The sequence below is a fragment of the Numenius arquata genome, chromosome 2 (genome assembly GCF_964106895.1).
Source record: "Numenius arquata chromosome 2, bNumArq3.hap1.1, whole genome shotgun sequence".
NCBI classification, from domain to species: domain Eukaryota; kingdom Metazoa; phylum Chordata; class Aves; order Charadriiformes; family Scolopacidae; genus Numenius; species Numenius arquata.
Window position 1 is genome coordinate 60,608,854 of NC_133577.1, and position 72,089 is coordinate 60,680,942.

The 72,089-nt window shown below is 43.3% G+C and overlaps 1 protein-coding gene across 2 annotated transcripts; it reads right to left on the minus strand.

The window, feature by feature from the left end:
• Window positions 1-18,825: 18,825 nt before the first annotated feature.
• ARFGAP3 (ARF GTPase activating protein 3) lies at window positions 18,826-60,255 on the minus strand. Of its 2 annotated transcripts, none has more exons than XM_074164819.1 (16): window positions 60,084-60,255; window positions 53,251-53,369; window positions 50,968-51,040; window positions 47,943-48,074; window positions 43,725-43,808; window positions 41,117-41,198; window positions 40,666-40,722; window positions 36,768-36,814; window positions 33,183-33,328; window positions 32,357-32,482; window positions 31,640-31,762; window positions 30,092-30,229; window positions 29,062-29,185; window positions 28,003-28,093; window positions 20,633-20,754; window positions 18,826-19,925 (listed from the first exon to the last, which is right to left on the minus strand). In XM_074164819.1, the coding sequence occupies exons 1-16, from the start codon at window positions 60,150-60,152 to the stop codon at window positions 19,908-19,910; spliced, it is 1,551 nt and encodes a 516-aa protein (XP_074020920.1). In that variant the 5' UTR covers window positions 60,153-60,255; the 3' UTR covers window positions 18,826-19,907. The 2 variants fall into 2 exon arrangements, with proteins under 2 accessions (XP_074020920.1, XP_074020928.1); XM_074164827.1 differs by having other exon boundaries at window positions 41,117-41,192; window positions 60,084-60,221.
• Window positions 60,256-72,089: the final 11,834 nt, after the last annotated feature.

Here is a 72,089-nt window from a genome sequence, read left to right on the forward strand (position 1 = left end):
AGGTTAACAATTAAACATCAGCAGGAGAGTGAACTGTGGCACTTGAGAGGGATGGTCGCCCACCCGCCGGCTGGGCCAAAGGGACAGCCGCGTCCCCACCGGCGGCAACGCAGGGGTGGCCCTCAGTCAGGTCACCCTCAGCTCCCAGCCCGAAGGGATGGCAGGGAGGTTTTAGGTCAAACCCCTCCAAGTCCTGTGGGAGACAGAGAGAGGAGAGAAAACTGAATAATTTGGCAAAGGAACCAAGGGGTACTCCGGCTAAACAGGGCTCACGTCAAACAGGTAGCCAGATCGAGATGAAGCCTGTCCATGTCTCCACAAAAATATAGACATCTTATTTCCAAGACATACAAACCAAGGATGCCTGGTTTTACATGAGAATACGTTGACATAACGTTTTGAACGTTTGATGAAGAAAAGCTAGTCCTTGGGAGGCAGCACTTCGCAAATTACAAAGAAATGGTGATGATCCCCCTGCTGGGTAGGGGAACATCAACCATTTATTCAGTCCACAGTAATTCCCTGACAAAGCTGCTGCTTTAGCAGACAAGTCCTGCTGAGCTCTGCTCCTCTCTGTGGTCAGGTGCCACACACTCTTCCAGTGCAAAGTCCCAGAAGTTTCAGTTATCGAGAGAAGGAAACAAGAAAGTTGCAACAAAAGTCCCCTGCAACAAAAGGCTTTGTAGAAATATTTTAAAACATCAAAAAACCCACCTGGAATTAACAGAGCAAGCCATTTTACACAAGGCACTATAGTGCTGTTGTACTCATCCCGGCAGACTTGCAATTAACTCAGCAAGCCCACCAACCTTCCTGAGCACGTTCTCAAAAATCAAGCACAAGCAAAACCCATCTCAGCAGACCCTGCCTGTCACTGACCACAAATTTTTGGAGCGGGGCAGGCCCCTGGCAACCTCCTGCCCATCCCAGCAGCCCAAGCCACAGGACTCGCTCCACAGCCCCAGGGATGGGTGCCTCCGTGGCTGTGAGCATGCAGCTGCTCCAGCCCCACCTGGGCTGTAGGGACCCTTCCCCTTGGGCACCCGAGCTCGTGCCCAGCTTTCTCATCCTGTGTGTTTTGGCCACGCCAATGCCTTTTCCCTGGACGCCCTCAAAAACACCTGTCCCACACTAGGTGGAGGTGTCACCCACCTCATGGCATATGGACACAGCTCTGTATGGTGGGGGCAGATTCTGCCAAAAATCACACCAGGTGCCACCAATGGACCTCCACTACTGGACACCCTTTTGCTGTCAGGATGAGCAGCGGTGGCCACGTCCCTGCAGTCAGGGCCAGAGCTGGTCGTCCTCTTCCCTGGAGACCCTCAGGCCAGGAAGATAAGGAAGAAGCTTAAAATCACCCTCCATCTGACAACTCTGCTGATGGAAAAAAAAGGAAAAAATGAAGAAATCCAACCAAGAACCTGCTGTGTCAATGGCCAGTGGCCCCCTCTCCCCTCTCTTTTCCATCTGGGACCCCTTGGGGTGGCTGGGCTCCTCAGTGCAGCGCTCCTGGTTGTGGCTATTGCAGAAGGGGGAGCAACATGCCACCTTGACAACAGAAGAACTGTGGGGAACCGGGACGTTAACCTTGCTGCTGCAGGTTTTGTAGAGGCTCAGGCAGAAGTAACTCCTAGTTACACTCATTTGAAGTTATTTCCTTCACTATGCACTCCTGAGAGGTCTTTTTAAATTCATTTTTCGTGAAAACTTAAATTTTGCATAATGTGAGTACTCTCATGCAAACAGGAATCTCCCTAAAAATAATTTACTGGGTGTTTCTCTTCTGATGCCTTGAAAAAAACATTTAGGAAGTGACATTATCTCATTTGTCAGCTAACATACTGGTTTAGATTAGCTTTTTATTATTCTTCGCTCTCCAAATGCCCTGCTGAATTTTCTGGCAATTAAAATATAATACAGACAAAAAAACCTTAGGGGCCAGCTGCAGGCAACACATGGAAAGGTTGCTGGTGCCGAAGCTGGAGCAACCCGTCCAGGTCAGGGTGCGGGCAAGCTCTTTATATCCACAGCACTACCAGCTCACCTGGGCTAACTGTGGACACCATTTAGCCTCAGCTGAAAACAAACAGAAACTTCAAAGGCTGTTGTCTGGTGCAAATAAAGGCTGGCTTTAATGCAGCGGGGGCGTACAGGTGTGCGCACACAGACCAGCTGCACCTGGTCCAGGGACACGATGCCATTGGCTATTGCCAAGGCCACCACTGTGGCCGTGGACCTACTCAGGCACCCAACCTCATGTCAGCCCTGGGTCTAGATGTTGTTGGGGTTTAATTTATCTGCTCCCAAGGAACTGCTAAATTGGTGGCTCAGGGCCACAGGAAGCATCTGTGGGCAGGGCATCTCTGGTTAGCCCAGCTGTTCCAGCCAGGGAAATCCAGACCCGCTCTCACCAGCATGCCTGTGGGGCTGCCTGCCCAGGTACCCCCTGCTACTCATGCCTTAGCATCATGCCCTTCCTTCTCCTCCTCCTCTTGGCTCTGCTGTTTTGCCCACAGTAGCCCTCTCACTGCAGATTTGGGACCAAATCTGACCCCCCTTTCAGGTGCTGAGTGTATGGCTGAGGCATCCCAATTATTTCTTTTCTCCTCCACCCATCTCTGAGGCTCCTTTTTAATTAAGTTAAAGACTTTTTTGGAGCAGGGTGTGGGTTTCCATCCTGACCCTAGCGGGTAGGAATCGAGTATGGGAGCACAGTCTGGGTGGCTTAGCTATGGCTCCATGTTTCTGCGTACGGGGATATTTGGCTTTCCCCATGCTGTGTACATGGGTGAAGCCCCCGCTTCACCCCACGTGTCCCCTGTGAGGGCATCTCTCCTGTGCTATAACAGTGGAGAAGGAAGACTGGAAGCTATTTGGGAAGTGGGCTGTAACTTACCCTGTGCACACAGTGATGGAGGGGCCAGGGAAAAAAAGAACAAAAAAACCAACAAAAATAAAAATGCCAAACCCAGAAGAAGCTTTTTCCAACACAAAGTACAGATTTGATGCCAACAGAACATTTTATGGATTCCAGACTGTTCATGCCAAAAAAACAAGCGGGGAAATAAGAGGAAAGAGTCAGAGAAAAGAGAATTTCTTCCTGGCATTTTTGATTGGTCTTTTTGGTTTTCATTTAAATGCATTTAAGATGTCCTTCAACTGAAAGGTTGAAAGAAAGCATCACCTCTCAGGTTGAACAAGGTATTTCATTTGATCCAAGCCATTTTATTTACTTGTTGTTTTTCTCCTGATATTTTTTAATTGCTTTGAGTCAGAACAAAACTTTTCTTCTCCTGTTTTTTCAAAACTAATTATTCACTTAGCTCTGTAGCATGATGAACCCACCAGTCTCCTCAAGAGCCTGTACTCACTCATGTTCATTAGCATTTACATCATGATTTTGATGCTTCTCAAAACCAAAGCACCATTTTGCTTGAGATTCTGTTAAGATTCCCTCGGTATTTCTGGTATTGTCTGCCACAGGAAAGGCTGCAGCTGGAGTGAAATTACCTGTACCCGCCCTCTCACTGGAAAGGGGCTTCCCCCATAGCCTGCGACCTCCTTCCATGCTTGCTCACCTGCTGCCAGCAGGGCGATGGGGGCTGCAGCTCTTCTCCAATTATTTCAATGTCCTTGGGAGACAGAGGCCCTAAAGTCTCTCTTCGTTGCCCTTAGACTTCTGGTAGCTCGCGGCATGTCATCGACTCTCTGAAAGCAGTGAAGTAGCTTTTATTCCTTCATTGATGAAGATAGGCCAGTGTGTCCAGGAGATGAGTCAGAGCAGACACCGTTTTTTCACTCCCCAAGGTGTCTGGACTTCATACCAATCTTCTCCTTTGAGGAGAACAAAAAGTGCATTAATCTAGAGAAGTAGTGGAGACAAGACTGAAGAAAACCAGGCTGCAACCCAGGCCTCCTTGTTCTGCCCGGCAAAGACAAGCAGCTCCACACTCCTGCCTGCTTGCTGCCTTCACTGCTGCTCAAATCCACTTCCCAGATGCACACAGACCCAGCCCGCTGTGGGATCTGGTAGCTTTCACTGAGAGAAAGGGCAAGAAGAAAGTATCAAACTATATTTCCACAGATGCTTAGAAAACTTCGAGAAAAGTGAAAAAAAAGCCAGAGTGGATGATGTTTGAGATGAGGCAAAAAGCAACTGTAAATAATTGCTACTGATTTGCTGGGTGAGCTCTCCTCTATTAGCTACAATTGAACAGAACAGTTATATGCTTAAGTAATGCCTTACTTAACATTTCTGCCCACTCCCTATTTTCTCAAGCCTATCCACCTTCCTGGCCCATCACATCATTTAGTGTCTCCTTTCAAGCAAGCACATTTTATTTGCATTTGAAGCCTGCAGACTGAGTTTGTAACAGCTTCCAGAAACCACCATTGTTTTCCATCAAAGCCGAAGGGACAAGATCCCTAGGCTGAGCAGCTTCTTCCCTCCCCTGCTTGGCCAAGAAAGCTTTCACGCTTAATGCTGTGGCACCATTCCTGCATATTCCAGCAGCCATAAAACAAAGCTCAGGTGGCCTCAGACAGAAGTGAGTGCCAGTATACATATCATAAAAGCAATTACCAGTGAGGCAGAAAAAACACAGGCAGGAGGAAGCCAGGAGCAGCAGGGATAGGCTGATTTTGGGACATGGTGTGCAGTGAGTAGAAGTTTGGGGACCTGCAGGATGCTGTGGCTGTGCCCGGACCCACACTCGGTTCTACCATGTCTTAAAACAGGTCAGCACCAGGCACCCCATATGATTGGATTCCTCAATTAAGAAAAAAAGAAAGGTAATTGTGGTGGGTGACTCCCTTCTGAGGGGAACGGAGGGCCCCATTTGTCGACCATCCCACAGGGAAGTCAGCTGCCTCTCTGGGGCCAGGATTAAGGATATACAGAGAAATCTCCCTACCCCGGTTCAGCCCCTGGATTACTACCCATTACTGATATTTCAAGTAGGTAGTGATGAGGTAGCTACCAGAAGCTAAGGGCAATGAAGAGAGACTTGAGGGCCCTGGGACGGCTCGTTAAGAGATCAGGAGCACAAGTAGTGTTCTCCTCTATCCCACCAGTTGCAGGGATTGATGAGGGGATAAACAGGAAGAGCCAGAAGATTAACTCCTGGCTCCGAGACTGGTGCAAGCAGCAGAACTTTGGTTTCTTTGATCACGGGTTGATCTCCAGGACCCCAGGCCTGTTGGCAAGAGGTGGGGAAAGCCTAACCAGAAGGGGAAGAAGGATCCAGGGACAAGAGTTAGCAGGACTCATTAAAAGGGCTTTAAACTAGGTTTGAAGGGGGATGGGGATGAAACCGGGATTACTAAAGTGGAGCCTGGGAACAGCATGCCAGTGCTTGAGGGTAAAAGTGGTCTTGCAGTCTGTTGTCTCAGTGGAGGTGGAGGATGGTGATCCATGCAGTGGCAAAGATGTGAGGTGTAGTAATAGGTTGTCAACTACAGAAGGGTCTGAGCACGGTCAGGTGGGAATTAGGGCTTGTTCCCCCAAAAAACTGGCAGGACAATTAGCCCAGCTGAAGTGCATCTACACGAATGCAGGCAGCATGGGCAACAAACAGGAGGAGCTGGAGGCCATTGTACAGCAGGAAAACTATGATATAGTTGCCATGACAGAAATGTGGTGGGAAGACTCACACAACTGGAGTGCTGTGATGGATGGCTACCAACTTTTCAGAAGGGATAGGCAAGGAAGGAGAGGTGGTGGGGTGGCCCTCTGCGTTAGGGACAGATTTGAATGCCTAGAACTTAACAATGTGAATGACAGTGTTGAGTGTTTATGGGTAAGAATTAAGAGGAAGGCCAATAAGGCAGACATCATGGTGGGAGTTTGTTACAGACCCCCCAACCAAGATGTAAAGGCTGATGAAATATATTCTATAAGCAGCTGGCAGAGGTCTTGTGATTGCTTGCCCTTGTTCTTGTGGGGGACTTCAACTTCCCAGATGTCTGCTGGAAATATAACACAGCAGAGAGGGAACAGTCTTGGAGGTTCCTGGAGTGTGTGGAAGACAGCTTCCTAACACAGCTGGTGAGAGAGCCAACCAGGGAAAGTGCCTTACTGGACCTGCTGCTTGTTAACAGAGAAGGTCTTATGGGGGATGTAAAGGTTGGAGGTTTTCTTGGGCAGAGTGATCATGAAATGATAGAGATTTGAATTCTTGGAGAAGCAAGGTGGGGAGCCAGCAGAACTGCCACCTTGGACTTCCGAAGGGCAGACTTTGGCCTGTTTAGGAGCTGGTTGAGAGTGTCCCTTGGGAGACAGTCCTGAAGGGCGCAGGTGCCCAGGAAGGCTGGTCAAACTTCAAGGAGGAACTCTTAAAAGCACGGGAGAAGGACATCCCCAGGTCCCGAAAAATGAGCTGACGGGGAAGAAGACCAACTTGGCTAAATAGAGGGCTTTGGCTGGACCTCAGGAACAAAAGGAAAGTTTATGATCTCTGGAAAAGGGGGTTGCAAACCTATGAGGAATACCAAGACGTAGTGAAGCTATGCAGGGGGAAAATTAGAAGGGCCAAAGTTCAAGCAGAACTGAACTTGGCCACTACGGTTAAAGGTAACAAGAGGAGGTTCTTTCAGTATATCAATAGAAAAAGGAAGACTAGGGAAAATGTAGGCCCACTGATGAATGAGGTGGGCGCCTTAGTGGTGGAAGACACAGGGAAGGTGGAGTTACTGAATGCCTTCTTTGCTTCGGTCTTCACTGCTAAAGCTGTCCCCCATGAATCCCAGACCCTGGAGACAAGGGGGAAGGTCTGGAGAGAGGAAGATTTTCCCTCTGTGGAGGGGGGACTGGGTTAGAGACCACTTGGCCAAACTGGACATCCATAAGTCCATGGGCCCTGACGGGATGCACCCGCGAGTGCTGGGAGAACTGGCAGACGTTATTGCTGGGCCACTCTCCATCATCCTTGAAAGGTCATGGAGAACAGGAGAGGTGCCTGAGGACTGCAGAAAGGCAAACAACACTCCAGTCTACAAAAAGGGCAAGAAGGAGGACCCAGGGAACTACAGGACAGTTAGTCTCACCTCTGTCCCTGGGAAGGTAATGGAGTGACTTGTTCTGGAAGTCATCTCCAAGCACACTAAAGAACAGGAAGTTTCTGGAAGTGGTCAACACAGATTTACCAAGGGTAAATCACACTTGACCAATCTGATAGCATTCCGTGATGTTATACCAGGATGGCTGGATGAGGGGAGAGCAGCAGATGTCATCTACCTTGACTTCAGCAAGGCTTTTGACACTGTCTCCCATAACATCCTCATTAGGAGACGGAGGAAGTATGGGCTACATGAGGGGGCAGGGAAGTGGATTGAGAACTGGCTGTGTGACAAAACTCAGAGGGTTGCGATTAATGGAGCAGGGTCGAGTTGGAGGCCTGTAACCAGTGGTGTTCCCCAGGGGTCAATACTCAGTCAATGTGCCCTTGTCGCCAAGAGGGCTAATGGAATCCTGGGTTGTGTAGGGAAGAGGGAGGTCATTCTCCCCCCACTACTCTGCACTGGTGAGGCCACAACTGGAATACTGCATCCAGTTCTGGGCTCCCCAGTTCAAGAGAGACAGGGAACTACTGGAGAGAGTCCAACGTAGGGCAACAAAGATGATTAAGGGATTGGAGCATCTCCCTTATGAAGAAAGGCTGAGAGAGCTGGGGCTCTTTAGCCTGGAGAAGAGAAGGCTGAGGGGAGACCTTATCAATGCTTATAAGTACCTAAAGGGTGGGTTGAAGGAGGATGGAGCTGGACTCTTTTCAGTGGTTGCCAGTGAGAGGACGAGGGGCAACGGGCACAAGCTGGAACATAGGAAGTTCCATGCAAATATGAGGAGAAACTTCTTTCCGGTGAGGGTGCCAGAGCCCTGGAACAGGCTGCCCAGGGAGGGTGTGGAGACCCCTTCTCTGGAGATCCTCAAGACCTGCCTGGATGCAGTCCTGAGTGATGTGCTCTGGGCAACCCTGCTTTGGCAGGGGAGTTGGACTAGATGATCTCTAGAGGTCCCTTCCAACTCTGACAATTCCCTTATTCTGTGTGCAGTGAGTAGAAGTTTGGGGAGCTGCAAGATGCTTCGGCTGAGCCCAGACCCACACTCAGTCCCACCATGGCTTGAAACAGGTCAGCACCAGGCACCCCATATGATTGTATCATTAATTCCCTGTGGAAGCATTTACTGTTCAAACAGCACAAGTTATTGGCCATGCAGGAAGGAACCAAGGATTGGTTTTGGGGAGCAAGGTTTGGGGCAGCAGCATCCCAGCTCTCTCTCCAGCTGGAGGAGACTCACGCAACACCGACCAAATGCAAACGTCCGCTGGCTCTGCCAGCCAGCATCTGCCGTGGCCCCAGCGCCTGTGTGTCTGTTGGCTGCAAAGGGAGCTCAGACATCAACCTAAGGTGTCAATCTCAAACCAAATCCCAACAGCAGTGATGTCCGGTCTACGGCGCACATCGGCATGAATGATGGCTGCAGTCATGGTGTCCAAGAGCCTCAGCTCTCCACCCATCCCCAGCGGGTGGAGGAGCTGGAACCGGTCATCTGGGAGAATAAATTTGAATTAATTACTGCTGCCAGCAGGACTGTAACGTCACAATAACCAGTAACAGGTGTAGGTGAGAGGGGAGCTGGTGTTATGCACCAGGTTTTATCTGCATGCACGCCACCAGATAAGGCTCGAGCCTCAGCTGGGATCTCACCCCATACCAGCCCTGTGGGTGATGGGAGCACATCTCTAACTCCAGGAACAGCGAGGGAAGTCACTATGACTAATGCGTGCTGCAGGCCACCTGCTGCCACCTTGAAAACAGCCCTGGTATTTCTGAAAACTTGTAGACAACAATTTTCACAAAGAAATTTTGTACTCATCTATTAGGTATCGGAAAATGAAGAGAGCAGAGAACTGAAATTGGTGTTAGTAAGTGGTATTAATGTTATTAAAGAATGGGAGAAATCAAACCACTGTAAATACACATAGTTCCTTAAAGGGTTGGCTTCGAAATCTTCAAAAACAGCTTAATCTTCAAAACAGCTGCAAGGCATATCACTTGAGGAGAAAGAAACCAAGCAGTAAAGAACAAACGATACAAGTGCTGAGAGCAGGAGGTCAGAGGCTACAAAAGCTAGCATCGCCTAACTGGAAAAAATGATTGCTGAGGGATGAGCACAGAGAGCTCTAGACACAAACAAAAGAGATGTGGAGGGAGAGGAAGAAAAGGTGATGTGAGCAAACACAACAGAAAAAGTAAAATTTCTGAGGGACACAGGATACAGTTAATACTGTCCCGTTAGGAAGGATAAAGAGATCGTAAAGCGAAGAGGATTAGCAGGCAATTTTGTGGAAAGCGGTTTTTGCCTGTAATGCTATTTCCAGACCTTCTGCTCTGGAGATGAGGGTCCAGTTTGGTGGGTTGATGCCTGCCACTTGTTTCTGCCCGTCCTTGCACCTCCCAGGTTTCTGCTCCGTCATTCCTCCAGCAACTTCTGACAGAAACTGGTTCAAGCCTGGAGGCTCCCAAGCCTATCTTCTGTATTTCCCAGGCCAGGATGGTGAACTGTCAGTCCTTCCCAGACTTTACACCCTGTTCTGGGTTTCCAGCCATGGTCTGATTTCTTGCTGTAACAGAAAACCCAGGGTAGGGAGGCAGGAGGACACAAGGCCAGGGTGGCCAGGCGAGAGCTGCCAGAAAGGCTAAAAATGCCTGCCAGAGCACAAAGTCTTTAGTCCTTACCTCCAAGGTCCTCCTATCACCTGGCACCAAGCTAAAAGCTCCTCTGGGGAGCTCTTGTAACAGAAACACTCAGCATCACCCCAGTCAGGTGCAAGGAAGACAAGGTACCTCTTTAAAGGAATGTTTTTTTCCCTTCAGCCCTGGCAGCCCAGAACAACCCCAGTCACCCTCATCGGTGCAGCGCCCCCCCCCCCCCCCCGCCATGGCCATCGCTTCCTGGCACTTGCATTGAGAAAACAAGCAGCCGTCAAAAAACTAACCAAAACAAGAGAGGCTTCATAAAACTCACTCCCTTCCCAGGGAAGGAACGCGAGGCAGATGCTGGCAATGCCACGTGGTGACAGAGAAGCCCCTTGGGCAGGACAAACATTGCACAAGGGTATGAGACACTCACCACGCAGAAGTGGGATGCCAGAGTCCAGACAAGTTGTTACGCACACCTTTTAATCAAGTATTGCCCCATCTTGGCCAGCTGAACTGCTTGGCATTCATTTGGTAGAAGTGCCAGTCAGATGAAAGACACAAATAAGGTGCACCTTCCAGGGGAGTGGGGGGTGGGGGCGGAATCAAACAAGGTTTGCCCTAATGTATTTTAAATCCATTTTCCCCAATTTTATTGATATTGTCTCACAAATCATAAAGCAAAAGAAATATCCCAGTATTTTGTCTCCTTTGTTTTTCAATTGGTTTGTTCATCAGAGCAGACTGGTTTTATTTTGTAGTTTTCATGAATTAGCGTGAAATTAGCATGAATTAGCAATATTTTAAAAAAAATTTTAACCTCAAATCCTATTTCAGTAAGAAGTAAGAATAAGACTCGACCAATTTCCCAGACAGCTTTATAAGGCTTTAACATCTTTATACCACACAGTGAATTTCAGAAAATAACCACTGAGTAACTGTAATAGAAAACTTCCTTTAATTTTTTTAAGTGGTTGGATACCTGTAGGTAATAAGGCTATGATTTAAATAATTACTTTGGCAACTGACTTAGCACTTAAAATGACCACAGAAGTTCATACCTCTAACCTACAACACAGGCAAACACAGGCAAGATTATCTAAGCTCGCAGTTTTCTGAAAGCCTTTTAATAAACTTCTTAGCTGTAAGAATAAAAACCAAACACCACAGCACCACTCCCAAACTCCATAGGCCATGCAAAGCAGAACCATCGTGTGCATGGTGGCCCTTCGCTCCCCTCAACGAGCACCCCTCCCACCCCCAGAAGCACGTAACACACATCTCTGCTTCCAGAGGACTGCCAAGATGGGTCTGAAGGATTTAAGGCCTTGGATTCAATAAAAAGAAAAACAATTTCAACATTATTCTATCCAGAAAGTATCCAAAACCTCTTTTCTTCCCCTACATTTTCCCTTTGGACACAAGTTATTTTGCAGAAAAGCAGCATTTTCAGTATAAACTAGTAGGCACGCTTTTCCCCAAGAACAGGATGTTTGGGTTCACTTTATCATTCTTATGTGCCTTAATTTTGCCCCTTCACATCCACAATCACAGGTTGCCACCACATTTCAAGGACAGTTGAAAGCATTTAAGGGTTTGGGCCTGTGTAAGTCCTTCATCTGTCCTTCACAAACCAGATAATGATGGTGGTGCTTACCTTCAGCAATAGTCTTCAGAGATGAACTGGAGCTCTCATCTTGTCTCAGGAGAGGCTTGTCTTAGTTCAGAAAAATCCTATTTTCAGTTGGATTTATAGAAGCAGGACAGGAATCTGCACATTTCCTTAGATCCACTGGAAACTGGATGTTGCTGCTTGAGTACCCACATTTTAGTCATCCCTAAGAAAGAGTAGACCCAGCAGGCTGGGGCATCAGAAAACTTCCCTCAGACGTGATGGCAGCATTTTGTCTCCACATCCGTAACGGCTGCCAAGTAGGTCTGTGGAGCACCTTTAAAATACAGCTCAGAGCAAAGCTATCCTGAGTTTGTGAAGAAGCTCAAATTGCTGAAGGGGTGTCAGTGGTCCCGTTTCCTCCTCACTGAATTTAGTAAAGGGTTTCAGACAGCAAAAACTACGGAGACAAACATCAGCTTACTTTTAAAACTAAGACAATTTTGTGTTAATCAGAATCAGACAAAAGGAAAATGTTTATTTCTCAATTCAGCCAGACTAGGGAAGAGAGGAAGAGATCTTTTTCCTGAGAAAAACCCAGCCTTGATGAGCATTCCCCTGTGGCTGAAGCCAGATTGCCGCCATCACCTTCATTCCTTTCGTCACTCCCAAATCTGGGGAAAACCTCTCACTGAACATCACCACACCATTTTACCTGGCTGGGAAAGCCCACTCCAGCAGTTGTCCCCTCAGTTCACCACCCTCTGCGGTGGCTACACGGTTCTGAAAAAACGGTTCACCCAAATGACCAAAGCACCGGAACCAAACCCATCCCTGAAGCTCTGCTGCCTCTCAGTTTTGTTTTTCTTACCAAGCTTGTTCTAACCTTGAACAGGAGGGCGGGGAAAGGGGGTGACAAAGCATAGCCCAGGAGCAGAAAAGGAGCACATACCAAAAAAAAAAAAATCACTTATATCCAGTGTTAGATTACTATTACACAAGCAGCAGCATCTGCATTATCTTAGTAAGGCTCTAGGTTCTACGCCAGTTATTCCCTGTTGCAATCAGGTATTAAAAAAGCATTCCTCTTCGGTGGATGATCAGTGTTAAATTAAGATGCTCGCTAGAAAATTCACATATAGCTTTGCGTTTCCTTTATTTTCTGATGTTCTCAAAACTGAGACAGAAAAGTGTGCTATTTAGTGTTATCGAATATGACAGTCATCTTCAGATATTGAAAATAAGGAGCTGAAAATGTGGATTGGAAAATACATGCAATTCAGCCCGCTACAATAACAATACAGCCCATTCACTTCCAGTTCGTCAAGTTTCTTGCGAACTGTGTGTCTCCCAAGCATCCTATTAATGTTTCTGGATCTTCCAGCATTGTTCACATGTGTAATTGCATTAATCATGAATTATTATTGGGTCAAGTAATTTTGATATAACCAGGAAAGAACTGTCAGACAAATAGGAGACATTATGAGATTATGTATTACCAGGAAGGAATGCAGAAATTCATACCAGTATGATAAGAAAACTGAAAAAGAAAGCAAGTACCTTTTCAGGCTGCTATACTTCTGAAATCCAGCTCTACATCAGCTTTTAAAAGGGATTCCTAGGCAGAGTTGCCTCATGTCCAAGCACTGTGAGCTTCACAGGCTGCCTTTCGAAGGAGCTCAGAGATGGTACAGAGTGTGGGGGGTTGAGGATGTTTGGTTAACAAATTAAATCTTTCTCTGAGGAAACACTGGCAATGTCCATTTCCTTCCCCATTTATCACTTTCACTAATAGGTCCTAGATCTTCCCCTGCTATGGGCACACATTTTGAAACGCAACTGGCCTCTACAGACAAAGGAGCTTCTCTCAGCAAGGTTACTCCATCAGCACCTTCCCTCTCTATGTGCCAAAACTCTGAAGCACTGTGCAGAGGTAAGTAATGCAATGGCAATGTGTTTATCAGTATAATTTAATTCTGGAATACGTATAATTTCTGATCAAGATGTTCTGCTTGCAATCTTCGCATCCACAAAACACTGCACCATGTTCCCTAAGGATTTTGTCCCCTTAATCATTACAGAAATAGAAACTAAGAGAAAACCACACCAATTTATAAATACAGATATAAACGCTGGTTTACAATGATTGGTTCATGAGTTAATGAACTAATAAAGCATTCGGCTTACAAACTTCAGACTGCACAATCCTCTATTCTCACACTATAGGATCCTGCAGTGTTGGGATGGGAACATAGGAACATCATCAAACCTGCCTCCTGTGTACCTAAATCTTCTGCACCTTGTCTCATAGACACTTCAGCTGTAAGCCTTCTCAAACTAGCCTGTCAACAACGTAATTATTTTCTCCACCCTTCACCAAGGACAGCCACAGCTCTTCCGTACCAATCTCCCAGTTAAGAGAAAACATAGGAGTCCTTGCTGTAAGCATATAGACCATCAGTACAAATGCTGGGGTGTAGATATCCACATTGCTCAATGTGCAGCAGCTACACAGGGCCCAATCCAGGTGCCCACTTGGAAATACTTTAGATGCCCTTGTGTTTGTGATTGATGACACAACACTACGGGAGACCCACACCTTCTGGTGTCACAGGCAGCAACCAGGAAAGGTATGCTAAGAATTCTCTAATGGCAACAGATGCCCATAAGTAGGAAAGTGATTTGAATACTGGTTAGCTAGGATACAGCAACAGCTACCTTGAAGATCAAAACCTGCACTTAGAAACAACTGAAGAGAACAGAAAGGTCAGAGTAACCATAAAATCCAAAGCTACAAATCAAGAAATAAATGTTGCAGAGCTTCAGTGTGGAGCCGCAAGCCAAGCTGAAGGTGCGAAGTTGCAAGTCCTCTATTCTCCTTTCCTTCTTTTCCCTCTGAAAACAGGGAGGTTGCTGAAGAAGGTACACCTGTAGAGGCTTGCAAACCAAAGGCCAAACTGTTCTTGCATAGTTTGCAAAGAGAACGGACACAACCCTCAACTTAGCCTCCAAGCACCGTGAGGCTCTTTGGACTGCTTCAACAGGGCTACACTTCTCTATTTTCACATCCTCTTGGGAAGAAAGCAATGTTGCTCAGCGTGTAAAGGGAAGGAGAAGTCTCACAGAAACGAGAGTTGAAAAAGAACCATACTGCTTTGTGTCGGAGACCACACAGCTAGACTCCCTTTGAAGGTTTTTAAATAGTAGACACCAAGAGCAAATTCAAGTTGAAAGCACTAAAATTAGAAGTAACCTATTCTGACAGTTGCAGCTGATCTTGCAAGAAGACAAATGCAGTGCTACCGTTTGTCTTTGAAGTTGTGAGCAGCAAAATAAAGGATGACTGCAATTTTTCTGCTTTGTACCACCTCAGCCGCCTCCAGGTCTGTAGGACACCAGTTTGACCATTAATGGTCAAAGAGAGTCCAGTCTCATATGCATGGATATGCAAAAAAGCTAATTTGTGTAGAAGCCACTCAAAACCAAATCAAGCACAAACACACACAAATTATGTGGTCTTCAGCTTCACCCTTGATTTACAATGACAGCTAGACTTTTTTTTTGACACGAGCAGGAAAAGAGCAGTGTTAAAATACACGTTGGTAATATTTACAGGCTCCTATCCTAGGGAGTCACTCAGCCCACTCCTGCACTACAAAATCCTTCTAAAACAAAAAGCTTAAATCAGCATAAAAATGGCTCTGGAATTGCTTCTCCCAGCAATGAAACAAACTGATGTGAAGCAGACCAGAACAGCAGCATTGAGTATTTCCCATTTTGCAAAAAGCCAGAGAAACAGACAGTAACAAGATTCCCCCCTCTGCCCTTCACTGTTTACTCAGGGAAGGAGAGCAGAGTCTCCGCATTGATTTAATGCTGGTTCTGGTGTCGTAGCAACTAACTTTAACCATTTTTCTAACCCTTTCTATTTAACCTACAAAAATTCACTATCCGAAATGCAAATAATCCCCCTTTCCACTCCCCTTATATACGGTATCCTTACTCATCTTTAAGAAGAGGAAAATTTAACTTGAACACTTCACAGTTGCTGCTGCTGTCCTTCAGTTCCAGCTTGGAAAAAGCAAGATGTATATCTGTAGTAAAAGAGGATTAAAGGAAGAACTGCAACAAAAGGTACCTGGTGACTAATGCCAAGTTTCACTTGGAAACTTGTCACAAAACCAGATCTAGTACGTGGGTTTATCATGCATTCTAAAACCTGTGATGCTTGCAGAAGCATCAGTCATTTGCCCCTCTTACCAGGGGCTGACAAACATGGTGAAGGCAAAAAAAAGGAAAAGGACACACAAGAAAGCAGGAATGCAAACCTCATTTTAGGTTTAGACTTTTCTACCTGTGATCCAGTCCAATCAGACCCTGCAGGATCAGAGGTGCCATAGCATCCTGAATTCCCAGAAGACTGGAGGAGTTAAAGCTGCCTCTTCCAGTGCACATGGCAACCCCTCCCCACCTCTGTTTGATGAAACAGTAACACCTTATGTGTCTTACTAAAGACACAACTAGGCGTGCTGGAGGTCAAGAGCTATCCATCCAGCCATTATGCCAAGAGATCTTCAAGAGAACATATTAGCGGTACACAGGTTGCCATAGAGAATCTGCAAAAACAAATCAAATTTATGCTGAACTGCACAACACTGAAAATACTGAATTGTTGTTTACCCATAAGAGAACTTTGTAATGTAATCTTCAGACTGCAGCCAAGAGGAAAAAGCTTATACATCTGCTAGAGAGTTGCACATATTTTATGGTGTTTAAGATAACCCCATAGCTGTTTCCTCCTAGAATTACTTCTCATTTTATACTAAAAATATCATTTTTTCATATTTTTCCATCTGTGAGTGGTTTGCTTATTACAATGATGCGTAAAAATTACACACAATTACTTCAGTGTAGGTGATCTCACTTGTATTTTTATTTATGAGAAATCATGAGAAGGAACAGAACTACCTTTAGTTAGACTTCACTGCCTTAATTTAAGCAACTGTATCCATACACAAATGTCTAATTATAGAGAGGAGCAGGTCTTCTGCAAGTCACTGGATGCTGCTGGTACACTGCAACTCTGAAAATCAGACTACCTATTACTTGTAATAAATTTACTACCGTGTGAGACTGAACGAGTAGTTAAATTGAGAAATGTTACCTGTAATTACAGAAAACTAAAGCAAGCCCTGATCAGTAACACTTTCTTGTTACACTAGCAAAATCCTCTCTACAGGGTGGGAAAGGAAAAAACAAAGCAAGTCTTCTATTGTAAAGCTCTACAATTAAGCAGGAAAAATGCTTATCTTGTACTACTAGCAATACCAAGACGTAGTGAAGCTATGCAGGGGGAAAATTAGAAGGGCCAAAGTTCAAGCAGAACTGAACTTGGCCACTATGGTTAAAGGTAACAAGAGGAGGTTCTTTCAGTATATCAATAGAAAAAGGAAGACTAGGGAAAATGTAGGCCCACTGATGAATGAGGTGGGCGCCTTAGTGGTGGAAGACACAGAGAAGGCGGAGCTACTGAATGCCTGCTTTGCTTCGGTCTTCACTGCTAGAGCTGTCCCCCATGAATCCCAGACCCTGGAGACAAGGGGGAAGGTCTGGAGAGAGGAAGATTTTCCCTCTGTGGAGGGGGGACTGGGTTAGAGACCACTTGGCCAAACTGGACATCCATAAGTCCATGGGCCCTGACGGGATGCACCCGCGAGTGCTGAGAGAACTGGCAGACGTTATTGCTGGGCCACTCTCCATCACCCTTGAAAAGTCATGGAGAACAGGAGAGGTGCCTGAGGACTGCAGAAAGGCAAACAACACTCCAGTCTACAAAAAGGGCAAGAAGGAGGACCCAGGGAACTACAGGACAGTTAGTCTCACCTCTGTCCCTGGGAAGGTAATGGAGTGACTTGTTCTGGAAGTCATCTCCAAGCACACTAAAGAACAGGAAGTTTCTGGAAGTGGTCAACACAGATTTACCAAGGGTAAATCACACTTGACCAATCTGATAGCATTCCGTGATGTTATACCAGGATGGCTGGATGAGGGGAGAGCAGCAGATGTCATCTACCTTGACTTCAGCAAGGCTTTTGACACTGTCTCCCATAACATCCTCATTAGGAGACGGAGGAAGTATGGGCTACATGAGGGGGCAGTGAGGTGGATTGAGAGCTGGCTGTGTGACAAAACTCAGAGGGTTGTGATTAATGGAGCAGGGTCGAGTTGGAGGCCTGTAACCAGTGGTGTCCCCCAGGGGTCACCCAGGGGTGACCCCAGGGGTCACTCAGTCCAGTCCTGTTCAACATATTCATCAATGACCTGGACAAGGGGACAGAGCGTACCCTCAGCGAGTTCCCTGATGATACCAAGCCGGGAGGGCTGGCCGACACTCCAGAGGGCTGTGCTGCCATCCAGTGTGACCTGGACAGGCTGGAGAGCTGGGCAGAGAAGAACCTCATGAGGTTCAACAAGGGCAAGTGTAGGGTCCGACACCTGGGGAGGAAGAATGCCAGGCACCAATACAGTTTAGGGGTGGACCTGCTGGAAAGAACTTCTGAGGAGAAGGATCTGGGGGTCCTGATAGATGGTAAACTCTCCATAAGCCAGCAGTGTGCCTTTATCGCCAAGAGGGCCAATGGAATCCTGGGTTGTGTAGGGAAGAGGGAGGTCATTCTCCCCCTCTACTCTGCACTGGTGGGGCCACAACTGGAATACTGTGTCCGGTTCTGGGCTCCCCAGTTCAAGAGAGACAGGGAACTACTGGAGAGAGTCCAGCGTAGGGCAACAAAGATGATGAAGGGATTGGAGCATCTCCCTTATGAAGAAAGGCCGAGAGAGCTGGGGCTCTTTAGCCTGGAGAAGAGAAGGCTGAGAGGAGACCTTATCTATGTTTACAAGTACCTAAAGGGTGGGCTGAAGGATGATGGAGCTGGACTCTTTTCAGTGGTTCCCAGTAATAGGACGAGGGGCACCGGGCACAAGCTGGGAAGTTCCATTTAAATATGAGGAGAAACTTCTTTACGGTGAGGGTGCCAGAGCCCTGGAACAGGCTGCCCAGGGAGGTCGTGGAGACCCCTTCTCTGGAGATCCTCAAGACCTGCCTGGATGCAGTCCTGAGTGATGTGCTCTGGGCAACCCTGCTTTGGCAGGGGAGTTGGACTAGATGATCTCTAGAGGTCCCTTCCAACTCTGAGAATTCCATGATTCCATGATACTCTCAAAAACGAAAGGTAATTTTGAGAGAAAATTACCAGAACTAAGAGTTATGTATGAGGCAGCTAGAAATTAAAAAACAAATACAGCTATACTCTATTAACTGTATTTCAACACAGTAGCTTATTTTTTCTACCCCAGCCTATGTGTTTTGATTTTTAAATCGCTGTAGCAATGTAATGAGAAAGCTTTTCAGTAATTAAAATTAAAAGCTAATTTTACTAGATCATTGTGTAGACACAATGCAGACAGCAGTATTTAGAAAGCTGGAGACTGGTGTCTTCACATAGAAATTTAATTAAAAAATGAGTTTATATCAATTGTTTTTATTAGGTATCAGCAGTTTACAAATTTGAGTTAAGAAATAAAGTTACAGAACGGAATTAACTTGAGCTCATTTTTGGTTGTGAGGTTTTTTTAATTCAATGTCATAATTGTTTTTATACAGGATATCATCAGTGATAAATTCTAGACTGTCTAAAACACAGCCCCACTATATTTCTTCATTCAAAATTTCATAATTTAGCAAAAAACCGAAGATTGTTCAAAACATTTTTAACAAGTATTTAATTAACTGCTCTATTAGGCTCTTTAATTTTTTTCAATTTGTACATAATACAGATTTTTAAAAAGCACTTAAGGATTCTATATTGCAATTTTTTGATAACTTTTTAAACTATGAATAAATAGATTGTTTCCATGACAAGATGAAATCCACTATTCAATATACCACATGTCTTGTCGTCTCCATACCTCACATCTACGCATATAATTTTCTAGCAGGAATACTGTTTTAGAATACTAATTCCCCATTATTTTAATGCACATCAACTTATGACTGGAAGAGCTTCTACTTCTCGATAAGCGCAGCTTTAACTTAGTTCTATATTTTGCTACAGTCCACTAAATACCACCTCAGCATATGCTTGATTTAAATTTTCTTCTCCATAGCTCATAAAACCATCATAAGACAAGTTATGTCTGGTGAGTAAGGATGCAACTGTACAGAGGTTTCTATTGGGAAGCCTCATTACCAATGTATGGTTCATCCTTCTTTCTCCTTCCTGCCTCACAGCTAAAATCAGTAATAAAATAAACTTCCAACATCTAACATTAAGGTTGCTAAGAAATACAAGACTGTAAGGCGTGGGGCGGGGAGGGAAGCATATGCAATGTAACAAGATTTCTGCTGTGTAAAGATGAAAGAGCAGTAAGGAGAGGCTGAGCCAGAAAGCTGCACAAGTAAACAAATATGCTGGAAAAATTAAAAATATCAACAGTCTTAAGGCAATCTTCATTCGAATCGGCAGTGTGATTACTTGTATATCTGAAGATAAATCCTTCTTTAATGTACTTAATTAAGTCGATACCAAAGATGTTATGAACCATATCGATCCTAGAAAAGTAAAAAACCAAAAAAGACAAGACAGGTATGAGTATGTTTTCCATTGAAAGGAATGAATCTTACTTACATTTGTAAAATAAATAGTAGTTTAATTCTTAAAGACTCAAAGAAAATTGACCCGTGTTTCCAAGAACTGAAGTTTACGGTTAAACTCCAGGGTAATTAGGCTGGTTTTCAAACATCTGGGAGCTCTCACTACCTCATATAGGAAATGCAAACTGGAGTATGAAGCATGCTTTACACTATTGAGACCAAGATGTCTTAATTTTGTGCACAAACACGGATCAAAGGTATTACTGTCAAGGCAATTAAAGAACCAATACAAGAGTTGGGCTAGATGATCGCTGTAGGTCCCTTCCAACTGAACTACTCTACTCTGAGTTATGAACTATTATTAATTTAAAAATAAAGTGAGAGCAAATAACTTCCATGATGGAATTTTTGTTTCAATTGTAAGAAAAGACATAAACTATATAAGGAAAAAGACAAAAGAGATATTCTAAGGAACATGGGCTGTCAGCTACAGGTCAATTTTTAAAAAGACAGAAGATCTACTGTCTACCATGAGAGGCCTACAAAGCTCAAAACCAAGTTCATTCTTTTCTCCCTAAATATGATTCAATGGCAGGATCCATGATACTAAATCCCTACAAATAGACTTTAACTGATGTTTAGTAGTCTGTAATATTTTTACTAACCTGTATAGATGTCATGACCCCATTAGCAAGTACAGAAAGTTTTCCAGCGACAGATTTCACTCCTTGTTTAAACTGAGCTATATCAGGAGCTGAAGGCAAGACATTTGAAATATTGTAGCTTCCTAAAAGGAGAACACATACACACACACAAGAAGAAAACAGAATTTTATATTAAAAGTAGCCTTTTTTCCCCCTGAAGTGCAAGATACTACCAGAAGCACTAAAGACAAATGTCTGATCCACACTGTAAAAAACACTAGTCAAGATCTCAAATTTCTTGAATGCATCTTCCTTTTAATTTTTTTTCAGTTGTTCATAATTCCACCCTGAGTGTCATCTTCTACACTTTGCATCCCCAGCTGAGCAATTAATGTTTGGGTAAGAGACGATTTATTCTGCACTTTCAATCTGCTGCAATGTTATTTTTCCTGTATCATAAACAGCTGTTATTACCTTGCAATTTAAAGATGAACGCACTTCTGTGGTGGCTGAAGTGATGAAGGGAGAGGGACTCTGTCGGAGAGGGACTCTTTGTCAGGAAATGTAGTGACAGAACAAGGGGTAATGGTTTTAAATTGGAAGAGGGGAGATTTAGATTAGATATTAGGAGGAAATTCTTTCCTGTGAGGGTGGTGAGGCACTGGAACAGGTTGCCCAGAGAAGCTGTGGATGCCCCATCCCTGGAAGTGTTCAAGGCCAGGCTGGATGGGGCTTTGAGCAACCTGGTCTGGTGGAGGTGTCCCTGCCCATGGCAGGGGGGTTGGAACTCGATGATCTTTTAAGGTCCCTTCCAACTCTAACCATTCTGATTCTATGATTCATTCTATGAACCATACTTGTGTGCGTGCATAGTTATGCTTTGCATGCTGTATATACACACATATTTTGCATTACTACATCTGAGGCTTGGAAAATTCTACAGAAATTATAGTAAAGATAAGTAAGGAAGTTTTAAAACTCCAAAACAAAGCTGGCAATCCACCCTTCCTTAAAGCCAATATAGTCTGGCCAGTAAGCGTTAGCTCTACTGCTATTATGAAAAGTATAGGCCTAAAGATAACAGCAATCAAAAGTGTTTCAAAACTAACTGCATGATAAAACTTTAAACTAGATGTGAGGGGGGAGGGGGTTAATAATATCAGCCTTGTCTGTGGCAAGCTGTGCGGTAACACATCAGGGTTAGGGGGACAGGGTGCTAGTAAGGGCCTTCAGCCGGGCTCCCTGAGCCATGTGCTGGTGACACTGCATCGCAGTCAAAGTCCTAAGGAGAAGAACCAGCAGCTCCTGAGGTAGTTGAAGTAAGAAGTTGCACAGGAGTTGGCAGGCCTCCTCAAAAGGTCTCCTACATCAAAAAGGTGGTGGGACCGGTAGCCCAGCTGAAGTGCTTTTACACTAAAGCACGCAGCATGGGCAACAAACAGGAGGAGCTGGAAGCCGTTGTACGGCAGCAAAGCTATGATGTAGTCGCTCGCCATCATGGAAACGTGGTGGGATGACTCGAATGACTGGAGTGCTGCAACGGATGGCTACAAATCCTTCAGAAGGGACAGGCAAGGAAGGAGAGGAGGAGGGGTGACCCTGTATGTTAGGGAGGGTTATGAATGTCGAGAACTAATTGAGGGTGATAGTAGAGTCGAGTGCCTATGGGTAAGAATCAGGGGGAGAGCCAGCAAGGCTGATATTGTGGTGGGAGTCTGTTACAGACCGCCCAACCAGGATGTAGAGGTAGATGACATATTCTATAAGCAGCTGGGAGAGGTCTCAAAATCGCTTGCCCTTGTCCTGGTGGGAGACTTCAACCTACCAGATATCAGCTGGGCACACAATACAGCTGAGAGGGAGCAGTCTGGGAGGTTTCTGGAGTGTGTCGGGGATAACTTCCTGACTTCGGCTGGTGAGGGAGCCGACTAGGGAGGGAGCACTGCTGGATCTGCTGTTTGTGAATAGAGAAGGACTTGTGGGGGATGTGACGGTTGGAGGCCATCTTGGGCACAGTGACCATGACATGACAGAGTTCTCAATTCTCAGGGAAGCAAGGAGGGGAGCCAACAGGACTGCCACCATGGACTTCTGGAGGGCAGACTTGGGTCTTTTCAAGAGCCTGCTCAACAGAGTCCCTTGAGAGGCAGCCCTGAAGGGCAAAGGAGCCCAGGAAGGCTGGATGTTTTTCAAGGAGGAAGTCTTAAAAGTGCAGGAGCAGGCCGTCCCTGTGCGCTGTAAAGCGAGCCGTCAGGGGAAAAGACCGGCCTGGCTGAACAAAGAGATATGGTCACAACTCAGGGAAAAAAGGAGAGTTTATGGTCTTTGGAAAAAGGGGCAGGCCACTCAGGAGGATTACAAAGGTGTTGCAAGGCTATGTAGGGAAAAGATTAGAAAGGCCAAATCCCAACTAGAACTTAACCTGGCCTTGGATGTTAAAAGCAATAAAAAGAATTTCTATAAATATATTAGTAACAAGAGGAGGACTTGGAGAATCTCCATCCTCTATGAGATGTGGGAGGTAACATAGTGACAAAGGATAAGGAGAAGGCTGAGGTACTTAATGTCTTCTTTGCCTCAGTCTTTAGTAGTAGAGTAGGTTGTTCCCTGAGTACCCAGACCCCTGAGCTAGGAGACAGGGGCAGGGAGCAGAATGAAGCCCCCGTAATCCAAAGGGCTAGCGGAAGGGCTCACTGAGCCACTTTCCATCATTTACCAGCAGTCCTGGCAAACTGGGGAGGTCCCAGCTGACTGGGGTCTAGCAAATGTGACGTCCATCCACAAGAAGGGTCAGAAGGATGATCCGGGGAACTCCAGGCCTGTCAGTCTGACCTGGGTGCCTGGGAAGGTCATGAACAGATCATCCTGAGTGCCATTATGCAGCACATGAAGGACATCCAGGTGATCAGGCCCAGCCAGCACAGGTTCATGAGGGGCAGGTCCTGCTTGACAAACCTGATCTCCTTCTGTGACAAAGTGACCCGCTTGGTGGATGAGGGAAAGGCTGTGGATGTTGTTTACCTGAGCTTTAGGAAGGCCTTTGATACAGTCTCCCACAGCATCCTCCTGGAGAAACTGGCTGCCCATGGCTTGGATGGGAGCACTCTCCACTGGGTTACAAACTGGCTGGAGGCCGGGCCCAGAGAGGGGTGGTGAATGGAGTTAAATCCAGTTGGCGGCCGGTCACGAGTGGTGTCCCCCAGGGCTGGGTATTGGGGCCGGTTCTCTTTAACATCTTTATCAATGATCTGGACGAGGGGATTGAGTGCACCCTCAGTCAGTTTGCAGATGACACCAAGTTGGGTGGGAGTGTCGACCTGCTGGAGGGTAGAAAGGCTTTGCAGAGGGGTCTGGACAGGCTGGATCAATGGGCCAAGGCCAATGGGATGAGGTTCAACAAGGCCAAGTGCCGGGTCCTGCACTTGGGTCACACCAACCCCATGCAGTGCTACAGGCTTGGGGCAGAGTGGCTGGAAAGCTGCCTGGCAGAAAAGGACCTGGGGGTGTTGGTGGACAGCCGGCTGAACATGAGCCAGCAGTGTGCCCAGGTGGCCAAGAAGGCCAACAGTATCCTGGTCTGTATCAGGAACAGCGTTGTCAGTAGGACACAGGAGGTGATTGTCCCCCTCTACTCGGCACTGGTGAGGCCCCACCTCGAGTGCTGTGTCCAGTTTTGGGCCCCTTACCACAAAAAAAGACATTGAGGGGCTGGAGCAGGTCCAGAGAAGGGCAACGGAGCTGGTGAGGGGTCTGGAGAGTAAGTCTTATGAGGAAAGGCTGAGGGAGCTGGGGGCGTTCAGCCTGGAGAAAAGGAGGCTGAGGGGAGACCTTCTCACTCTCTACAACTCCCTGAAAGGAGGGTGTAGAGACGCGAGGGTCGGTCTCTTCTCCCAAGTCACAGCGATGGGACAAGAGGAAACGGCCTCAAGTTGTGCCAGGGGAGGTTCAGATTGGACATCAGGAAAAATTTTTACACAAAAAGGGTTACTAAGCATTGGAATGGGCTGCCCAGGGAAGTGGTTGAGGGACCATCCCTGGAGGTTTTCAAAAGATGGGTTGACATGGTGCTTAGAGACATAGTTTGGTAATGTGTGTGTGGGGTTTATATGGTTTTCTTTTTTTTTTTTTTTTTATCAGAGTTGATGGTTGGACTAGATGATCTTAAAGGTCCCTTCCAACCTAGACGATTCTATGATCCTTTAAGTGTTAACATGCTAATAATTACAATCATCCACTCATTTGCAAAAACAATTACTGGCACACCTTAATATTAAATACTTGATACTGTAAAAGGCACAAATGGCAGTAAAACACTACTATGGATCTTGGGAATTAATGAAGCTCCTGAGAGGAAGCATCCCAAAATAGACCGTTTTCAAAACGGAGACTGCGATCCGTAGCCTTAATTTAGGCACATAACCAAATGATAGTCATGACCAGTCAGGACACAACTTGCGAGTAGTTACTGAACCTTGGACAAGTTCGTCCAGCTGCAGATTCCACAACCTGCACAACTGTAACTCCTTTTGACAGCGGCTGCACACAGGACATTTCTAGAAACTGGAAGCCCTTTCTTCTCCTTTTTTTTTTTTTTTTTTCCCTATTTTCTTTTTCAACAGGAGTGGAGGAGGAAGAGAGAGAGAGAACCTGCAGCTACTCTTTTCGTGAGAAATTAAAGGCACCTGCCTCATTAGCATGCTGAGACAGACATTACTGTAGATAATTTGAATTACCTAATTTAAGTGGCTGGTTCATAGTGGCAGATGCACAGTCATATTCAGAGACCTTCCCACTCCCTTCTTTAAAGCCGCCTAGTAGCTGTTAGTACAATGCATGAGCCACTTGTTTATAGATTATTTTGAAAAATTCACTGTCACTGAGGCAGCCCTATTTCTGAGCTGTAATTTTTACTTCCTTACAATCTGTTCCACTTCTCAAATGCTTCATTATTTTTGTTATTAACGTCAGAGTAATGGAAATAAACTTGCAGATATAAATAACCTGAGAAAAGCTCTAACCACTTTTCAGCCACGTGAATTTTCTCATGTTTTTCTGGTTATGTACGGTTGTCTGAAAAACCTCTTGTCATTGAGACAGGAAAGTAACTCCTTTTCTTGTGATTTCCTTCAAAAATCAGCATCTACGAGTCAGCTATCTGACATGCCATCTTCCATAAGCAATAGGTCTGAAATAATGCAAAGTAAAAGCATTTTCTTGCAGCCTCCTCTTTTTTCTAAATAGCTCCTACAGCATTCTGAACAAAAGCGAGCATCCCAAAACTGTTCTACCCTCAACTCTCAGCAGTGTTCATAAAAACAACTTTAGATCCGAAGGACATTATATTCTGGCAAGGATTCCAGAATTAAAGTGTTTTTGTTGCCAGTGTCCAGTTTCCTGATTACCTTTATTTTATGGAACTAATGATGGCCTTCGCAACAATTCAACACCAGACAAGCTATCAGTGCAGTCCAAGAAGGACTATTGTCAAAAGATAGTGGGGTGGGAGGTGTAATAGAAAAACATGCAGGAAGGGAATATTCTGTACGTTGAATATAGTGTGAATTTATAATATACAAACTAATAATTCCTAGTGTATTTTTTCCTCACTATTATTTTAGAGAAGTTAACAACCTACAAAGTTTAGCAGAAGTTTAGTCTTTAAATTTACATTAGGTTACATGCCAGTCACAGGGAGTAACTAACCTTGAGTCGCAGGCAGGTATTTTTCATCCCATTATTAGGAATCTCTGCATTCCCCCCCAAGCCCCAAGAACCTTTCCAAGTGGTCAGTGATGAATAATCGTGTGTGTACAATTTACGTACACATAGTAAACATTATATAATCGCCTGTAAGTACCCTTATTCAGAATACAGTGAGAATTTTATCACATGTGTGTACATAAAAAGGCACTTTCATATATATATATACACACAGATATATATATATCACACCACACAATTTGCCCCCATCTTTTAACTTATATTTATCTTTTCCTTGTTCATTCTCTTATTCATTACTGTGTAAAAGCCCCACACATATTACACAAATTAAATGAAAAGAAGATTAATTCCAAATAAAATAATTTCTATGCAAGAAAATTAAAAGAAAAAGGACAATGAAAGTATCAGTCAACAACAGATAGATAACAAAATAATATTTATCACAATCCTATGTATTATTGAAAACATAGTTAACAAATTCAGAAAGAAATACCATTTCCTTGCGCTTGTGTTCCCCACATCTTTTTTAAGCACAAGTATGACATCATGCAAATATTTTATATATTTTTTTAATTTTTAATTTTTTTTTTTACATTTCAATTGACTAAAATCCAGCTTAAGTAACTGGTAACAGGAATTATTCCTATACTAGCCAGTGTATTCAAAACTTGCTTTCAGGGGATCAAAACTGAACAGTCACTTTTTTTTTCCCCCTCCAACTTTTCCAAAGTAAAATCAGATGCTGCATACTGTTTGCTTTTCCAGCTTATTTATATAATTACTCACAGATTTCAAGTTCTTCAATAATTCTTTTTTTTTTTTCCATTTCTTGAATGAAATGGAAAAAAATCCATTGAATGAAATCCAACTGACCAGGTCAATAAAATTTTCCAGTATTTCTTACCTTTTCTATTTCACATTATTTCACTATCTAAAAAGGGTGTTGGAAAGAAAACATGAGAGATTTTCAGTTGCCTAAGGGGCTACTTTTGAGTCAATCCAGTCTAATACTTCTTCCTTGATGAACTATACTCTCCACTGTGAGAGTATATCTTTATCTCTAAGAGATACTCTCTAAGAGAGTATATCTTAAAATCTTTTAAACAGACAAACCAATTGTAAAGGTTCCGTAATAATTTGGCAAGACCAGTGTTAGAAACAGATATCCTGATGAATGGATATGCCACACAACAGATTACATGGGAATTTCAAGGCCGCTAAAATTTTATTAAAGATTCCTCTTAGATTCATTATTATTATTATGACAGCTATTTTCACATCTATGAATATATAGGTTATTTATGGTAACTTATAAAAGTCTACCTGATAGTTAATTTAGGTGTTACCTCATTTGTTTTTATAACAAAAAAATTACAGTTCTCCTTTGATAAAAATTATTTACAATGTAGTTAGTCTATTATTTGCAACAAGTCACATAAACCAGTATAAAATACTGAACTGAAAACACAGAACACGAAATTTGAGATTGTTTTTTTAAAAAAATGACTACAACTGTTATGCTTGTTTGACACATTAGCAATACTAAGGCATACTGTACTTTGCACACTTGTTGCAGAATACAGCAAGAGCTAGCTGATAGCGTAACTAGAAGCAGAGCATGGGAGCGTATTCACCGCACGATACAGTTTCTCGCTCTGTTCAATATGTACCTGTTGGTTGTTTTTTCTGATTTTCAAACAAGTCAGCTGAACTTATAGATGAGCTTCCAGAAAGTCTTTCTAGTCGAGCCCTTGCTTCATACTAGAAAAAAAAATGGAGAAGTATTGTAACAGTATGCCGTCATCTTTCAAGGTCATATCAGGTAATTCATGAGATTACAGGTACAGTTTTAGAATGTAAAAATCCAGCTGAAGTTGACTATTCTGAAAGCTGTTCCCACTTTGTAGTTTTCACATGACTTAGATGGTGTCAGTTTGTCCTCATCTCAACTCATTTCCAAGTTGATCAAAAATTTACCATCACAACAGCAAGAGGCCTACTTGCTGCTAACTACCCTAAAAAAGGGGATTGCTGAAAAGGCAGAGGAGAATGAACATTAAAAACAACTACTTAAAAAATGTGAAATACAGTGGTTGGGTAGGGTAAGGAAAAAACACTGCGGTTAACATGTTAACCCTTCTAATCATGTGATGCTTTTAATTCAACTTTTTCTGAATTCCTTGGGAATGGTAATGCACTGTTAAATTTTCATTAAAAATAGATTCTTTAAAATGATCCTTTGCCTCCGAAATGTAACATAATATTAATCTGGTTTTTATTCCTACGCTGAGTCAATTACATATCATTTGTTGAACCATTATCTGCTTGCTTAGCCTTATAATGTTTCCATGTAACAGAAGGGAGAGTGTTTTAACAATGGTTTGTTAGCATCATTTTGAGTACTTAGAACAAAAGAATCAGCATCGGGCTGATTCTTTCAAAAATAAAGACTGCTGAATCATAGTCTACCACTTCTATCAGAGAGGAATGATGTTGGAGGTAAAGTCCTACATGCAGCTGCTGCAACTCCTTAGGAAATACTAAACTATCAGAGTTATCAGAGACTCATACATTTCTATCAAACAAATATTCAAGTGGACATAATTTTATAAGATTACTAATTCTACCGATTTTAACTATTTATTACCTTCTCTTTATACAAGGACATCATGTTTATAGTCAAAGAATATTTTAACACTCAAAAATATTTAACACTCCTTTCTACTTACATCAGCATGATCTTGCCTTCCAAAATACATGTCTGATGAAATTGCTTTTATGTTGCCAAATTTTTTTTGTGCCTCATCTGTGTTTAAAGATAGTTCATATTCAGGCTTACGATGAGATATAGGCCTAAAAGAAAAATAAACTGGATTAGTGAGCGTAATTTTTATTTATATCATGGCAGAATGCAATAAATCAAACAAGAAGCACTATCATTTTTGTTTTGTAAAGCCTAAAAGTATAATTGTGATTTATTTTTTTTAATAAAAATTAAATCACTACGAACCCAGGATAAAGATTCAGATCGCTGAGTGGATACAGCAGCAAATAAAATTCCAGTAACAGTTTTACAAGATGGTAAATATATAGTATTTCACATTCATTAATCCTTTTTAAAAAGAAAAAAAAAAAGTTGTACTTAAGTGCACAGTATTGTGCAGGTAAAATAAAATATGGATAATAATAACAGAAGCACAAAACCCCAAGCAAGCACAACAAAACCCCATGTTCTTATATTTTCCACTTGATGACAAAGATAAAATCACAGTCATTAGAGAAGAAACATATTTGTTTTGTATTATCACAATAATTAGACCCGTTGTTGCAAGTATCTTCAATACCTTCATCCTGAAAGCTCAGTACCCCACAGCTGCATTCATTTGGTGACTGGGTTCTCTTTGGTTCATTGCATGATAAACAAAGCAAATAAAGCAAGCATGCTCTCAGAACAGTGCAAATATTTGCATTTCTCTCCTCATCTTTCCTCTATTTTTTTTTTGCTGAAACACTTTGGCAATTACCTCCGACACTTATACTCAATAGCACTGAGCAAAACAGTGAGTAAAATGTAAATAACTAAACAGGAAATTCAGCTTATAGAAGAAATTCAGCCAGGAAGTCACTTGACTGCTGATGAAAGTTTAGCCAAATTTTCCCTCAAGACTGAAAAAAATCCCACTACTATGACCAGGACTCAAATCATATTAACAAGCTTGGGCTTGCTATACATAAATCAGTTAGGTTTTCTTTGTATACCTGTCTGAAAATCCTGTACTTTTTGAAGTTAACATTACATCAACATCTCTACTGTTATTTTCTTTCTTCCAAAAAGAATCTGTAGTGTCATCCCATTTAGAGAAAGTACTGCTTCTCAAATCTGAAGAATCATAGTACCTAAAATAAAAGAAGAAAAGAATTATTGAGTGCTCATTAGCAAGTAAGTTTTCAGCACAGTGGTAGTTGTCAGTGAATAATTTGGATTTCATAATATTGGTTAGAAGCTTTGTGTAGTTGAATCCAATGGATTTTTGGTTTTTTGCACACCTATTTAACCAAATGAAAAGTTTGGCCTTTCTTTAGGCTGGATATGGTCATGAATGCAGTGGACTGCCTGAAAGATCTGGTCACATCCAAACAGGCGAAGTTCTCATTACTTCAAAGGATTATTTCTTCAGTGTCAGACAAAGCACTGAGAAGAACACTGTCAAGATAATTGGCTGGTTTAAGAGCTTCAGGAGCTAAGAAAACCTCAGTGAGCAAGGCATCACAATGATTACGCCCCATCCCTTGAATTGTTTGAGGCCAGGCTGGACGGGGCTTTGAGCAATGTGGTCTAGTGGAGGTGTCCCTGCCCATGGCGGGGGGGTTGGAACTAGATGATCTTTTAAGGTTCCTTCCAACTCTAACAATTCTATGATTCTACAAGGTAAAGCAGCCTGCTTGTAAAGGCTTGGTGCTCTTGACACACCATACTGAGAAACCAGCTATGAAAAAAGCCACCACAACTTTCAAGCCACTTTGAATGCTCCAGAGCACATGTTTCTGTGGCAGCAATCCAATAAAGGCAGTTTATAAAAGCAACACCAGTTTCTATGTATCAGTCCAGAAACACCTCTTTCATTGCAATTAGTGCCCGTAGGACTAATTTTTTTCTTCTCCCTCCCAACAGCAGTATTTTATAATTTGTTTTGCATTCATACTCTGATCAAAAATTCATCAATTATTTTTTGCTCAAATTTTATGTTCAAATACATAAAATTCTATCAAATAAGAGTGCAGATATCTACACGATACATCCAACACAAAATACCTCAAAAAGATTTCAGTTTTTGCATTTGGCATGCATCCAGTTAAAAGACTGATGCACCTAAAGTGTATCTAGTATCAGACTTTGATACTTGTTTGATTTTAAAATGAAAGTTGAAGACAGAACCACAAGAACGAACAAAAATCATTCCGACAAAAAATCCACTGGACTCGGTATACAGTAAATAAAAGCTTATATGGCAATTGTCTGTCCAAGTAGAGACTAGACCCTTAACAAGACAAAACCTGTAAACACGTAATTCAGACTACCTTCTCCTCACAAGAAGTAACTCTTCTTTATAAATACATCTGTCATCAAGGTTAAAGTCAACTATTTCACAACTTTTCTGATTGAGATGTCCCCTGAAAATATGCTAGGTGTGTAAACATGTTGAATTGTCTTCTGTTTTGATCTTTAAGTCAAAATATATTGTGTATATTTGAATAAGTAACATATATACTTCTACGCCCACTCAAAATAAAAAGCTTATACATTACCGTGAACTAGAAGAGAAATACAAGTCATCTACATCATCGGTGTACTTTTTCTTCGGCTTTGCAACTGCAGGTGTTTCCTGCTCTATTGTTTGCATATTTGAGGTGACTGAGTGAGAAATGCCACTGGGGACAGGAAGAAAATAAGTATGTAAAGAGATGACAAAGCTCACACCCTAAAAAGAAAAGAAATGAAAGCCCAAATCTAGTTTCTGAAGCTTGCATATAAAGCCCAAGCTATACAAACATTTAAGAAGAAAGGAGAAGGGCAAAAAACCCACCAAAAACAACAACAAAAAAAAGCCCTGGGAAACTGAACAGTAGTTTTCTGAAGTAGTGACAGGACTTCTGAACACACAGACCATTCCAGAAATTGGAAAACACAGCAACGTGACTTTTTCAGAGTTTTGGCTTGTAAAAGACAGACTATACTTAAGTTGGTACTATTCACTGAAAACGTCCTGGCTGCCTTCCTCACAGTCACCTAATGGAGGCAAACACCCTACAGACATCCTACAATTTAGGTTAACATCTGTCTGGCACGTCAGAATGTCAGAAGCAATCCTGCTGCTTCCTCCTGACAGATAATAGATTCTTTGATGATATTGTTTAAGCTTCCATAATACACTTCAGGATATTTTTTCATTTCCTAGGTAAAATGAAGGATAACTGCATAAAGCCACAGAGTATTTTAAATACAGTTTATTGAACTTCACGTACCTTCTATTGCTGCCAAACCCCATGCCAAGTCTCTCCAATTCACTTTTCTTCTTACCAGATAGATTTAACTCATCTTCTTTTATTTTAATATCAAGATCTCTGTAGGCTAACCGTAAAGATGATACGCTAGAACAAAACATATAGTTAACATCTAGCTGTAAAAATGTTACACTGAAGGTCTAATCCAGTAATATTGGTAGAAAATTAACAATATATACTGTAGCACGGTATTTTGTATGTTTTGTGTTCATTGAAAATATTCACTATCAATAGGATTAAATTCCAACTGTAACGATGGGATACTTAAACTACTCCCTGCCTCTTACCGAATAAGTACAAATAAAGCTGAATATTCGTATATTGCCTATGCTCTTAGAAAGATTGTTTTTAAATAGTATTCAGTTCACTCCACCAAAACAAAATAAACTATGTAACTGGCATGTGGTAAAGAAAGTTCAAAAGGCAAGAGTCTTCTGTGGCAATACTTAAATTTAACATATTTTAGATTTATTTCACATTTTTTCATATGTATCAATAGAATGTCTCCTTATTTTCCTGTGCTAAATAACACTAAGATTGTTTTTAAAGATAGCACTGAGCAATTTCTATAGTAAATCATCAACTGTAGAAACATATATTTAATGGCCAAAAAAAAGGGCAATGGGGAAATTACCGTTTGGCCCACCTCATCCACATTTGGGGTTTTTTTTTTTGAAGCAATAATCGACGTTTTATTTCCATGAGCTAATCTCTGGTAGTATTTAAAATGTTGACACTTACTTCATTAACATGAAATTAGGCTTCATGTTTTACTGTTCATACTTACAGGGGCTTTTCCTTCTCAGTTGTCTTACTGCTATGAAGATCCTCTTGCTCCTTCATTTTATCTACAGCTTGTGCTTGTTTTTCAATCTCATTAAAGCTTTGGCTGCTCACTTTTTGTGCCCCCAAACCACCTTTTTTGGCACCGAGCTTGATTTATTAAAAAACAAAAAACAAAAGACCCAACACTATAACTTAACAGTCAACTCTGAAAGCAACAGCAAACACTACACTCTGTTCAGGAGCATATGCAAACAGCAATGAAAATTTGGAGCAGAGAAAATATTTTTTCATGTTTTGACCTTCTACATGCATCTTCTCTTAAATCTTACAAAACTAGTTAGCTCTGCAGTCAAACATCCCAAGGTAATGAAAATATTATAGTTTTAATTGTTCAGAGCTTGGCATGCTCAAATAAATGTTGCGATATGTAGCACAACTTTAGTTTCCCAATAACAATTTTGTTGCATAGGAATAACATAATAAAATTTGTTGCAATGGAACCGTTTGATGCCCATCCACTTAATTCAAAATTTGTATTTAGAAGTGGCAAAGATTCTTCAGTTAGTTCTCACTGGCAAGTGCTAGTGTGTTATCTTAAGATTATGGATTGATTACTCATATTGTCAATAAATCACAGAATCACAGAATCACAGAGGTTGGAAGGGACCTTTTAAGATCATCTAGTCCAACCAATGAAAAAAAAAAAAAAAAAACAACAAACAAACAAACACAACACAAAAAAACAAAAACAAAAACCACCACACACGCAACCCACACACACACCACCACACCACCCAACACTAATCCATATTCCCAAGCACTATGTCAACTCCTCTCTTGAATACCTCCAGGGATGGTGCCTCAACCACCTCCCTGGGCAGCCCATTCCAATGCCTGACAACCCTTTCAGTAAAGAAATATTTCCTAATATCTAACCTGAACTTCCCCTGGCGCAACTTGAGGCCATTGCCTCTTGTCCTATCATCTGTAACTTGGGAGAAGAGACCGACCCCCGCCTCTCTACAGCCTCCTTTCAGGTACTTGTAGAGAGCAATAAGGTCTCCCCTCAGTCTCCTCTTCCCCAGACTGAACAACCCCAGCTCCCTCAGCCTCTCTTCGTAAGACTTGTGCTCCAGACCCCTCACCAGCTTCGTTGCCCTTCTCTGGACCTGCTCCAGCACCTCAATGTCTTTCCTGTGGTAGGGGGCCCAAAGCTGGACGCAGTACTCGAGGTGGGGTCTCACCAGTGCCGAGTACAGGGGGACGATCACCTCTCGGGTCCTACTCACTACACTGTTCTTGATACAGGCCAGGATGCTGTTGGCCTTTTTGGCCACCTGGGCACACTGCTGGCTCATGTTCAGCCTGCTGTCGACCAACACCCCCAGGTCCTTTTCTGCCAGGCAGCTCTCCAGCCATTCTTCCCCAAGCCTGTAGCGCTGCCTGGGGTTGCTGTGACCCAAGTGCAGGACCCGGCACTTGGCCTTATTGAACCTCATCCCGTTGGTCTCAGCCCATCGATCCAGCCTGTCTAGATCCCTCTGCAAAGCCTCTCTACCCTCCAGCAGATCAACACTGCCACCCAGCTTGGTGTCGTCTGCAAATTTGCTGAGGGTGCTTTCGATCCCCTCGTCCAGATCATTGATAAAGATGTTGAAGAGAACCGGCCCCAGTACCGAGCCCTGTGGGACACCACTCGTGACCGGTCGCCAACTGGACTTCATTCCATTCACCACCACTCTCTGGGCCCGGCCCTCCAGCCAGTTTTTAACCCAGCGGAGAGTATACCCATCTAAGCCATGAGCATCCAGTTTCTCCAGCAGGATACTGTGGGACACTGTATCAAAGGCCTTGCTAAAGTCTAGGTAGATAACATCCACAGCCTTTCCTTCATCCACCAAGCGTACATGTGTACGTAAATGTGTACATATGTACTTAGTGATTAATGGTACAAGAGCAATATAAAAGTTTTCTATATACATGTATGCACAATTAGCCTTCACATGTGACAAAGCATTGTAAACTTTTTTTTAGATAAACACATCAGCTAAGAGGTTCCAGTTTTGCACTAATTCTTTTAAAATAATTTTATTTCTAGTTCATATTACTTCAGTACAGGGATACATTTTCTTTCATTCACCAAAGATTTTAAAAACACTTAATACTACACATATGAATAGATACAATCATGCTGATTCAGATGGTGGCAACAGACTCAAACTGCTGTTCTCAGTCTCCCACGTGTTTAATTCCCTGTCTGCAACATTCTTTGGCCATATTCTTTTTCACAGTACTTATATCTTAACCTTCTAACACTTTAAAGTCTTCATGTAAAAGTTCTGGCCTACATACATATGGTTTTAGGCTCTGAAGCTACAGTTCACAAACTGTACGTGCCCTGTGAACCCAGTTATGTTGTTCTTACTGCAAGGGAACGTATCTGCATAAACCATTTAGAATAAGAAATTCCTCTTGCATATTAGGGCCCTCTAGTGGGAGTAAGAAATAATAGGTTTCAATATAAATTATTCTGCTCCAATAAACCTTCAAAATCTTTTGCCATAGAATAGCCCAGGCTGAAAAGAAGTCACTCCGTGTAACATATTGTCACCCTAATAGCCTAATATTAGGGCTATTTTCTTTGGCCTCAGGAACCATACATTTAAAACCTAGTTTTTTCTAGCTAACTTGAGCTGTCTTACTCAGATTTCAGGTTTCTTGAAACAGGACTCTGAGATACTCTACTCTCCTCGTGCCTTCTTTAAAGAGACCAGATGCCTCAGAAAGTGCTAAGACCCCATCCAGAAACAAGTCTGTAAACTACCTTGAAACTATCTTGAATTGAACGCAGCTGCAAGTTATCTATAAATACAACCAAATACCATACTGCTGTGTGGTATGAGAGGAAGACTGTTCCAGAAACACATATTTGAATGTCTCAAACTCACCTTGTATTGACAGATTTATGCCACACGTGCTAAATATGCATGTGTGGCATAATAGCACTCAAAAGTGCTATTGGAACTCCCTCTGTTTTCAGGATTTGCTACAAAAAGATCTCAATGACAAGTAACTTGGGTGAAAGACTGAAGAAGCCCTGCAACCCAGTATAAGCAAGTGAGAAGAAAGGTTACAGGGCATCAGGGGAGTTGCAGGGACAATGGTACTGAAAAGAACATTTGACATTTTTATTTTACTCATTTTTTTTAAAAGGTATCACCTGCTGTTCAGGTCCAGACCACAATGAAAACGACACTCAAATATACACGTAGAAGTCTAGACAGTTTGATGAGCTACATACATGTAAACAGAATTTATCTGAGGTCAGAACACAATCCACAAATCTGAAGCACTCTACTACGTAATAACAGTAACCTGTTAGACAAATTCTTTTTAACAATAATCCATTTTTAAACGGACCGTTTGCTGCTTTGATATAGGAATAGTTTTCAATTCCATTTTAGTTTCATATATAATCCAAGTACTGTTTAGTGCTAACTTACATGATACATTTCCATATTGCAATCTACGTATTTCCAGAAATCTATAATATAGATAACAATATGCATTATTTCTCTACACTTACCCCCTTCTTAGCTTGATTTGGCTTCCTTTTTATGAAGGTGGTATTCTCTGCAAGGATGAAAGGTGTGTTACTTGACATACAATTTTATTAATTCCAGAACTGCAGAAGATCTTTTCCACAATATCAGCCTCAGTATAGTTTTTAGAATTTATTTTAATGCCTTGAAGTATTACAGTTTCTACACCAAGAGACTGAGATACTAAACTGAGTTACAGGGAACAGAGCTGTGAATATCTCCAAGAAAATGTGGGAAACTGCATCTGATTGAGGATATGGTATCTCACAAATACAAAGTAGTAATAAAATTTACAGCTGTTTTCAGTTGTAGATACCTACTTTTATACAAAACAATAATGCAGGACTCGCTATTCTGAACCAGACTAGAGCTCCACCTGATCCCACAACATTTCTAAGATAAATTGTTTCCCAGATAGGAAGGTACTGGCTATGTTTAAAGCCACTGATGATACACATAAAACATACCTGTATCATCATAAACAAAATCACAAACGTTAACAGAGGCAGCAACATGCTCTCTACATTGAATAGATTTGCTCAATTGCCTAAGTACAGTAGTGGGAGTGTTACCTGAAATAATCAAAACCAAAAGCAGTTTAGAGAGGAGATATGCTTTATTCGACATCGAGTGCTAGGTGGAAATGCACAAATCTAACACACCTTACAACTTCACCTTGGCTTACATATTTATTAGGATGACCAAATAACTCTTTTCCACATGCGTATTAAATTTTGCTGCATCTGCAAAACACTTCTGCGCAGGCATGAGCTTCTCGGTGGTCATTTGGGTAAGGATACCCTTCCTCACGTTATCCTTCTAAGGTGGATCTGAGGATATCATCCTCTATCTGAGGATGATAAGGATGTTCCTTGAAGTAGCCACAGCTCTTTCCTCATTGACATAGGAGTACATACTTTGACATATAAAAGAACCTTGAAGTGATTAACTACTTTTCATTATCCCATCCTCAGTGATTAACTACTTCTGGCTTTCTCCTCATTATCATTACTTGTAACATCTCCTTGGAGATTAACTGTTTTCTACAATCTATGTCAGCACAGTAAGAAGGTTAGCAGGAAGCAAACAACATTTTACTTACCATATGCTTATAAACAAAACAGAAGCCTGTCTTTGGTAACAGGAGTCTAACTTTATATATATATAGTTTGAAAGTTCCAGTCCTAATGCTTCGTATTAAATATTGAAACATAGAAAGGAAACAAATTTACATTCTGCTCTGCATGAAGTTTGACACAACTCCTAATCTCGGTATTTTTAATGAGACCCTAACAGGACTCACTACATTCTGTAAGGCACTGCACTGTGCATTCTTGACAGCTACCCTGAGCCAGGGTAAATCTCCCACAAGTAAAAGCTTTCAATCAACAACTCCTATTGAATGCTTATACATACGGGAAAACTGGTTTGAGCTGAACAGTAGTTTGAAACAGGCTGTCAGAGACGACTTGTAATTTCCTCTAAACACAGGCTGAGAGAAGCAGCCTGAGGGAAGCATGAAACAATGGTGTGAGATGAAGGGGAGGGGGAGGAGGCCCTCTGAGCCTTCCTGAGGAATGTCTCAAACACTCCCAAATAACAGGCCTTCTGCTCAAAAAAACTGGTAAGGCTAACACCTGCTTATCTCTTGTGTGACCCATGTGGGAGGCCTGAAGAGCACAGGATGCTCTTGGAGGCATCTGAAGGAGGAAGTCCTATGGAGACAGGGCAGTGCTGCTTTTCCTCAGCAAGGACGAGAACAGTAACCTGCTTTGTTCTTTGTTTCTTGGAAAGGCTACTGTGGCCGATGAATGATCTTTGCCTCATTACCCGCGAAATGCTTATTAAAGTTGACACTCCTGCATATGCTAATGAAGACTATCGAGATCATGCTAAACATATATGACTACAGCACTCGTCTCTCCACCCAAATCATGCTACACCTTGGGGGGGAAGGTGGGGGGTAGAAAGCTGAAACGAAACTGCCCTGTAGCAGCGAGGCAGATCATACTGATAAGACAAACGTAAAAGGGGAAAATAAGTGTCACTGCAGGGGGATACACAGAAGAGCACTCCTACACCCCCATCCCAGCCCCAGTTGGCCAGACCAACGCTGGAATCAAGTTCAAGGAATCACCAGGATCAAGTGATCTCTTTATCTCTCCCTCTCTCATTCTGTCTCTCCTTCCCTATCCCTCTGTTTCTTTTTCTTTTCTCTTTTCTTTTGAAGTTAAGTAAGTAACACAAGGCATACACAATGAATGAAGGCGAGTGATAAGGTATCTGTTGTTAAGTACTGCTTGCCATAATTTCTTGTATATCTGTTGCTAAGTAACACAAGGCGCACCTTACCGCTTGCCACAATTTGTTATATACCTCATCAATTATCGTGATCCTAGGTATGACCTGTATTAATCGCTGTGGGAATCTAATAAACGTTTGTATGTGGACCTTGAGAGTTGTGTCACTTCAGTCATGCTAGCGATTTGTGAATCTGAGTCACTTACTGCCCCACTCTTCTCAGTGGGGCCTGACACAGGCATATACAGAACAGAGATTCTTCAGGTAAGACAGAACTTGTGATGTCCAAAAGAAACAAGAAAAGTACATGTGTTAAAGATACGAATGAGAAAAACAGGAAGTGTATGCAGTTAACTATTTTTCCTAGTATCGAGCTCCCAAAAAACCCCCAACCTAACAAAGAAACAACAAAACATAAACAAATTACCAAAACCAAACCCAACCAAGTGAGTATAAAAAGTGATGAAGACTGTACCTTCCTGAAGCACCGAGTTAGTCCAGTCACCACTTCTTTACTACCCCTGTGCCGCTTAGAATCAATACTTACTCTCAGAAACTTGCTCCTGCAGGATGTTCTGGTCATGGCAGGGATAGGGTGAATTCTCCCCAGGATCTATCAGGGACACAGGTATGCCACGCCCAGGGGTACCCAGCTGGGAGCTGGCTGGGGGAGGGGGTAGGAAGACACAACTTGGGAGCAGGGCTGGGCATCCTGAGTGCAGTTAGTGAGCGTACTATCATATCATAATAGTTTTTGTATACTCCTCTATCTGTGTTACTGTTATTGTTTCTTGTTCCCTTTGCTGTTCTGTTATACGGACTTTGTCCTAACCCACAAGTTTTGCTCTTTTCTTCCAATTCTCCTCTCACGGCCAGGCCCTGGGAGGAGGGGGGGCCCAAGAGAGCAGCTGCCTGTGGTTTTTTTTATTGCCACCTGAGGCTAAACCACAACACGGGATGATCCTCAAAATTACAAATCACTGATGTATTTTATTCTATTCTATTTTCCTCAGCTTTTTTTTTTTAACCTACTTGTAGTATGATATACTCCTCAGTGTTAATTAAATTAAGAATCTGGACATTAAAGATACCATATTAGAAATACAAAATTCTTCCAGTCTAAATTTTTATGTTCAATTTTCTGAAAAGGGAGCAAACCCTACATCTAGATAGAAAGAGTGACCTATTAGTACAAGATGTGTTTACCTAACACAAAAAAACAGGCCATTAATCACAACACTGCTCTATTCCACCTGTGTGCTTTAAATGCAGAACTTAAAGCAGTCTAACAGGAGGTGTAAAACATTAATGGCCACCTTTATGAGGTGTGATACCTGCTGCTTTTAAATTCATCAGGTCAGCTAAGACAGATAAAACCAGAACAACACTGACTAAAATTAATTTCTTCAGAATCCACTATTTAACAGAAGGAGTTGTATTACAAATTCAGAGGCTTCAACTAACTCATGCAGACTGATATTAAAGTAAGTATTCCACATCTCTTTCCAGTCACACATTCTCTGTACAAATGCATATTTAAGTACGCTATACTGGTTGCTATCTTCTGCTTACGCTCATTACCTAATGCAGCTTTTGGTGATGCACTAAGGCAATCAACACTTGGTCCAGGTTCTGGTCCTAAAACACAATGAATAACAAGGGTAAGGATATCAGAAGGCACTTTAGAATGCTTACAATTCAGTTCACTGTATTTAGGGTACTGTTTGATATATCTAGCAAAATGTGTTATTTCTATCACAGCTTTACCAGTTAATAAAAGAGCAACAGGCACCCAAAGATTGATCTGAAGTCTTTTGAATCAAATTTTAATTTGGATTTCTATTAAACATTATTAGAGGAACATACAGTCCCACACATTCTAGCACAACCCGTCTAAAAAGTCTTTCCCCTCCAAAATTCTTGCGTTACTAGCACGGTTACATTAATTAACTATTAAAGCAGGGAAAAAAGAGCCTAAACAAAGATACTACCAGAAAATTGCAGCTTATTGTTAAAAAAGAATCAGTCATACCTTCATTGCATTCTGGAATATTTTCTGAAGTATTCTGCTGTACAGAAACTGGCTCTGATAACACCCACTCTGTATTCTGTGCCTTGAAAAAGATTACAAAAAATCAAAAGTGCACACTAAATAGAATACAGTAAACAAATATGAACATGGAGCTCAAAGACTGCCTGAGCATCATTGATTAGTTAATACTGGATTCTTATGCTAGGTTTAAAACCTGTTCTCAGAAGGGCAGTTATTGACATTAAAAGAAATGCCTACCTTTATTGAGAGCAGGATGGTTTCAAATCACTCCTGAGCACCTGTATTTCCTTCTCAGGAATTTCAGTATGTTTACCATCCAAAAAAATTATAGACATTTTAATTGTGCTTTAGATTTATTTATTGTATGCTGGCTATTAATTGTCTTTATTCATAATAGCAGTACAGTATAGGAAATCTGGATCTTTTATTTATTAGGAGAAATGGGGAGGGACTCTTTGTCAGGGAGTGTAGTGACAGGACAAGGGGTAATGGTTTTAAATTGGAAGAGGGGAGATTTAGATTAGATATTAGGAAGAAATGCTTTCCTGTGAGGGTGGTGAGGCACTGGAACAGGTTGCCCAGGGAAGCTGTGGATGCGCCATCCCTGGAAGTGATAAAGACCAGGCTGGATGGGGCTTTGAGCAACCTGCTCTAGTGGAGGTGTCCCTGCCCATGGCAGGGGGGTTGGAACTCGATGATCTTTAAGGTCCCTTCCAACTCTAACCATTCTATGATTTACATATAATCACCAAGCCTTCTCTCCACATTAAGCTCTTGCACTTCCAATGTTCTAACACTTATTTTGTGATTGTGAGCAGTCTTCCCAAGTCTTCCTGATGAGACCTCCTGCTTCCCTCAGATACATCCTCCTCAACAGGCAGGTTTGTGACCTGGCCACAATAATATCAGCTTATTATTATCTTTTCCACCAGTGCTGTGCCACTGCCAGTTCATGCTTATTCTTCCCTAAAACCTCAATCTCTCTCAAAACATGCATACCCAAATAACCTCTTGCCCTGAGGTACACAGACTGCTTGTCTCTACCCTCTTGCCTTTGCAGCTACCTGAAAAGTTTGCTGTGAAAATTTACTTTATCCTACCCATACATTGTTTTAAGAGGGTTTGTATCAAGTTCCTACTTCTTGTCCTTAACCACAAAAATATTTACAACGCTTCTCTGCTTAAAGTTCTTTCTCTTTAGCTTGCCTCAGTTTATGCTCTTCCCACTCAACTGCAAGCATTTTTCCAAGTTGTCTCTTGCAAACAGAAATATTCCATTTATTTCTCTACTCTCAGGACAGATGATCTTCTGGTAAAGACACTTGACTGGAATTCACAATAACTGATTTTTTTTTTTTTTGGTCTTTGCTGTATTTCTCTGAAATGCTCATTGCAATCTCCCCTGTCTGTAAAATGTAAATACTATTTCACTTTTTCAAAGACATTAAAATATTGGCTGTAGTAGAAGTTCCTAAAATAAAACAAACAACTAGCAAAAAGGCTGATTTTCCCTTTAAAATGCACCATTTTTGAAACCTCACAAATACAACAAAAAAGTTACATTTTGAAACACCACAACTGAATAACCAAAAGGAAAAAAATAATTTTTCATTTAAATTACAGCTTTTTTTCTCCCTTAAGTATCCCACATACACTAGGAAGTCACTAAAAAGTCATGTCATTTTTACTGTGTTCTTTACCCGGTAGATATGAGCAACTGTGTAGGTTTTTATTACTTCCTGCTAATGCACATGCACAACCACAACATCATGAGAGGGGAATTAACATGCAGATGAATTGGTGAAGAGTTTTCACAACAAGGGCTAATCTGATATACCCAAGCTCTTTGAAGTCTTCTCTACCCCAAAATACACCTCATGATAATACTTTTTAGGTGTTCACAGACTGCAACTGTACTAGAAAGCAATTATAGTAGAACACTTAATATTGTTGCAATATTTAGGAATACAAGGTGTAGCAATAATTGCTCTAAGTTGAAGATTACAATTGCTGAAGTTGTTTTCACTGGTATTTTTCAAATATCAGACTCAAGAGAGTCTCTGAAGTATTAATCTTGTGCAATAAATACACTATCCATCACCTTAAGGAGGTAGGATTGAATAAACAAAAACCAACAGTAGCAATAGCCTTCAGAAAGTTACTTTAACATTTTCAAAGAGGCTGTAAGTATTTTGGAGGAAGAAAAAAAGCTTCTGCTTATCAAAACTTTTAAGAACTGTTAAACGTTACTGATTAAAAACCAAAGTTATCATGTAGTATATTTAAATTGGAGCACTCCCAAGCGAGGAATCATGAGCCCAACTGGAATTGTAAGCCTACAAAAAAAAAAATACAGTTTCATTCCACATTTAGCTATTATTTGGGTCATTCTAAATTATCACCTTAGAAAGTGGTTCACATGCAGGAAGAATTTTGAGACCCACAGAAAGAAAAGCAAGTAAATGTTAAATCACCGACTTACCCTTTCTTGATAAGGTTTTCTTTCAGGGTTTAATCTTCATCATAGAACCACAGTTAACCTAAGCGTTTAGAAAGCTAACAAGAATTAAATACAGGTAATCTATACCTTGGGAGAAACATGGGATGCAAAAAAGTCTTCCTCTTTGTTTTGAGGTGACACAGGTGGCATTCCACATCCATCTGTCCACAGCTAGAATTAAAAGAGAAAGAGAATTTTACAGGACAATTACATTAATATATTTTTTTCAAATTCACTAATCTTAAAACTACTCTTTTTTTTCAGGTTAAAAATTTATTGATTTTTTTTTCCTGGTACATAATTTTTCCTTACAAATTTATTCAAGCTTGATATATGACACTTTTTTTTAATTTCATACATCTTTGATGTGTTCCTTCACATTACCCATTTCCTTCCTAACAAAATGCTCAGTATAAGCTTTGCTGCAGTAATACCGTCAATATTCAGTATCACTAGAGCTTTATAATATGTAAGTTTTTTTCATATTCTCATATAAGGTATTTTCTCTCTAATATTCTTATTTCGCCCAAAGCAAAAAAAAAAAAAAAAAAAAACCAAAAAAAAACCACTAGCAGTCATTGGAAACTGTTTTCAGAACTGTATCAGTGTGGTCTGGTACTCTGACAAATTTTCCCACCTAGTCTCAGAGACTCAAAACCTCTGCTACAGTTAAAGCAGAGTTTTGCAAGATGCTAACAGCTGTGAGCAATGCCTGATCTCAGGGCAGGCTGGAGGACCCACAGTGCCACAGGTTATTTTTAGCACCATGCAGGACCGTAACTGGTGATCTGCACTCCAAGGTTACTCATTTCTCACAGTTCTTTCTACTACGCGCAAAAGACACCTGACCAAAAATAATGACCTCTGTCAAAAAGGTTACTGAATGTGCAACAAGCTTACCTCCTCATTCAACAGTCAACTCTATCAGTAGGTTAGAGAAGAAATTTTTTGAAATGTGACAGAGGAGGGGATGGTTAGTACTAAATCTAATTATCTGAATAATTCACTTCAGCAATTTAGATAGCACATAATCACTTATGCTTGTAGTACATAATTTAAAAATATATTTGCTAAATTTTTTATGTAAGAAATACGCTATTAATATCAAACGATTCAATTGGATGGAATCTGTAATTGAAGCAAGATAACCACAGTTCTTCAAAGCGTCATTTGGAGAACATACAGTCAACTTAAATGCACACGGTATGGTATATTTACTTGAACATGTTTTGTATCTAAAGTAGTCAACAGAAATATTCTCTGAAGTTGGTGATGTGAACTATATTGCCTATACCATTTATAATATAGAATTATTATAATCTATTACATTACATGCTTTGATGCATAGATTAGAAAAACCCCAAGCTTTCTCGCTTTACTTTTAGTTCCCACTCATCTGATCAACTTCAAGTGAATCACAGACTTTAATAAGTTGAATCAAACAATCAAAACATGTTTTCTGTGTATGCTGAAGAGAACTGTTGTCAAACTTATTTAACACCTCAGCAAAGTAATTCTGCAAACTTTGCTAATAACTTCTTCCTGTCAGCAACCTAACAATGTTTTGACAGCATGCACGAACCATTTCAGCATTTTTCCTGGTGAACAGCAAGTTCAGGACATACATAACTTGCTAATTTTTCAAATATTATTTCTGTAGGGAAAAAAGCAAAACCACACATTTACCTGTTCAAATCAAATCCCATTTAAATCACAAATATTTTGTAGTAAATTCTATTAGCACTTTTACATTTTTACATGTTGTACTTCTCAATAACAATTCAGGTCCAGATAAGTTAAAATAAAAACACTACATAGCTCATGGAGAAGTGCTGACATTTTTGTTATGCAATAACACCAATATAATTTTGGAGCATGCCCACAAACAAAGAAGTTTCCGTTTTGAAGAAGTTTCTGCCTACAACTCCTATAAGTTACTACAAACATTAAAATTAATGTTCTGAATAACCCAGAAATGATCCTGAAGTCTCCACTTGTGCTCTATCTCAATATTCTTTTTCCCAACAAATAAGGTAAGCTACAAATAGTTTACTCCCCAACTTGCCTATTCCCTGCAACGTGTATCAGTACCTCCTGAAGACAGATCATAGAATCACAGAATGATTAGAGTTGGAAGGGACCTTAAAGATCATCGAGTTCCAACCCCCCTGCCATGGGCAGGGACACCTCCCACCAGACCAGGTTGCTCAAAGCCCCATCCAGCCTGGTCTTGAACACTTCCAGGGATGGCGCAGCCACAGCTTCCCTGGGCAACCTGTTCCAGTGCCTCACCACCCTCACAGGAAAGAATTTCTTCCTAATATCTAATCTAAATCTCCCCTCTTCCAATTTAAAACCATTACCCCTTGTCCTGTCACTACACTTCCTGACCAAGAGTCCCTCTCCGGCTCTCCTGTAGGCTCCCTTCAGATATTGGAAGGCTGCTATGAGGTCTCCCCGGAGCCTTCTCTTCTCCAGGCTGAACAACCCCAGCTCTCTCAGCCTGTCTTCATAGGGGAGGTGCTCCAGCCCTCTGATCATCTTTGTGGCCCTCCGCTGGGCACCTTCCAAGAGATCCATGTCCTTCCTGTGTTGAGGACTCCAAAGCTGGACACAGTATTCAGGTGGGGTCTCACGAGCACAGAGTAGAGGGGTAGAATCACCTCCCGCAACCTGCTGGCCACACTTCTCTTGATGCAGCCCAGGATGGGGTTGGCTTTCTGGGCTGCCAGCGCACACTGCCTGCTCACGTTGAGCTTCTCATCCACCAACACCCCCATTTCCTTCTCCTCAGGGCTGCTCTCCAGCCATTCTCCGCCCAACCTGTATTTGTGCCTGGGATTGCCACGTCCCAGGTGCAGGACCTTGCACTTGGCCTGGTTGAACTTCATACGATTTGCACGAGCCCATCTCTCAAGCCTGTCCAGGTCCCTCTGGATGGCATCCCTTCCCTCCAGCATGTCGACCGCACCACCGAGCTTGGTGTCATCGGCAAACTAGCTGAGGGTGCACTCTATCCCACTGTCCATGTCTCCGACAAAGATGTTGAACAGCACTGGTCCCAGTACCGACCCCTGAGGAACACCACTCATCACTGGCTTCCACTTGGACATTGAGCTGTTGACCACAACCCTTTGAGTGCGACCATCCAGCCAGTTCCTTATCCACAGAGTGGTCCATCCATTGAATCCATGAGTTTCCAATTTTGAGACCAGGATGTCACGCGGGGCAGTGTCAAACTCTTTGCATAAGCCCACGTAGATGACGTCTGTTGCTCTGCCCTTGTCTACCAATGCTGTGGCAATACCATAAAAGGCCACCAAATTTGTCAGGCATGATTGGCCCTTGGTGAAGCCATGCTGGCTGTCTCAAATCACCTCCTTGTTTTCCATGTGCCTTAGCAGAGATTCCAGGAGGATCTGCTCCATGATCTTGCCAGGCACAGAGGTGAGGCTGACTGGCCTACAGTTCCCTGGGTCTTCCTTTTTTCCTTTTTTTAATATTGGGGTTATGTTTCCCTTTTTCCAGCCAGCGGGAACTTCACCAGATTGCCACGATTTCTAAAATATGATGGAAAGCGGCTTAGCAACTTCGTCCGCCAGCTCCCTCAGGACCCGTGGGTGGATTTCATCAGGTCCCATGGGCTTACACACCTTCAGGTTCCTTAGGTGGTCTTGAACTTGATCTTCTCCTACTGTGGGCAGTTCTTCATTTGCAGAGTCCTTGTTTTTGCCTTCTGTGACTTGGGCAGTGTGGTTGGAGCCCTTGCCGGTGAAGACTGAGGCAAAAAAGTTGTTCAGTAGCTCAGCCTTATCCATATCCTGGGAGGCCAGGTCTCCCGTTTCCTTCTGGAGAGGGCCCACAACTTCCCTAGTCTTGCCTTTGTCCCTGACATAGCTGTAGAAGTTTTTCTTATTGTTTTTCATGTCCCTGGCTAGATTTAGTTCTGCCTGGGCTTTTGCTTCCTGATCTGGTTCCTGGCCACTCGGACAGTTTCTTTATATTCTGCCCATTCTACCCATCCCTGCTTCTACCCTCTATAGGCCTCTTTTTTGGTCTTGAGCTTGTCCAGCAGTTCCTTGTTCACACACACAGGCCTGCTGGCTATTTTGCCTGACTTCTTCTTTTTTGGGATGCACCTCTCCTGAGCTTGGAGGAGGCGATCCTTGAATGCCAACGAGCTTTCTTGGGCCCCTCTCCCCTCCAGATAATATTTTGCATTATTAATTAGAAACTTAAAATTACTCTAGGGGGAAAGATAAAGTTTTTAAGAAATCTTAATGACACAGGACACACACTACTCACATCAGTACCATGCTTTCTTGTTGCCTGTGTTGCAAGAGATTTAATCTTCTCCTTGTAAAGCTGAGCACCACGACTGTTATACTTTGCATTGGTATCATTTGTTGTGCATCCATGTTGATGGAAAAAAGCTAACTATGAAGGAAAACACAGAAAATGCTATGAGAAACAGGTTAAAAAACTAATGCCATTTAACATAAAATTATATCATAATGTAGCAAAATACTCTGCTCCTCTACTTAAATCTAATTTTTTAATTTATGGAGTCTATGTAGATCTCCAAAATAAAAAGAAACCTCCATTCTGGCAACCTCTTTATGTATAAATAAAACAACAGAAAACACAAATACATTAGTGGGATGTTTTAAAAGCATATACAAATGCAAACTTGCCATTGTACACAAAGAATCCTAGTTCTGAAATTAAGTGTAGAAAGGAAGAGGTAAAATTGATTGCCAATACCTGTGCTTCAAAGGACATTCCTGAAATTCTAAAAGGCATTGTGTGGCTTCATCTCTAGCACGCTAGACAGAACAATGTATGTTCAATAGCATCAAAATGACTGTATAAAAATGGTCTTCCTTCAAAAGAAAAGTGTGTGTATGCACACACATATGTATTCGTATGTATTTATATGCTTGTGTATGTATATGAAAATATAAATATATAAATGAAAAGATTTATTCTGATTTAGGATCTTAAAACAAAAGCAAATCAATCGATTTATATCAGAATTCCACAAGTTGTTTGAAAGAAAAAAAATAAATTTCTCAGTACCTAAAATTGACTAGCAAGTCATACCATACCATACGTTCTTGCATGGAAGAACATCTCAGACTATTACACTAAAACATAATAAGTTTCTGATAGGATAAGCAAGTCTAGATAACCTAAGGTTATGCCCTCATATGCTGCAATTGCAAAGCATAAATCTAGTATACAAGTACCAGACTTCATATAAAGATTTAGCAACAACCATGCAGGAGAGAAATAATGCCAGTCAACTTCGGTGATTATGACAGAAACAGTCGTAAACATCACAGCTGCCATAAAGAAGGTGCATTTTTGCATTTAAATATATACACACCTATGAACTTGATATTCAGAGCTTTTTTTTTTTTTTTTTTCCTTTAAACCCTAATTCCACTCATTAGTCCACTCAGACTTTTACTCTGAAAACAAAAGGAACTAAGAACACTTCAGATTTTCTAGCAACGTATACATAGCTACAAAGCTCAGGACAGCTGTTACCCAAGATTCAGCATCATCAGGCAATTATAGAATACAAATGATCAATGTCAATCTGAGAGTGCTTCTAAACAGTAGTTAGTAAAAACAGAATTTAGCCTTTAATTCGAGCAAAAAGAGAATGTTGTTGTTGGGGGTTTTTTTAAGGTAATTGGAAGAAAAACATTAATTTTTTTTTTTTTTTTAACGTCCAGACAGTTTACAAAACTGATCTTTAAAGTTTCAGATATAAATCTTCCTAGGCAATCCAAAACAGGCCATTGTGAATTTGAGGTATTTGAGGGGTGGCTGTGGGTATATTATACCTCTTGGTATAATGTATGATAGGGAACAGTGATATCCAAGTAGAAAGATAAAAACTCATAAAATTCAATAATAAAGGTTTACTATAATTCTTCTGGTAATACGTTTTCTAAGATTAACTGAAGCATACTTTTCAAACTTTGCAATCTCTTATTTCCAGCTGCCTTAAACCCTTTGAATAGCAAAGTTTATATAGTTTAACCAAAGCTTTTAGGTCTTTGGCTAAAAAAGACAATATTTTTCATGCAAAATCTCCCTCTTCTGATTAGTCAAATTGTGATTTTTATGTACTAAGTGGCATAAAAGCAACTCAATGAGTAAATTCACATAACAGCAGTATTAAAAGAGAAAGGTGTAACTTAGAAAGGACAGGCAGAAGGCATCATACAACTGCTAAGATCTGTAAGCCAGAGACAGTGACCCACTGAATGCCTAATTCAAAGAAAAAGGTTTGATTGAAAATGCAGAAATGGAAGATAAATAATAATGATCCCGAATTCATCATTTTTGTAAGAAAATAGAAAAAACAGCAAAATATTAAAGTGTTAGACTTAAGCAGGTTGTCAAGAAAGTTGTTAAGAAAAAGCCTACGGAAAGCAAGTTTGGATGAAGTTTCTTAAGGAAACAACATTAAAAGACAAAGCGCAAATGAAGACAGATAGGGATAAACATTCAGGTAATTAGAAGAAAAGTAGAAATTGCCTCGGGAAGTTGCGTGTTTCCCCACTGGGTGGGGTCAATTTAGGGAAGCAATCTCAGTTATTGGTGGTCAGTCTTTGAAAAAACATGGGAAAACAGGCAAGATTCCGAAAGCGTTGACAAAGGAAAACATCCTCTTTTATAAAGGAGACTGAGAACAATACAGCAGCCAACATAACTTCAATGTACAAAAAAATATTGTGTAACAAGCTTATTTGTAAGTACATAAAATATCAAGTTGAAAGTAACAGCCCATATGAATTGGCCCAAACCAAAACACTATTTCCTCTCTGACAGTGTAGCATGTCTTAACTTGACTTCAGTTGCACCTCGGGTAGAAGTCAAATCTTTACTTCAGTGTAACATTTGACAGTGAGGTGATTTTTGGCATGATATTTTCAGAAACCACATAAGGAAACGTGGTCACATGAAGATGCCCAGGTTTACAGGCTGTTGGAAAGCCATCTTTCAGCAGTTGCCAATGTTTCCCTGTTAAAATAGACATGTATTGACAAGGAATCTGATCTGGCCTTTACAGTGATTTTTGTTAATGACTTGTAAGAAAAAATAAAACATTTGCAGATTATACCAAGATGGAAAAGTTGCAAGAAGTATGGAAAAACAGGAGGGGAAAAAAAAAAAAAAAAAAAAAGGAGAGAAATGAACTGGAAAAATAAAAATATCCCCAAGATGCCAATATGTGAGCCAATAAGGACAGACAATAGCTTCCAAGCCTAACAAGCTTATATGTGCAAAGCAAATACTCAGGAGTACATACAGCATTTGCATTTCCTCCAACTTGCATGCATCTCAGCTGAAACCAAGACCAATTGGAATCCAGTTCTGTAGATCTAAACAGAAGGAAACATTTTTTAATGTTATCTCCAAAGCCATTTAAAATCTAAATTTTTTTTTTTTGTAAAGTGTTTCTCCCTTCCCTCCCTTTTTTTGTAAAATGAAAAGCATGCAGCTATAGAAAAAAAAAACTGCAACAATGCACAAAGTGGAAAAACAAATTAATAAAGCCACGTAGTTTTCAAACTGTAAAAGCATGAAAAAAACACACCCTCTGGCTGACAGGTTTTCCCTTTTAAAAAGCACCAATAAGATACATTTTCAGGAATCCCATTTGAACTCTGTCAACAGCAGATGACAATCACATGTATGTCATGGACAAACTGACAATTTGAATGTCATAACACAACAAAAATTTTGAGCTCAGTGAGTATGAAGACAATTAATACTGTGATCATTAGGAACGGATTCTTGAGAGGTCTCCTCTAACACTCTTGTATACAGAGAAAAGACAGCAGAGGAAGAATTTTAGTTGATGGAAAACAACTGCTTTTATCTTCAATTCATATTTGATCGCACTGCTCTCACTCACTCCAAGGAGAAGCTTACATTTCAAATGTGTAATTATTTATCTGGCCAAAGAGGCCCACAGGCCATCAGTTAGGATATTCACCTGAAATGTGACAAGCTCAGGGTACAGATTTACTGCACCCACTGACTGAGCTAAACAGCTGCCAAAAGGGGTAGCCCTTTACGCTACCCCAGTACTAGCTCCCAGGTGAGGGGATTGAGTGCACCCTCAGTAAGTTCACAGATGACACCAAACTAGGTGGGAGTGTTGATCTGCTTGAGGGTCGGCAGGCTCTACAGAGGAACCTGGACAGGTTGGATCAATGGGCCAAGGCCAATGGGATGAAGTTTAATAAGGCCAAGTGCCGGGTCCTGTATTTCGGTTACAACAACCCCAGGCAACGCTACAGGCTTGGGGCAGAGTGGCTGGAAAGCTGCCCGGCAGAAAAGGACCTGGGGGTGATGGTGGACAGCCGGCTTAACATGAGCCAGCAGTGTGCCCAGGTGGCCAAGAAGGCCAACGGCATCCTGGCCTGGATCAGGAACAGCGTGGCCAGCAGGAGCAGGGCAGTGATGGTGCCTCTGTACTCGGTGCTGGTGAGGCCTCACCTCGAGTGCTGTGTTCAGTTCTGGGTCCCTCACTACAGGAAGGACATTGAGCTGCTGGAGCATGTCCAGAGGAGAGCCACCAAGCTGGTGAGGGGTCTAGAGAACAAGTCACACGAGGAGAGGCTGAGGGAACTGGGCATGTTTAGTTTGGAGAAGAGGAGGCTGAGGGGAGGCCTCATTGCCCTCTACAGCTCCCTGAAAGGTTGCAGAGGTGGGTGTTGGCCTCTTCTCCCAAGGGAATAATGGCAGGACCAGAGGAAATGGTGTGAAGTTGGGGCAGGGGAGGTTTAGATTAGATATTAGGAAGAATGACTTTACTGAGAGAGTGGCCAGGCACTGGAACAGCCTGCCCGGGGAGGTGGTGGAGTCACCATCCCTGGAGGTATTTAAGAAACGTGTAGACGTGGCACTTCAGGGCATGCTCTAGTGCCCGAGATTGTTGGTTTGCGTCTGTTTGTGGGTGGGTGTTTGTATTGTTTTTGTTTTGTTTTTGGTGTTTGGTGTTTTCTTTTTGTTTGTTTGTTTTTTTTTGTTTTGGTTTGGTTTGTTTTTTTTGTTGGTTGGACTCTATGATCTCAAAGGTCCCTTCCAACCAAGAAGATTCTGTGATTCCGTGACACCATAATGAACTACTTCAGGAAGTAAAGCTTGCAAAATGCTATTTAGCTCTCTGAACCGGCTTGCTGGGGGTCAGACTATCTTTATGATCAATACACTGTAATACTGTCGAAGATAATGAACTAATATTTGCCTCAGTCTTCATTTGGAGGAATGATGTAACACTTCAACATACTTACCCTGTTCTTTATTTCATCATTTCAATGTAGAAACAACAACGCACATTTGTTGGCAGATCTAACACAACAAGCAGATAATGGGAATGGGTGCACGGTGCAAATTCTGCTGAACCCTACCTATTTACTTATTTCCCCAGCAGCTATCAGATACATCAAAGCTAATGCAAACATTAAAAAGGTCTGAATCAGTACTTGAGAGAAGAATGGGTTTTCCCCTCTGAGCAGGTATCTGAACAAACAAAAACATTAAAAGATGCCATTTTTACTACAAAACTATATAAATTACTTACCGGATGAAACTCAAATGAACACCAAGTGATCGATGAGTCCCTGAACAATCAATACAGAGGAAAACTCCATACGTTATGCTTGCCCAGCTAGGGTTCTTTGCTCCGCAGTCAAAACATACCTTACAGAAAATAAAGATCAGTAAGAGGACTTGAGCATAACCGTGTCTTACAGTTGTGCTATAGGTCATGCTAACACCCTTGCAGTGATCGAACTTAACTCATCCTTACAGCCTCTGTTGACATGACAACTTTATATTATCCTAATTTTAAAAATATAAAGAGAAGTTATACAATCTGTCCACACTTGTGTATCGTTCCCCTAACTAGACATGACTATGTGCCTTCTTGGTTTCCAACTATAACCAGTGGGACCACAGCTTGAGAAACCATCGGTCAGAGAACCCATCTCAGTCTAGTTCAAACACACACTTAACACAGTACTTCCAGCACTACTGAATTATCTCAGTGTTTAAGAAGTGTGTTCCCAAGGGCAGTCTCTCTTCATGACGTACCGCTGAGTCTACTCTTTCCTCAGAACGTACATGTGACTGCAGTTATCAGCAGCACTGATAATGACGCCATTATCTACTTTCTTATATAGAATCCTTGACCCTTAGAGCAAGCCACTGAAATCCAGTTGTGTGAAGAAAGCAACCACACTGTGTACTGCCTAGCCAAGTACCCTCCGCCAGACATGACTTTGTATGATGTATCACACATGACTTTTAACTGTCCATAACATACACTGTCAAAAAGCAAACATGCCCACAATTACTGTATAGACAAAACTAAGATTTTCTTATCCTCTGCCACCACATTAGACTCCTTACCATTCAGCCAAAACTACAAGAGGTATCTGTGTCTACATCTCATATACTTTACAGATCTGCAGACCACAACTTTCATGTCCTGTTTCAATTATTCCAAATTTTGTACTTCTTTGGCCAAGGAAAGCAAGAACAAAAAAATTATCTGATACGAATGAATTTTCAAATGCAAGAAGAACACAAATTTAAATAGAAACAGCTATTCCCAGTTAATGCCATGTGCGTGCTTTATTTCTGTATAAAAGCACTTAATTATCTGATCAATGCTTTTTCAGTGGTGTTTATAAAAGCTGCAAAGAAGTACTTCTACAGTAAAAGCATCCATGGGTACAGTCAGTGGCATCTCCTAAGAAATAACTCCACAGAGAAAAAACTTCTACACAACAATAATGGAGTTCCAACCTGCAACTTTATGCTTTAACATCCTCCAATAAATCTAATGCATCCTCAGATAGAAAGGGAAGTTCTAGCTATATGCAGAAAGAAAAAGAAAAAGAATATTTCTTTCAGGTCAGCAGGGGACTTATGGTATACCCTACAAGCTGGCCACAATGTTTTCAGCACCTCCTCATCAGGCTGGAAAAATAAAAAGTTAAGAAGTCTCCTTGCCAGAATCTCCATTCGCATAACTAAAATGAGATTTTTGGCTCTATTTTTTTTTGTACAAGACACAGTTAAACAAGACCTGAGTTTTCACTCAAGTAAGGTCACCTATCATTCACTCAAATTAATTTCAAGTACACGCCCAGGAGCAGTTTGAGGCTAAACTTGTTTTAGTGTGGGGTCTACTTAAGCTTGCACAGTACAAATTTATCAAGCACAAGCAAAGTTAACCAGCAGATCCAGCATTAGCTCTTCCAACAGAAGAACATTTTAAGTCTAGCTTCAGATAGGCTAATGACTGGCAACAAAAACAGAAAGCACGGAGGTCACGGTTCCTGCATGTACAAATCCCCTCTTTCTCTCTCAACAGAGACTTAACATTTACTAATGTTAAGTCATTTATGTACCCCACATGGAAATGGGGCCATTCACTGACATATAGCAGCAAGAAGAAATAAGATAAAAGCTACACACAGTGCGTGACAATAGGAGGGGTTAGAGAGAGCAGAAGCACAGGTGGAAGAATGAAATCCATGGAGTGAGGGGAAAAAAGAGGAGTAACTCTTCACATATGTCATATTCTAAGAAAACACACAGCCTCAGTAGTCAGAACTCATTGGTGGTGTTTTTTTTCCCCAATTCTCTCCATTCTTTGAAGTAGTTGCTTAAAAAGCAACATGAGCCTTGTCTTCATTTTAAATTGGCTATCTTCAGCCTTTTCCTTAAAAGGCCAAAAGGAGGATGGGGACAACAAAACAGGAGAAGATTCTGCTTGAAATCAAAGCTAATAGAACAGCCCTGGTCTCACTTCTAATACAGGAGAGCAAAGCAAACTTGCAGTCATAAGTCCTGTAGAAATTCCCCGGAGTAAGAATGGAAAACAAGAATCTTGAGTGTCAGTGGGTGGTTAAGAAAACAAATCCCACATGTAAAAAAATTCAGTTATAAACATAACTAAAGATCCTCCTCCCTTCCCCGGTACAATTATAAGCACTTAATTTCAGCATCTTAAAAGTCAATTGCATCGCCTTGGAAGCTAGCTGCCACATAGCTCAGTATCTTCACTTGTGCAGGCATCTCTATCAGCTATTTACCAGACACCTGTGGAACTTATTCATGTGCATAAAAAAATATAGCTTTTAGGATTGTGATGCAAGCAGGAACATCTAATTTTCTTGTGAAAGTAATGTAAGAAGTGCTGTTTCCATCATATTATGCAACAGAAACAGAAGCATATTTCGTTAACATTTAGACTAATTTTGCTTAGTTCTCTCAATTTTTAAAGTGCTTCCCACCACATAAATTTTAACAAGAACAAGGAAAAAAAATCAAAGCAAATTTCACAGCCACCCTATGAAATTATTTCCATTTTAAAAGCAGATAAAGTATATTTTCTGTACTGATTTGGGTACAGTTAAAATATCAAAATGATTATAAAAAATTTTAAAGGGTATGCTTAAATAATCTATTGCTTTAAAAACACACTTGCATTCTTATTGCTTATTTTGTGTTAAATCATTTCAGGACAGCCTAGATGAAGTAACAGTCCCTTTAATTAAGGGACTGTTTGATTAAGCCTAGATTAAGTAACAGTCACTTTGAAAAAAAGAGAGCAAAAGCCCTAACTGAGATGTTTGTATGAGAGCAAACACAAAGATTTGGCTATAATCCACTGCAAGCAGTCATTAAATCATACAACATCCACCTTGCACAAGATACCTGTGTTAATAAGTACATATATAACATACATTGTTATTGTATATGGAAATGTAATAACATATAGCCTATAGAAAAGTTAGTTTGGGCTCTTCAAAAGAGGCGATTGGTTCGGCAAGCTTATCCCTGAGGTCACGGTTACATAGATGCTTTCAACCTCCCATCTAGTGGGGCTACTGCCACAGGGTATCTCCGCATCTCCTTGTGCTCACCATTCCTAGCGTGCAAAGGTACCACACAGCTGCCTGAACTCAAGAGGCAGTTTCACACTCGGTTGAAGCTAATTTAAATCTAAGCAGCTCCTCTCTTAGTTCCCCAGCCACCACGTCCAGATATGCTTTTACTCCTTTTCTTGCATAAGCAGTAATAATCACACTTGTTGATCCTACTGGAAACCAGCATCGCGCTGCTTTGACTCAGAACAAAGGTAGGTCCAACTCACATCATAGCCACATGACCAGAAACGCCAATATAAGGGAGGGGAAAAGAGCGTTTGCCACAAGAAGAAGACAGGACCAACCATTTCAGCAGTGTTATGGTCTGAAAATGACTTAGGTGAGACGTGAAATACCACCTACCCTCCGTCACACACATAAAACACACCCACAACACACACTGTAATAACAAAACTGAACGACTGATAAAGCACAACACCGCGAATAGTTTACAGCCAGTTCAGATCTTTGATCTGGGTGTCCAAGCAGGGACATGAATACTACCATTAATAAAAGAAAAGAAAGAACCAGAGAGAAGAGAATGAAAAACTAACACTTTCATAGGAAAGGATCTATGCCAGATTAAAAGATAGAATGTAGCACAGCCTCAGGGTGCAAGTCTTCAAAACAGGTGAGCTATACAAATGCTCAAATTAACAATAAGAAGTAGTTTAAGGACTATGAACATTGTTATACGTACAAAATACTTATTTAATAATTGTAACATGTTTGTTAAATGCCATCAGGCATCTCTATATTACATAATATCCAAAGACACACCAGGAACTCAAAAAAAAAAAAAGAAAAAAATAAAAGCTATTTCTCATGCTATACAAAGTAAAGGAAACTAAGATCAAATTACAGATATGTAACTTTCAAGACAATTATTCAAATACCAGTTTAAACACTATAATCCACAAATTAAATCACACGTTTTTTTAAGTGAGAATTATTTTCCTAAGATCACGTGCGCTAAGAACTACTTCAGATCACCTAGTACAGTGTAAATGTACATGTCTGCTTATAGTAGGCAGTCAATAAGCCCAGATGCTGCCCAGAAAATACCAGTTCTTCCCAAACTGTATATATAAACAATACAGTTAAAGCTTTCAATACAGAACCTTTCCAATATTTGCACTTCCCTGTGCCTTTCTTTCCACGCAGGAAAGCCCTAAAAATAAAAAGGGCAGACTGCATAAGAACACCACAAGAGAAAAGAAACAAAACAAGATATAAGCAAACACAAGAGGATAAACTGATAGCAGCAACTTTTAGTTAAGATGGCTGATCAGATACAGGAGCATGGGAGAGTTGTGAGATCTAGAATGTGGCCAGTAGGTCGAGGGAGGTCATTCTCCCCCTCTACTCTGCACTGGTGAGGCCACAACTGGAATACTGTGTCCAGTTCTGGGCTCCCCAGTTCAAGAGAGACAGGGAACTACTGGAGAGAGTCCAGCGTAGGGCAACAAAGATGATTAAGGGATTGGAGCACCTCCCTTATGAAGAAAGGCTCAAAGAGCTGGGGCTCTTCAGCCTGGAGAAGAGAAGGCTGAGGGGAGACCTTATCTATGTTTACAAGTACCTAAAGGGTGGGTTGGAGGATGATGGAGCCGGACTCTTTTCAGTGGTTCCCAGCGATAGGACGAAGGGCAATGGGCACAAGTTGGAACATGGGAAGTTCCATTCAAAGATGAGGAGAAACTTCTTTCCGGTGAGGGTGCCAGAGCCTTGGAACAGGCTGCCCAGGGAAGATGTGGAGTCCCCTTCTCTGGAGATCTTCAAGACCCACCTGGATGCAGTCCTGAGTGATGTGCTCTGGGCAACCCTGCTTCAGCAGGGGAGTTGGACTAGATGATCTCCAGAGGTCCCTTTCAACTCTGAGAATTCCGTGATTCCGTGATCTAAGCTGTTGATGTTCCCCATTCTCCTTCCTCTCTGTCTTTACAGTTCAACAAGAACATGCTTCACTGCAGCGTTAATAAATTCTCCGCACCTGAGCTATTTCTTTCAAACTGACCTCGTTTGAATGGCAGCACACACTGTGCCAATATTGCTTTGCCAACACTGGCACTAAATTTCTACATTGCACCTGATGTGACAGCAAGGAGAGACAGATATGCCTGAGCAACCACAGGTACCACATCCACCTTATTAATTCTAGCTTAGTAACAATGAGTTCAGTACAGGGGCACTGTTCGAGGCACTCCGTCCTCAGGCTTTCCACCCTTGCCAGCTACGGGCAGTGCTTTCTGATTCTCTTGTGATCCCAATACAGAAAAAGCGCCACAACAGCATTAGAGAACTACTCAATCTCTTAGACACAGTGCCAGTGAATTGTCATAAAGCCAATACAATGGAGCAGATGGCACCAAAAAGCGGCACAGGAGCACATAGCTGCAGAAGGGAATTCTGTCACCCAATGCTTCTGCCATGTCACCTTGTAGTCTGAGGCACCTTTCCCACTTTGCAGCGAGCCACTGCACACCTTCACACGTAATGGATATTAAAAAACCAACAGGGCTCCACAGCACAAAAAAACCCCCAACAACAAAGCAGGCACCGAAGCACACTGAAACACTTTCAATGCTCTAGGTTGTTGCTGTTTTGGAACTTGCTTTTTATTTTTAGCAGAGCTGACTCTCCTTCCAGCAACCCTTACATGCCAGGTACCCAGGAGGAGCTGCACTCCCCTAATTAGTCTAGTGGGAGGTATCCCTGCCCATAGCAGGGGGGTTGGAACTAGATGATCTTTAAGGTCCCTTCCAACTCTAAATCGTGATTCAGACGGATGGAGCACCCCTCCTATGAAGACAGGCTGAGAGAGCTGGGGTTGTTCAGCCTGGAGAAGAGAAGGCTCCGGGGAAACCTCACAGCAGCCTTCCAATATCTGAAGGGAGCCTACAGGAGAGCCGGAGAGGGACTCTTTGTCAGGAAGTGTAGTGACAGGACAAGGGGTAATGGTTTTAAATTGGAAGAGGGGAGATTTAGATTAGATATTAGGAGGAAATTCTTTCCTGTGAGGGTGGTGAGGCACTGGAACAGGTTGCCCAGGGAAGCTGTGGCTGCCCCATCCCTGGAGGTGTTCAAGGCCAGGCTGGATGGGGCTTTGAGCAACCTGCTCTAGTGGAGGTGTCCCTGCCCATGGCAGGGGGGTTGGAACTCCATGATCTTTAAGGTCCCTTCCAACTCTAACCATTCTGTGATTCTATGATTCTACGAATTAAGGGCTTAACCCCGAGCCGGCCGAGCTGCCCAGCCGAGGGCCAGAAAGGCTTCCCCCCGCTCTCACAGGGTCGTGTACCCCCCCCTCCAGCAGCAGGCAACCGGGCCGGGGCTCCGGTGGCTCGGCCGGGGCGTGATGGTTGGCGGGCACTCCCCCTCACCCGCCCTGCCGGCAGTGCGACGTGTCACAACGGCGGAGCGCAGCTTGTTGCCGCCCTCCCCCTCTCCCCCGGCCCCGGCCCCCCCATACCTTGTTGGTGGGGAGGGAGCGGAGCCGCTTGAAGATAGCGGCGATGTCCTGCTTGCTGGGCTCGCACATGGCGGCAGGTGGTGGGAGCGGGGCGGCAGCTCTGCCCGAGAAAGGGGCCGCTGCCCTCACCGCCGAGACGCCGCCGCCGCCGCCGCCGCCGGAGGTCCGGTCCCGCCCCGCCCGGGAGGCGACGAGGCAGCGCGCGCCCCCTCAGGCCCTGCCCAGCTCGGCGTGGCTTGCAGTCGCCGGCGTGGCGCGAGGTGGGGGGGGGGGGGGGGCTACGCTTCCCTTCTCCCGCCCTCTGCCTCCCGGTTACCCTGGAGACGAGCGGCGCTGTTGCCTCAGCGTTTTTCCTTGAGGCGCGTTAACCGTCGCCGGGGGTGAGGGGAGGACACTGGGGTGTGAAGCGGCCCGGCCTGGGGCGGTGGGTGTTAGCCGTGAAGAGGGCTGAAGCACGGGGGCGGGCCTGCCACGCCGGCCTGGCTTCCTCGGGGCCCGAGGCAGCGGCGGGGCCCGGAAAGGAACCGGGGGGAAATAGACCAGGCCCTGCTCCCTTCGAGGGGTGTGGAAAAGCGAAGCCAGCAGTGTTCTCTCAAGACAGGTGATACAGCCCGTTGTTATGCCTGTGAATAGACTTGTGTCCTGGGTTGAGAGACACAGGACTAACTTTTCTTCTGATGCTGGGGAAAACTGCACTTTTAGAAGACTCTAGTGTCTGAATTTGTGAAAATATTTACTTTATAGCCAGCCAGACTCTGTGGGATTCAAGGTCTCAGTGTTTTCGAGCCTTGCCAGGGGCAGGGACGAGGAGGAGCAAGGCCTGGGCATTTGACCCAGGCTGGCCAACAGGATTAGTTAGAATCATAGAATCATAGAATCGCCTAGGTTGGAAGAGACCCTTGGGATCATCAAGTCCAACCATCTACCCTACTCTACAAAGTTCTCCCCTATACCATATCCCCCAACACCACATCTAAACGGCTCTTAAACACATCCAGGGATGGTGACTCAACCACCTCCCTGGGCAGCCTGTTCCAACGCCCGACCACTCTTTCTGTGAAAAATTCTTTCCTAATGTTCAGTCTAAACCTACCCTGTTGGAGCTTGAAGCCATTCCCTCTCGTTCTGTCATTAGTTACCTGTGAGAAGAGACCAGCACCAACCTCTCTACAGTGTCCTTTCAAGTAGTTGTAGAGAGTGATGAGGTCTCCCCTCAGCCTCCTCTTCCTCATACTAAACAGTCCCAGCTCCTTCAACCGCTCTTCATAGGATTTGTTTTCCAGGCCCTTCACCAGCTTCATTGCCCTCCTCTGCACCCGCTCCAGCACCTCGATATCTCTCTTGTATTGAGGTGCCCAAAACTGGACACAATACTCCAGGTGTGGCCTCACCAGTGCTGAGTACAGGGGCACAATCACCTCCCTACTCCTGCTGGTCACGCTATTTCTAATACAAGCCAGGATGCCGTTGGCTTTCTTGGCCACCTGGGCACACTGCCGGCTCATATTCAGCCGCTTGTCAATTAGAACCCCCAGGTCTCTTTCTTCCAGGCAGCTTTCCAGCCACATTTCATACCATGAACGTCACATCCAATATAAATTAGAAAAGTTTGCTGTGTAGCTCTCTCTCTCCTTGATGGCGGCGGTGCAGACAACTCCTTGCCCCAGTGCCGGAGCCCTGAGGCCTTCCCTTCCTCCTGAAGCCATTGCGCTCCCAGTGTCCGCCATTTGCTGTCCCTGCTGGGAGTGCACAGCTTCTGCTGAGAGAATGGGCTGAGTATCATTCCTGTATATCTCGTATCAGTGTCGGGATTAATACTGGTTCTTTAGTATTAGTGTTAATTATTTAGTCTTAGTCTATTAAATCTATTTATATTTCAACCCTTGTGTTTCTTTGTGTTCCCCGATTCCCCTTTCCGGGTTGGGAGGGGTCATCGGGTGATAGAATAATTGTCTAATGACAATAGATTTTTATGGGTTCTCTCAAACCATAACAACTTGTTTCTGCTCTTGGACTCAACAAGTAGGTTGCAAGTGCTCTGCAAAAATTTTACTTAAAACCATCGTTCTGGTCGTTCACTAGCATTGAAGCACCACAGCCAGGGACAAATGCGTCAGCGCCAAACCAGCAGAACAAAAAGACGAGAGGTTAAAATTGCTTTCAAAAGCAGCATGTTCAGATCATAAATCTGAAGTCTTACAGATTTTCCTCTCAGAACAGGAAGCAGAATAACAGAAATATAACCAGGAACTGTGTAACTTACTGGTATTCTGACTCCAAAACCCTTTGATGCCTGAACCACACAGCGCTGAATTTGGTTGCATGCAGAGACCTTCCTCACGGGAGGCTAACGTGGTGCTTCTCCCTTTGTCTGGGAACCGCTTTCATAGCACCACTAACCTTGGGGCTCTCACTCTACCCAGGGCATACGATTGCTTGTTTTGAGGTCGGCTCTGTGAAGAGTTACAGCACTGAGGTAGGTGGTCCTATGAATGCCACTCCGAGATAGTGAGAAGAAGCACCATGTTAGCCTCTCAGCTACGCTCTGTCCCCTTGTCCAGGTCATTGATGAATATGTTGAACAGGACTGGACTGAGTATTGACCCCTGGGGGACACCACTGGTTACAGGCCTCCAACTCGACCCTGCTCCATTAATCACAACCCTCTGAGTTTTGTCACACAGCCAGCTCTCAATCCACCTCACTGCCCCCTCATGTAGCCCATACTTCCTCCGTTTCCTAATGAGGATGTTGTGGGAGACAGTGTCAAAAGCCTTGCTGAAGTCAAGGTAGATGACATCTGCTGCTCTCCCCTCATCCAGCCATCCTGGTATAACATCATAGAAGGCTATCAGATTGGTCAAGCATGATTTACCCTTGGTAAATCTGTGTTGACCACTTCCAATAACTTCCGGTTCTTCAATGTGCTTGGAGATGACTTCCAGAACAAGTCACTCCATTACCTTCCCAGGGACAGAGGTGAGACTAACTGTCCTGTAGTTCCCTGGGTCCTCCTTCTTGCCCTTTTTGTAGACTGGAGTGTTGTTTGCCTTTCTGCAGTCCTCAGGCACCTCTCCTGTTCTCCATGACCTTTCAAGGATGATGGAGAGTGGCCCAGCAATAACGTCTGCCGGTTCTCTCAGCACTCGCGGGTGCATCCCGTCAGGGCCCATGAACTTATGGATGTCCAGTTTGGCCAAGTGGTCTCTAACCCAGTCCCCCCTCCACAGAGGGAAAATCTTCCTCTCTCCAGACCTTCCCCCTTGTCTCCAGGGTCTGGGATTCATGGGGGACAGCTTTAGCAGTGAAGACCAAAGCAAAGCAGGCATTCAGTAGCTCCGCCTTCTCTGTGTCTTCCACCACTAAGGCGCCCACCTCATTCATCAGTGGGCCTACATTTTCCCTAGTCTTCCTTTTTCTATTGATATACTGAAAGAACCTCCTCTTGTTACCTTTAACCATAGTGGCCAAGTTCAGTTCTGCTTGAACTTTGGCCCTTCTAATTTTCCCCCTGCATAGCTTCACTACGTCTTGGTATTCCTCATAGGTTTGCAACCCCCTTTTCCAGAGATCATAAACTTTCCTTTGACTCCTGAGGTCCAGCCAAAGCCCTCTATTTAGCCAAGTTGGTCTTCTTCCCCGTCGGCTCATTTTTCGGGACCTGGGGATGGCCTTCTCCTGTGCTTTTAAGAGTTCATCCTTGACGTATGACAAGCCTTCCTGGGCACCTTTGCCCTTCAGGACTGTCTCTCAAGGGACACTCTCAACCATGCTCCTACACAGGCCAAAGTCTGCCCTTCGGAAGTCCAAGGTGGCAGTTCTGCTGGCTCCCCACCTTGCTTCTCCAAGATTTGAAAACTAGCATTTCATGAGTACTCCGCCCCAGACAACCTTGTAAGAATCTGACAGAAAGACAAGATGTCTCAAAGCTCACTTGCTGCAAGACTTCTGTCGCCAGTGTACCGATAACAAAGAATCTATGTCCTTGATTCTCAGAACAACTACTACCCTCTACCCCAAAAACCTGCCTGCCTTGCAAGGCCCAGAACTGCTTGTGAGGCAGAGGCAAGGGGGGCTCGTGTAGCAACCATGTCGGACAATTATTGGATAAGCATGGGTGACTGTCACATTGAATGGTCAAACTACGAGCCAACAGGGACTATAACTTACTGTTGTACCCCACTGCAATTGGGACTGTCACCACCGTCGACCCTCGCCATCATTATGACTCAAGAGACCTGAGAATCACAGATCAACGGGAAGCTGTTGACTCCAGAGGACCTTCAAGTTGTTGCGCAGCACAGACCTGCTGGTGGTGACCTTTCTTGCTTTGCTTCTCCTTCTGCTTCTCTTTTTCTCCTTTCCTATACCTCTGCCTTTTGTCTATCGCCATCTAGCGTCATTTGTAGGTAACAATAGTAAAGCCATAATAAACTGCATCTGACCTCGTTTGTGTCTTAATCGCGCCCCTGGAATCATTTCAAACCTCCTCCCGGACCAAAAATCAGACCGGGGCCTAACAGACCTCCAACCTTTACATCCCCCACAAGACCTCTACATCCTGGTTGGGGGGATCTGTAACAAACTCCCACCATGATGTCTGCCTTATTGGCCTTCCTCTTGATTCTTACCCATAAACACTCAACACTGTCATTCACATTGTTAAGTTCTAAGCATTCAAATCTGTCCCTAATGTACAGGGACACCTAATGTGGGGCCACCCCACCTCCTCTTCTTCCTTGCCTATCCCTTCTGAAAAGCTGGTAGCCATCGATCACAGCACTCCAGTTGTGTGAGTCTTCCCCCATGTTTCTGTCATGGCAACTATATCATAGTTTTCCTGCTGTACAATGGCCTCCAGGTCCTCCCGTTTGTTGCCTCGACACGGAACATGCCTCAACATGCAACACACCCCAACATGTTTTAACACACCTTAACACACCTCAACATAATGTAACATGCCTCAACACGCAACACTGCTCAACACGACATGCCTAAATGCGCAAGATGCCCCAACACACAATATGCTTCAGCACGCCACAACACACAACATGCCGCAACGTATAAAATGCTTTAACATTCAAAGTGCCTCAACACGCAAAACACAACACACCTCAACAAGCTGCAACATACCCCCACGTTTCAACACACCTCAACATGCCTTAACACACCTCAACATACCTAAACATGCAGCACACCTCAACACACCTCAACACACCCCAAGATGCAACATGCCATAACATACATCAACATGCCTCAACATGCCTCAGTGTGCAACACAGCTCAACATGCAACATGCCGCAACATACCTCAACATGGAACACACCTCAACACGTTTCAACATGCCTTAACATACCTCAACATACTGTAACATGTTTCAACATGCAACACTCAATACGGCACACGTAAATGCACAAGATGCCCCAATACGCATTATGCTTCAGCATGCCACAACAGGCAACACGCCATAAAATGCCTCGACATGCAAAAGGTAACACACCTCAACAAGCTGCAACATGCCTCAACACGCAACACACCCCAACACTTTTCAACGTGCCTCAACATGCCTAAATATGCAGCATGCCTCAACACGCCCCAAGATACAACATGCCATACAACACGCCTCAATACGCCTCAACTCGCCTCAGTGTGCAACATGCCTCAACACATTTCAACACGCCCGAACATACTGTAACATGCCTCAACAGAACTCACGCCTAAATGCGCAAGACACCCTCACATGCAATATTCTTTAGCACGCCTCAACATGCAACACACTGCAATACGATGTAAAATGTCTGTCCTGGTTCTGGTGGGGATAGGGCTAATTCTCCCCAGGATCTAGCAGAGACACAGGTATTCCATCCCATGGGAGCCGTGCCCAGGCGTAGCCGGGAGCTGCTGGGGAAGGGGAAGGACAGGAAGTCGGAGTTGGCGCACTGTTGGGGGACATCCTGGGGTGGGGTCAGTGAGCAGTGGTATTGTAATCGTGTTTGTATATTCCTCTATCCATGTTATTGTTTCCTTGTTCCCTTGGTTGTTCTGTTAAACTGCCTTTGTCCCAACCCATGAGTTTTGCCTTTTTCTTCCGATTCTCCCCTCACGGCTGTGGGGGGGCTTGAGAGTGTGCAGAAGCCACGTGGTTCTTTGTTGCTGTCTGAGGCCAAACCACGACAGTCCTTTCTGGTGCCCAATGTGGGGCACTTGGAGGCTTGAGATAACAACAAAATCCCACCAGAGCTTGTTAAAATGAGTTTGTTGTGTGCTTTTATTGTACTAGTTGAATAGCCGCTGGTCACCATGTTGCTTGCTTTGTTCTGGTGGCTCAGCTATGTAAATTCCTATATGGTTTATGTACTCCCCGCAATGCTGTTTATCATCCCTGGGAGAGCGATCAGGATTATAATTTTGCTGTCCTGTGTAATATCAATTTACAATGTGATGGCATCAGTGGTCAGACAGTTATGGGGGGGTGTTTATGTGGTATTGTTGTGCTGCCTGTACCTTGGGCACTGTCTCTCGGAATTTATTAATAATCACACCCAACCTCTGGGGGAAACAGAGGGGAATACTTTCCCCAGCTCTCCCACCTCCCCTTTCTCCTTAGGGCCAGGTGCGACAGCTTTTGAGAATTTTGAATACCCTTGGGATGCTGAAACCAGCATGGTCCTTTTGTTTTGTCTCCCGAATGTGCTCCAGGTCTTGTTAAGGGTCAAACAACTATTTAAGACTACCACCCGGAGATCTGCCCTGAGGCTGGATAGTCATGGGTGGCATGGCATGTGGGAGAATATGGGCAGGTATCTAGGGAGCTTTTCACCTCCAATGGTTTGGGACTTCACCCCCGAACAACTACAAGACCCTGATAAAGTGATAGATTATTTGAAAGGGAAATGCTGTGGCTATTCCAGAGAGCCACAACTCACCGCACTGTGCTGGGCCCTGGCCAGTATCTACCAGACACTGCTCAATATTGTGCAGCGTCCTCAGGAGAAAGAGAGGGAAACCAGACCAACAGGCAGTGTGCCTACTGCCACTCCTGTGGCAGACACTGCGGCTGCTCCAACCCCAGTGGTGGACATTGCAGCAGACACTGCAGTTACCTCAATCCCAGTGGCAGGTGATGTGGTTACTCCAACCCCGGTGACAGGCACTGCAGCTGAACCAGAAAACCAACCCATGCCCGTATCAGTTGCCCCTATCCAGAAGAAGAAATACACCAAGAAATCAGTTCGCTTAGCGAGGGATGACGATGATCCAGGGTCATCACCAGGAGGAAGAGGCAGAACCAGAGATAATCACCTGATCCCTATCCCTGAGCAAGCTGCAGGACATGCAAAAATATTTCAGCCAATTTCCAGGCGAGTGCATTGTCACCTGGCTGCTCCAGTGCTGGGATAACGGAGCCAGTAGCCTGGAATTGGAGGGTAGGGAAGCCAGGCAGCTGGGATCTCTGTCTAGGGAAGGGGGCATTGACAAGGCAATTGGGAAAAAGACACAAGCCCTCAGCCTCTGGAGGCGACTCCTGTCAGGCGTGAGGGAAAGGTACCCCTTCAGTGAAGATGTTGTATGTCATCCGAGCAAGTGGACCACCATGGAAAGAGGTACCCAGTACATGAGGGAACTAACCATGTGGGAGATGATTTATTATGACCTGGACAGCCGCACAGTTACCCACAGATCCTGATGAGATCCAATGCACAAGGTCCATGTGGCGGAAGTTTGTACAGAGCACCCCATCGTCATATGCCAACTCATTGGCAATGTTGGAATGGAAAGGCAAAGAGGGACCAACAGTGGATGAGGTCGCTGCCTGACTTCGACAGTATGAAGAAAGTCTCTCTTCTCCCCTCATCTCAGCTGTGGAGAAACTGTCCCGGAAGGTCCAGCAACTTGAAGAGAATATGTCCTCCCCACCTGTACAAGCCAGTATCTCAGCTGTTAGGAACAGACGTTTCTCCATTCAAGATAGAGAATACAGGGGGTACACACCACGAGGCACCCTGTGGTTCTGCCTGTGTGACCATGGAGAAGACATGAGGAAGTGGGATGAACAACCTACTTCAATCCTACGGGCACAGGTACAGGAATTGCAAGGAAGAACAGCCACAAAAGGGGATCTCTCCAGGAAAAGTGCCACCCCAGTTTCCAGTGCACAGTTCCCCAGACAGAGTAGAAGGCCTGAGCTTAATTCTGATCCCCTTGAAGGAACTTCCAAATCATTTCTGCAAGAAGTGAGTAACAGATACTATGACCAGGATTAGAGGGGCCCTGCCTCCAGCCAGATGGGAGAAAGGGACAACCGGGTTTACTGGATGGTGTGGATTCGATGGCCTGGCACATCAGACCCACAGGAGTATAAAGCTCTAGTGGACACAGACGCACAGTGTCCTACCCTAATATCATCAAGATATAGAGGGGCAGAACCCATTTGTATTTCTGGAGTGACAGGGGATCCCAAGAGTTGACTGTACTGGAAGCTGAAGTGAGCCTAACTGGGAATGAGTGGCAAAAGCATCCCATTGTGACTGGCCCAGATGCTCCATGCATCCTTGGTATAGATTATCTCAGGAGAGGGTATTTTAAGGACCCAAAAGGGTACCGGTGGGCTTTTGGCACAGCTGCCTTGGAGGCGGAAGAAGTTAAACAGTTGTCTACCTTGCCTGGTCTCTTGGAGGACCCTTCTGTTGTGGGGTTGTTGAGGGTCAAAAAACAACAGGTACCGATTGCTACCGCAACAGTGCATCGACGGCAATATTGAACTAACCGAGATTCTCTGATCCCCACCCATAAGCTGATTCGTCAACTAGAGATTCAAGGAGTGATCAGCAAGACTCGCTCACCCTTTAACAGTCCCATATGGCCGGTGTGGATATCCAATGGAGAACGGAGGCTAACTGTGGACTATCGTGGCCTGAATGAAGTCACACCACCGCTGAATGCTGCCATGCCCGACATGTTAGAACTTCAATATGAACTGGAGTCCAAGGTAGCCAAGTGGTATGCCACAATTAGTATTGCTAATGCATTCTTCTCAATCCCTCTGGTGGTACAGTGCAGCTAACAGTTTGCTTTCACTTGGAGAGGTGTCCAGTACACCTGGAATCGTCTGCCTCAGGGGTGGAAACACAGCCCCACCATTTGCCATGGACTCATCCAGACTGCACTGGAACAGGGTGAAGCTGCGGAACATCTGCAGTACATTGATGACATTATTGTATGGGGCAACACAGCAGAAGAAGTTTTTGAGAAGGGGAATAAAATAATTCAAATCCTTCTGAAAGCTGGTTTTGCCATAAGACGAAGTAAGGTCAAGGGACCTGCACCGGAGATCCAGTTTTTAGGAATAAAATGTCAAGATGGATGCCGTCAGATCCCAATGGACGTGATCAATAAAATAGCAGCGATGTCTCCACCAACTAGTAAAAAGGAAACACAAGCTTTCCTAGGCATTGTGGGTTTTTGGAGGATGCATATCCCAGATTACAGTCTGATTGTGAGCACTCTGTATCAAGTAACCCGGAAGAACGATTTTAAATGGGGTCCTGAGCAGCGACAAGCTTTTGAACAAATTAAACAGGAAGTATTCCATGCAGTAGATCTGGGGCCAGTCCGAGCAGGACAAGATGTTGAAAACGTGCTCTATGCTGCAGCCAGGGAGAACGGCCCTACCTGGAACCTCTGGCAGAGAGTGCCAGGGGAGACATGCGGTCGACCCCTAGGATTTTGGAGTCGGGGATACAGAGGATCCGAAGCCCACTATACTCTAGTCTATACTAGACAGAAAAGGAGATACTGGCAGCAGAAGGGTTCGAGCTGCTTTGGAAATGGTTGGTACAGAAGCACAGCTCCTCTTAGCACCTTGACTGCCAGTGCTGGGTTGGATGTTCAAAGAAAGGGTCCCTGCCACACATCATGCAACGGATGCTACATGGAGTAAGTGGATTGCACTGATCATGCAGCGAACTCAAATGGGAAACCCCAGTTGCCCAGAAATTCTAGAGGTGATTATGGACTGGCCAGAAGGCAAGGATTTTGGAATGTCACTGGAGGAGGAGGTGATGCATGCGGAAGAGGCTCCACTGTATAATAAACTACCAAAAAATAAGAGATATGCCCTGTTCACTGATGGGTCTTGCTGGATTGTGGGAAAACATAGAAAGTGGAAGGCTGCTGTGTGGAGTCCTACAAGACAAGTTGCAGAATCCACTGAAGGACAAGGTAAATCAAGCCAGTCTGTAGAGGTGAAAGCAATTCAGTTGGCTTTAGACATTGCGGAGTGGGAAAAATGGCCAGTACTTTATCTCTACACCGATTCATGGATCGTGGCAAATGCCTTGTGGGGATGGTTACGGCAGTGGAAGCAGAGCAACTGGCAGCGCAGAGGAAAACATATCTAGACAGCTGAATTGTGGCAAGATATCGCTGCCTGGGTAGAGAATCTGGTTGTGAAAGTACATCATGTAGATGCCCATGTACCGAAGAGCCGGGCCACTGAGGAACATCAGAACAACCAGCAGGTGGATTGGGCTGCTAAGATTGAAGTGGCTCAGGTGGATCTGGACTGGCAACATAAGGGTGAATTATTCATAGCTTGATGGGCCCATGACTCCTCAGACCATCAAGGAAGAGACGCTACATATAGATGGGCTCGTGAGCGAGGGGTGGATTTGACCATGGACACTGTTGCACAGGTCATCCATGAATGTGAGACATGCGCTGCAATCAGGCAAGCCAAGCAATTAAAGCCTCTTTGGTATGGAGGACTATGACTGAAATACAAATATGGGGAGGCCTGGCAGATCGATTATATCACACTCCCACAAACCTGTCAAGGCAAGCGCCATGTGCTCACAATGGTGGAAGCAACCACTGGATGGCTGGAAACATACCCTGTGCCTCATGCCACCACCCGGAACACCATCCTGGGCCTTGAAAAGCAAGTCCTGAGGCGACATGGCACCCCAGAGAGAACTGAGTCGGACAACGGGACTCATTTCCAAAACAGCCTCATTGACACCTGGGCCAAAGAGCATGGTATTGAATGGGTCTATCACATTCCCTATCATGCACCAGCCTCTGGGAAGATAGAATGATACAATGGACTGTTAAAAACTGCACTGAGAGCAATGGGTGGTGGGACTTTAAAACACTGGTATACACATTTAGCAAAGGCTACCTGGCTAGTTACCACCAGGGGATCTACCAACTGAGCTGGCCCTGCCCAATCAAAACCTCCACATACTGTGGAGGGAGATAGAGTTGCTGTAGTGTACATGAAGAATATGTTAGGGAAGACAGTCTGGGTTAGTCCTGCCTCAGGCAAAGGCAAACCTATCTGTGGGATTGCCTTTGCAATCAAGAAAAGACTGCCTTTGCTCACAGAAAGAGTGGTTGGGCATTGGAATAGGCTGCCCAGGGAGGTGGTTGAGTCACCATCCCTGGAGGTGTTTAAGAGCCGTTTAGATGTGGTGTTGGGGGATATGGTGTAGGGGAGAACTTTGTAGAGTAGGGTGAATGGTTGGACTCGATGATCCCAAGGGTCTCTTCCAACCTAGACGATTCTATGATTCTATGATAAGGACCTGGGTGCACTTGGTGGGTGATGCGGAAGGATGGGAAAACTCAATGTGTACCTCACAGGGACCTGATTTTGGCTAAGAATAGCCAATGAATGAAACTGTATGATGTTAATTGCTAAATGACCCTGCCACTGTACATCTCATTTCTATAACTGCTATTGGTTGTACCATAGTAAGAATCACCCAAACTAATAACAAATGGACTCTGATGAAAAACTGAGTAAAGTGCAGCAGTGAAGGGATCAGAACTGACCTCAGCAGCTGGCACCCAGCAACTTCATTGAGATCGGCATCTTCAACCCATGGACATGAGCTGCACCAGATACATCAGCTACAAGCCCCAGAAATACAGCATGCGACAGTCCAGCCCCACACACACAGTCTTGCATGCCCTGAGAGACTGCTCTAACAGCTGGAGCTTAAA

What these genes read in the sequence shown, in the direction of transcription:
- ARFGAP3 (XM_074164819.1), bottom strand. Translation starts at nt 60,152, where the DNA reads ATGTGCGAGCCCAGCAAGCAGGACATCGCCGCTATCTTCAAGCGGCTC. An exon ending in TTGGAGGAAATGCAAATGCT is followed by an intron (nt 48,075 to 50,967) that starts GTATGTACTCCT and finishes TTTCCTTCATAG; the next exon opens with TTAGCTTTTTTCCATCAACA. An exon ending in TATTCCAGAATGCAATGAAG is followed by an intron (nt 40,723 to 41,116) that starts GTATGACTGATT and finishes ATTGTGTTTTAG; the next exon opens with GACCAGAACCTGGACCAAGT.